This window comes from Botrytis porri (assembly GCF_014898465.1).
Source record: "Botrytis porri strain MUCL 3234 chromosome Unknown BPOR_021, whole genome shotgun sequence".
NCBI lineage: Eukaryota > Fungi > Ascomycota > Leotiomycetes > Helotiales > Sclerotiniaceae > Botrytis > Botrytis porri.
The window spans coordinates 11,395-72,342 of NW_024066095.1; the positions used below are offsets into that span (position 1 = coordinate 11,395).

The 60,948-nt window shown below is 41.7% G+C and overlaps 16 protein-coding genes across 16 annotated transcripts; 6 read left to right on the forward strand and 10 right to left on the reverse strand.

Annotated features, from left to right (window-relative positions):
• Positions 1-13,607: 13,607 nt before the first annotated feature.
• Positions 13,608-15,731, reverse strand: EAF01_011322 (uncharacterized protein; the record flags this gene model as incomplete). The annotated part of the gene is made up of 4 exons (XM_038919579.1): positions 13,608-13,734; positions 13,820-15,482; positions 15,549-15,600; positions 15,654-15,731. The coding sequence occupies 4 exons, from the start codon at positions 15,729-15,731 to the stop codon at positions 13,608-13,610; spliced, it is 1,920 nt and encodes a 639-aa protein (XP_038764789.1).
• Positions 15,732-17,114: 1,383 nt separating this feature from the next.
• Positions 17,115-18,544, reverse strand: EAF01_011323 (uncharacterized protein; the record flags this gene model as incomplete). The annotated part of the gene is made up of 3 exons (XM_038919580.1): positions 17,115-17,915; positions 17,972-18,409; positions 18,512-18,544. 3 exons carry the CDS (start codon positions 18,542-18,544, stop codon positions 17,115-17,117), a joined length of 1,272 nt encoding a protein of 423 aa, XP_038764790.1.
• Positions 18,545-19,144: 600 nt separating this feature from the next.
• On the forward strand, positions 19,145-20,611 carry EAF01_011324 (uncharacterized protein; the record flags this gene model as incomplete). Its single annotated transcript, XM_038919581.1, has 3 exons — positions 19,145-19,537; positions 19,591-20,402; positions 20,452-20,611. 3 exons carry the CDS (start codon positions 19,145-19,147, stop codon positions 20,609-20,611), a joined length of 1,365 nt encoding a protein of 454 aa, XP_038764791.1.
• Positions 20,612-22,595: 1,984 nt separating this feature from the next.
• On the reverse strand, positions 22,596-23,792 carry EAF01_011325 (uncharacterized protein; the record flags this gene model as incomplete). The annotated part of the gene is made up of 1 exon (XM_038919582.1): positions 22,596-23,792. One exon carries the CDS (start codon positions 23,790-23,792, stop codon positions 22,596-22,598), a length of 1,197 nt encoding a protein of 398 aa, XP_038764792.1.
• Positions 23,793-23,997: 205 nt separating this feature from the next.
• EAF01_011326 (uncharacterized protein) lies at positions 23,998-24,754 on the forward strand. The gene is made up of 4 exons (XM_038919583.1): positions 23,998-24,062; positions 24,127-24,146; positions 24,229-24,411; positions 24,538-24,754. Exons 1-4 carry the CDS (start codon positions 24,060-24,062, stop codon positions 24,620-24,622), a joined length of 291 nt encoding a protein of 96 aa, XP_038764793.1. The 5' UTR covers positions 23,998-24,059; the 3' UTR covers positions 24,623-24,754.
• A 3,168-nt stretch (positions 24,755-27,922) lies between these two features.
• On the reverse strand, positions 27,923-31,422 carry EAF01_011327 (uncharacterized protein). The gene is made up of 3 exons (XM_038919584.1): positions 31,314-31,422; positions 28,326-31,254; positions 27,923-28,131 (listed from the first exon to the last, which is right to left on the reverse strand). The coding sequence occupies exons 1-2, from the start codon at positions 31,384-31,386 to the stop codon at positions 28,634-28,636; spliced, it is 2,694 nt and encodes an 897-aa protein (XP_038764794.1). The 5' UTR covers positions 31,387-31,422; the 3' UTR covers positions 27,923-28,131; positions 28,326-28,633.
• Positions 31,423-31,780: 358 nt separating this feature from the next.
• On the reverse strand, positions 31,781-34,125 carry EAF01_011328 (uncharacterized protein). Its single transcript, XM_038919585.1, has 2 exons — positions 33,785-34,125; positions 31,781-33,236 (listed from the first exon to the last, which is right to left on the reverse strand). Exons 1-2 carry the CDS (start codon positions 33,852-33,854, stop codon positions 31,978-31,980), a joined length of 1,329 nt encoding a protein of 442 aa, XP_038764795.1. The 5' UTR covers positions 33,855-34,125; the 3' UTR covers positions 31,781-31,977.
• Positions 34,126-34,708: 583 nt separating this feature from the next.
• EAF01_011329 (uncharacterized protein) lies at positions 34,709-36,999 on the forward strand (the record flags this gene model as incomplete). Its single annotated transcript, XM_038919586.1, has 5 exons — positions 34,709-34,767; positions 34,966-35,236; positions 35,583-35,896; positions 35,948-36,494; positions 36,550-36,999. 5 exons carry the CDS (start codon positions 34,709-34,711, stop codon positions 36,997-36,999), a joined length of 1,641 nt encoding a protein of 546 aa, XP_038764796.1.
• Positions 37,000-39,087: 2,088 nt separating this feature from the next.
• On the reverse strand, positions 39,088-41,274 carry EAF01_011330 (uncharacterized protein; the record flags this gene model as incomplete). Its single annotated transcript, XM_038919587.1, has 2 exons — positions 39,088-40,663; positions 40,713-41,274. The coding sequence occupies 2 exons, from the start codon at positions 41,272-41,274 to the stop codon at positions 39,153-39,155; spliced, it is 2,073 nt and encodes a 690-aa protein (XP_038764797.1). The 3' UTR covers positions 39,088-39,152.
• A 579-nt stretch (positions 41,275-41,853) lies between these two features.
• EAF01_011331 (uncharacterized protein) lies at positions 41,854-44,077 on the reverse strand. Its single transcript, XM_038919588.1, has 6 exons — positions 43,492-44,077; positions 43,057-43,443; positions 42,815-43,006; positions 42,675-42,763; positions 42,318-42,604; positions 41,854-42,269 (listed from the first exon to the last, which is right to left on the reverse strand). The coding sequence occupies exons 1-6, from the start codon at positions 43,900-43,902 to the stop codon at positions 41,905-41,907; spliced, it is 1,731 nt and encodes a 576-aa protein (XP_038764798.1). The 5' UTR covers positions 43,903-44,077; the 3' UTR covers positions 41,854-41,904.
• A 564-nt stretch (positions 44,078-44,641) lies between these two features.
• EAF01_011332 (uncharacterized protein) lies at positions 44,642-47,285 on the reverse strand (the record flags this gene model as incomplete). The annotated part of the gene is made up of 5 exons (XM_038919589.1): positions 44,642-45,213; positions 45,268-45,296; positions 45,343-46,457; positions 46,526-46,669; positions 46,740-47,285. The coding sequence occupies 5 exons, from the start codon at positions 47,283-47,285 to the stop codon at positions 44,642-44,644; spliced, it is 2,406 nt and encodes an 801-aa protein (XP_038764799.1).
• Positions 47,286-47,974: 689 nt separating this feature from the next.
• EAF01_011333 (uncharacterized protein) lies at positions 47,975-50,419 on the forward strand (the record flags this gene model as incomplete). The annotated part of the gene is made up of 8 exons (XM_038919590.1): positions 47,975-48,853; positions 48,901-49,015; positions 49,064-49,325; positions 49,375-49,474; positions 49,536-49,666; positions 49,720-49,927; positions 49,984-50,134; positions 50,184-50,419. 8 exons carry the CDS (start codon positions 47,975-47,977, stop codon positions 50,417-50,419), a joined length of 2,082 nt encoding a protein of 693 aa, XP_038764800.1.
• A 2,766-nt stretch (positions 50,420-53,185) lies between these two features.
• Positions 53,186-53,875, forward strand: EAF01_011334 (uncharacterized protein; the record flags this gene model as incomplete). The annotated part of the gene is made up of 1 exon (XM_038919591.1): positions 53,186-53,875. The coding sequence occupies one exon, from the start codon at positions 53,186-53,188 to the stop codon at positions 53,873-53,875; it is 690 nt and encodes a 229-aa protein (XP_038764801.1).
• A 592-nt stretch (positions 53,876-54,467) lies between these two features.
• EAF01_011335 (uncharacterized protein) lies at positions 54,468-56,024 on the reverse strand (the record flags this gene model as incomplete). Its single annotated transcript, XM_038919592.1, has 1 exon — positions 54,468-56,024. One exon carries the CDS (start codon positions 56,022-56,024, stop codon positions 54,468-54,470), a length of 1,557 nt encoding a protein of 518 aa, XP_038764802.1.
• Positions 56,025-56,439: 415 nt separating this feature from the next.
• EAF01_011336 (uncharacterized protein) lies at positions 56,440-57,300 on the reverse strand (the record flags this gene model as incomplete). The annotated part of the gene is made up of 1 exon (XM_038919593.1): positions 56,440-57,300. The coding sequence occupies one exon, from the start codon at positions 57,298-57,300 to the stop codon at positions 56,440-56,442; it is 861 nt and encodes a 286-aa protein (XP_038764803.1).
• A 1,769-nt stretch (positions 57,301-59,069) lies between these two features.
• On the forward strand, positions 59,070-59,300 carry EAF01_011337 (uncharacterized protein; the record flags this gene model as incomplete). Its single annotated transcript, XM_038919594.1, has 1 exon — positions 59,070-59,300. One exon carries the CDS (start codon positions 59,070-59,072, stop codon positions 59,298-59,300), a length of 231 nt encoding a protein of 76 aa, XP_038764804.1.
• Between the last annotated feature and the right edge of the window lie 1,648 nt (positions 59,301-60,948).

Sequence of the window (60,948 nt, forward strand, 5' to 3'; positions counted from 1 at the left end):
AAAATCTTAAAAATCTGAAATTTTTAGAAGAAGTTTAAAATTATTTGAATTATATATATATAAATTTTTAATAAATTCTATTTATAATTGAAAAAGTTATTAATAAGCTAAAAAAGTATTTTTTGGTGTAAATGAGTGGTTTAAAAGAGGAGTGGTTAGAAAGTAGAATGTCTGATTTATAGTTATTATTATGTTTGATTTGATTTGGTTTGGTTTGGTTTGGTTTGATTGATTTGATTGAGAATGGGAATGAGAATAGGGATGGGATAAAGAGTGATAGTTGATGTTTGGATTTGGATTTGGATTTGGTGTTAGTTAGTTGATTAGTTGATTAACTGGCTGATTGATGAGTTTACCATTTGCCATTTGCAGTTTGGGGGGTGTAGATATCCAGAATAAGGATCTCGATGGGTGGGATCCAGAAGACGGAGTACGGATTTAGAATGAAAAGACCTGCAGTTACACTTAACTTACTAGGTACTGGTGTGTTTTTCTTGTTTGCGGATGGGGTAGACGGTCGAGGGTATGCAATGTGGATGGGAAGAGGGTGTGATGTTTGAAGGTGGGAATGGGGAGTGGATGGGGAGGAGGTGTTATTGCATATGCGATGGATGGGTGAATGGTTGGGAGGGAGGAGAATTGTATTGTATTGGTTGGGATTTGGTATGGATGGTGGTCTACTTGGTTTCAGCTCTTCGGTTGGTGGTTGAGGAGGGGAGAAGAAAGGAAGAAAGTTTGGATGGATGGATGGATGGATGGATTGGATTGGGTGGTATTGGGATCTTGGTATTGGGGGGGGGAGGGATTGGTGAATCAGAGATTGCTGTTGGTGGATCAGAGGTTGGTATTAGGTTATAGAGTGGTATTGAGATTCTTGGTATTGCAGGAGGAGGGAAAGACTATGTGGGGGGGGAAAGTAGTCTCAGAGGGGTTAGGGTTGGAGGGATGTAGGGGTAGGATTTTCGGTTAGGGGTGTACGAGAGGGATGGGAGGGGGGTTGGAAGGGGGGGTATTCGGTAGGGTTTTTCATGGGATGTTTCGTACGGTAGAGGAATATCATGATATAGGAGGGATATATCTCGCAGATGAGGATGAGAATGAGTATCCGTGATTGTGCGGGCGGGTGGAGAAAGGATGGGATGGTATATGTTCTGCAGTAATCGGCATGCAGTATGTGCTATATGATATATATAATGAAGGAGAGAATTGGATTGTAGTTTAGGCAGTGAGTAATGAATTGATATGGGATTGGAGAGCTAGAAAGGTTGTGGGTGTGGGACCTTGAGTATGTGTGTGTGGATATGCACATAAAGAGATGACTACAATTTCCTGGTTTGAGATTTGAGAACCCGGATCTCGGAGGTGGAAAATGGGAAGTGGAAACTGGAAGAGATAGAAAGAAGGGGGAGGAGCGGGGTTGAAATAGAAATAGAAATAAAATGAAGTAAAATAATCTTATTAATATTAAGAGAGAGTAAATAAATATATAAATAAATAAATAAGTAAATAGGTATTTTTTCAATAAGAATTTGGGATTGAAAAACTTTAGGATTGAAGGAGATATGAATGGGGTGGATTTGGTATAATATAATGATATATTATCAATAAGCAGGAAAAACGATTAGAGAAAAGAACAAAGATCAATTGTTTGAGACTATTTGGAGGCACATGGGTAGGAGGTATATTTAGATGGAGCTTTTTGTTTTGATTGGGGGTGGGATTGTGTCGTTTATTGTTGATCGTGATAGTATATTCACTCCTGTTATTATATCTATAGTGACGAGGCTCTCTTCGCTTGTTGATTAGGGGGTTTGTTGGGGAATTGGAAACTGAGGGGTGAGTGAGTATGGGCATGGGTATATAAATTCATCTTCTCAGCGAACTAATTATTTCTCATCAAATGAGATATAGACCAGTCCCATCTCTGCAACATAGAGTAGCGCATAAAGGGAAAGTTTATTCATGAGCGAGTGGGTCTAAGGTATCTGCGTAGGTAGTTGCGTTACTTGTATGAAGATTGAAGGGAATTTGAGAGTTATTCGATAGTGAGAAAGAAATTTTTGCTGTTGAAAACAGACCTTAACGAGAAGTAAGTGAGTGAACTGGAATAAGAAATATGGGATGTCGATGTTGAGTACATAGTCATATAATCTAGTTTGATTTGGAGTCACAATCCCTGAGTATTTTATTTTCCCGCTATGTATGTGTATATGGATATCTTACAATGCCTAGGTATGTGCTTTTGTAGATGAGTAGGTTTGCATACGGAGATGATGGAAGATGGGACTTGGAGAGTCAAAGAGGCGAGGAGCGGGGGAAGTGGGACAGTAGAATGTGAGGGGATGGTGAATCATGTGGAGTGAACTAGGTAATTGGGACTGTGATCGATGAAAGGAAAGGAAAAAAGTAATGTGTATAAAAGTCCCTCTTTGACCTCTTTACATCCTCCATAAGGATGTTTCTCAAACTGTCAGAATTTATTCACGATGGTGTCGTAAGGGCGCCTGGTAAGTCTAATTCGTGTATTTTTCTCACATACTGATCTCATATTGCAAACTTGTGCTGTGGGTACTCAACGAATGAGTATATAATAAACAGTGAAAATGTTTCTTTCCGCTACAGGGACAACAAATATATAAGGGTTTTCACCGAGGAATATGTATTGTAATCGTTATTATTGTTGTTAGTGTTTCCTCCAAGACTGTCGTGGATTTCACAAATGCGTTAAACGCAAAAGCTGAAGAAAAAAAAACACTTAAAACGGTTGTAAGTTTCAGCTCGGAGGTGTTGTTCTTCCGGCGCTATAGTTTGCGGATTCGAAATATTTCTCTATCTCAGCTGCACATACTATAAACTGCGATTTGGAGATTTCGGAGTGTGTGGGATTGTATAGAGTGGTGGGAAAGGGAGTGATGATGGGAGTGAATGAAGATTAGCGTGCCAATAGGAGGGAGAGTGGGGCGGGAAGACAATGAGTATATGGGAATGAGCATGTGATGTATACTAGTATTTGTACAAAAAGCCAATGATATTTCCAAATTTCTCTCGTACCAAAAACACATTAAGCAGAGAGAGACATACATCATAAGGACCATCCTATGGGAATTCGAAATTCGCAGCTTTGACTTGTGTCTAGACTTTATGGCTGATTCTAGGTCAAGTAATGAACTTCCAGAAGTTGGACAGTATAGCTTGGAAGCGAGGGACTGTAGATAATTAATAATTGTTGACAGATAAAGGTTGTAAGATGATGGTGAAAGAGTATTGTTATCCTTGAGAACTTTATACTGTCGTCTCAAGGGAGTTGTATTCATAAATCGTTGATCATCTGGATCAATTTTTGTGTCCATCTTGGATCTCTGATAAACTATGGATTAAAGTGAATGACGAAACTTGTAGATACCAATTGACGCAAAGGAGTTTCGAGAAGTCAAATATTGACATCACAATGTTAGTATTTGATGGTCGTTTTCGTCTTTCTTACGCATTCTATCAGTAACGAGAGAAAAGATGATACAGGTGTATTTCTCGAGTATGAAGCGAGACTGGATATCGTAGAATGAAAGCCAAGGAAGAGACTACTGCATGTATCTGAAGTTGCTCCCGAATGGCCAAACTTCCACAACAAAAGACCTTCCGGGGTTTCGCAGAGTTATATGTTTAAGTAGCTGAAAATCTAACGACGAAAAGGTGTGTCTAGCTTGGTATAGAATGAGAAGTCACTGTGCTGTTGCACTTAGATTGTAATTTATGGTGATTTCTTAGTCTCCCTTGATCAATTATTTGATCTCATAAGTATAAATACACATCTAGATTCTTTTCTGTGATTATACTGTATAACAATAAAGCCAGAGTTTCCTATAAACAGCCTCTAATCGGGAGAAGAAAAATAATTTGCTCGCTCAAATCCTTTCTCATCTTTAGGTTCAGAAAGCTCGAGATTATACATCAGTTAGTCTGGACTCAAAGGATAGTTGATAATGACAATAAACATCGAAGTTCGACAATATTAATAACCAGTGATGAGAAGGCTCTTTAACAGTGTATGTATCGTATAAGAGGGTATTTGGTGCAAACAACACACATACCTAGGTAATCATATTGAGCTAACATTACATTCCGAAAGATAATCAACATCAAGATTTGAGTCCGAATTGATCACTCTCCTATGTTTCGAAGTTATCAATGAGCCTGTATCGTTGACTAGAAAGCTCTCATAGGAATGTATGTGTCTTTGTACTCACTGAGATGGATCTCGCTTGAGAGATTGAAAGGATGTTTCGGATAACTTGGGCGAGTGTGGCTAATTCTTGTCTCAACATCGGGGTATGATGTTTGATTGGGGCCTCGATTATTTATAAGGTATATAAAAGAATCATCCTCGAGATAGTTACTTTCTCTTCACGGAAGTTATCACTAAACATCGTGGCTTGCTTCATGGTCTTGACTAATCTCACAGCATTCGATCCTCATAATGTGGCGAGTTCAAGTTTTTTTTTCAGCAGACTATATTCAGATACTTTTCGAGACATTTTCCGGTGTGCAATGTTGTCTTTAGTACTTTTCGCATTTCAAGAAAGTGGTAGTAGAGGAATTGATAACGTCAAGGATATGGCAATCAACATCGTCATTGGGTTTTCATTGATAGACCCCAACCCTAATATATCATCGTAATGTGATATGTGCATGGATCACAACAGAAAGCTGGTACAAGGAGACCTACTGCATCCAATCATTCTCCGAAAATTCTCGCAATATCGGTTTAGCCTGCAAAGCAAAGTCAACCGCCCTCCGAGGTGAGGATCTGTACGCAAGCGTTGGGTAGAAGGGTCATTTCAGTGATCCGATCGGACTTTTATATAGTTCATGATGCTCAAGTAAATCTCTAAACAAAACTGAATGGAGAATTTGCTTGGCAGCATTGGGAATAGTAAAGTCCCATGTTCTTGCTGTCTCTTCCTCCGCAATTTTGTTTTCTTGTGTAATGGCTGGATAATCTAAGGTTTCTCAAACTTTTCAGTATGCAAGCATGATAATTCCTTTCCGAAATCTCAGTCCATAGCAATTAGCATCTTTCACAGCCTTAGTAACTGTCTGTAGATATTCAAATCACTTATTTCAATGCTTGTGGACTATGTGACAAAGACGATTCTTGACGAGCGGCTCATATCATAGTATTGCTGTCAGTTGACAATGATCATTAGACAATAGTTGACGATAATCATATCGATTATAAATACCTATCCATTGATAATTAGACTGCGCACAAATTATCTGTACCCATGGATTATCTGCGGATAATCTGTTCTGTGGGTTATCCATTAAAGGTTCTACTCATTCTATGGATTATCTGTCGAGGCTTTAAAATTACTTGTTTTGTATGGGTAATCTACGGATTATTTGCAAATAATCTGTAAGTATATAGATAGATGGATTATTTGCGGATTATTTGCAGATATATGGGTAATTTGTAGATTATTTGTAAATAATCTGTGGATATATAGATTCTCCGAAAAAAGCGGAGATTCGCTTAAAATATGAAGCTATTCCCAGATTATTTTCCAGCCCAAAAGTGATCCAAGCTTAGATTTATACTAATTTTTATACTAATCATAAAATTATACTAATATTATAAAAGATTAACGTGATTTATCAGTGTGCGGGTCATATCAGTGTGCGGGTCATATCAGTGTGCGGGTCATTTTCACCTCAATTCACTCTATTCTCTTTCAATACGCGTTTTTATCAACAATCCACAATGGATTCGAATAATCAAGAAGCCCGTATACTCCTCGCTATCGAAGCTATTCAAAAAGACAAAAAAACAAGTATTCGAAAGGTTGCAAAGATATATAATATCTCGAATACAATACTACAGCGTAGAATTAATGGTATTACTTCCTGTTCCGAATATCGACCTAAATCTTATAATCTTTCAGAACTAGAAGAGAATATCATTTCTGAATATATAATTGATATGGATTTGAGAGGATTTCCACCTAAATTAAGAAATGTAGAAGATATGGCGAATCATATTCTTGAATCGAGGGGTGCAAAGCGTGTTGGGAAGCTCTGGGCGCATCGATTCGTAAAGCGTCGAATCGAATTAAAGACGCGTTTTAGTCGTGTTTATGACTTTCAAAGAGCTCTCTGCGAAGATCCTAAGCTTATTGAAGAGTGGTTTCGATTGGTTGCGAATATGCGAGCGAAATACAGCATTTTGGATGGCGATTTCTACAATTTCGATGAGACGGGCTTTATGATGGGTATAATATGCCTCGGAATGGTAGTAACTAGTGCTGAACGGAATGGCAGAAGCAAGGCAATACAACCAGGCAATAGAGAATGGGCTACAGCAATCATATGTGGCAATGGGGAGGGTGAAACTATACCCCCATTTCTAGTGGTTCAAGGACAGGTTCATCTTTCCAATTGGTATACCGAAACCGATTTTCCTGCGGATTGGGCTATTAAACCTACATCTAATAGATGGACAAACAATGAGACAGGTTTAGAATGGTTGAAACACTTCGACAAGCACACTAAGAATCGAAGAAAGGGCAGGTATCGAATGTTGGTACTAGACAGGCATGAAAGCTGTGAATCAAGAGCTTTTCAAGCATATTGCAAAGAGAACAATATTATATGCTTAAGTCTACCATTGCATTCAAGTTATTTAACTCAACCACTTGATGTGGACTGTTTTAGCAATCTGAAACGTTTATATGGTGGTCAAATTGATGGATTTATCAAGGCATATATCAATCATATTTCGAAGGTTGAATTCTTTATAGCTTTTAAAGCTGCATATAAAGAATCAATCATCTCTCAGAATATGAAATCAGGGTTTCGAGGAACAGGTTTAATACCATTTAACCCTGAAGCCGTACTTTCGAAGTTAGATATTCGAATTCGTACACCTATCCCTCCCTCTTTCGATCTAGATCAATGGATCTCTCAAACCCCTCACAACCCAACTGAAGCTCTTTCTCAATCAATTTTAGTGAAATCTCGAATAACCCGACATCAATCAAGCTCCCCTACACCTATATTTGAGACTGTACTAGCTCTAGCTAAAGGTACAGAGAGATTAGCTCATGAGAATACACTTTTGAATGCAGAGATTCGTACACTTCGAAAGGCAAATGAGGCATTAAGCAAGCGTCGACGCGCGAAAAAACCCCAATTACGTCAAGGAGGAGTACTTACTGGGCAAGAAGCTCTTGATATATTATCTCAACAAGAGGTTGATATTCAGATTCAACGCGACGAGCGTCAAAAAGGGAGGAATTCTAATGAAGAAGCATCTTCTAGTCGATGCTGTAGTAAATGCGGAAAGACCGGACATAATGCAAGAACTTGTCAAGATAATATAATAGATCCTAGATTATTATAATTTTCATAGTTTTAATCAATTGATTCAATGGTTGTTGAATAATATGAGTTTGAAAGAGTGAATTGAGGTGAAAATGACCCGCACACTGATATGACCCGCACACTGATAAATCACGTTATAAATAATTATACAATATATAAATAGGTGAATATCCATAGGTAATTTGTACTCGCCCTGCAGATTACCCATTCAGATTTTTGAATTATCCGCTCCGCAGACGGATTATCCGCGGATTATCTGTCGAGGCCATTATCCGTCTCGCGGGTACCCGTTGCGCAGCCTATTGATAATCGCACAAGTAAACCTTTGTCTGAATATTCGCTTGTGTCCCATATCCTATTGTGTGACAAGATTCTACTTCCCAAGAAGCTGAGCTGCACCCGTCGGTCCTATGCTCTTGCATCGTGAGTTCTTCAAGTTTCCGCCAAGAAGCTTTCCAGGGGACGACTTGTCAATTTATACCCGCAGACCGCTTGAGATATTTTTTCTTGACACTAGCTTTTGGTTGAGGGGCTGAACTTGCACTCTAATTTGAGGACTCAATTCACCAATATGATTCGATGAAAGTGAGTAGTGAGGTATAAATATTATCTGTCATGAGAATTTGACTGATGCACACTACCTGCATCAAGTACATCCCTTACAGGTTCATGGGAACAGAGCTTCTAACCAACTCAAGAGGCAGAATGAGTGTGCAACGAGATGCTTCAAAGACAAGACTTGATCCTGATGCTATGCCGCTATTGTTCTTAGATTATATTCGAGAAAAATTTGTACGACAACGAATATGCGATTAAACAGTGAAATGCAGGATAAATTGACAGTAATCACCTAGAAAATTGATAATGCTCTACTGGTTTCAAAAGAGCCAAGAGGAATATTGGATTTTGCTGCGCGCTTGGGATGATATCTATACGACCTGTGGCTCCAGTGATTTTACTAGTGATTCATGTTTCGACTCTCTTTGGTTGCTTCCAAATGTTTTAAGGGTGATTATTAACTTTCTCAGCATCATTTTATGTCGGAAATTTCGAGTATCGAAGATGTGATCAGACGAGACATAAGATGCGGCCTCAAGTGTAGCTTTCGTATTCCAAATCTTCTAAATTCTATTGCTGAGATAGATTTCACATATTGCACCAAAGCACTATATGAATCTAACGATATAGGGGATTTCTGAGCTAATGCGAGTAATTTTCCACAATCGAAGCCGATCATGTAACGACTCGTTTTAGAATACTGGATTTGTGTGCGAATAGTACTTAGGAACTTGTCTATTTAAATATTGATGTTTACAAATGAGCATGATAACTCTGCCGCAACAATGAAATGACGAGAGTACTCCGCGACAGCAAACCATGTCCCATAGCAACCGGAATAGTGTAGTTTCCATTCCAATTCAGCATCAGATATTCTTCTGAGAAAGCTTTACAGTCGGACTGTCATTATTTCATTAGCTTAATCTTCTCTGCTGCTGGGCATCAGAAACTTATTGTAATTTATCCTTGATCCATTTAAAAACCCCAAAACTTTATCCTCCTCGATGGAACAAGCGAACCCATCTAGAAACCAGACGAGGTAACGACTTGCTACTATGCTTCTCCTCCATACTGATAAACTTTCCAAAGATCTCTATATAAACTTGAAGTTTATCATCAGGTATTGGACTATAGGAACCACGTTGGAAGCGGGTGATTGGCAAGGACTACACAATGATTATTATTTCTTCAAGACACGGTGCTCCAGAAAAGTTGAAGGAGTACAGCATGCCGAGTTGAGAGAACAAAATCTTCTAACCAGGGAGCACCTTTATCACCAAAAGCTGAAGTAAAATTGATTGAAGTGGTTGAGAATGACAGCAACAATAACTCACCCGGAGTGAAATATATGGGAATTTAGGCCTGAAAGACTACAAAGTGCATATGTTACAACGCGACACAAGGAACAACAATAATGACTCTTTAATATTACTACCCAGGACTAATTATCGAAATTGACAATATCTAGACTGCACACAAATTATCTGTACTTGTGGATTATCTGCGGATAATCCGTTTCGCAGATTATTCGTTAGAGATTCTATTTGCTCTATAGATTATCTATTAAGGCTTTAAAATTATTTGTTTTATATAAATAATTTATAGATATATAGATTCTCCACTTTTTTTTACTCAAAATATAAAGTTATTCCCAGATTATTTTCTAGCCCAAAAGTAATTTAAGTTTAGATTTATATTAAATTTTTTATTAATTATAAAATTATATTAATATTATAAAAGATTATAAATAGTTATATAATATATAAGTAAATAAATATTCACAGATAATTTGTACTTGTTTTACAAATTATCTATTTAGATTCTGAACTATTTGCTTTACAAACGGATTATCCACGGATTATCTGTCGAGGTTATTATTCGCCCTGCGGGTACCCGTTGCGCAGCCTAACAATATCTAGGAATGGCGAAACTAATTGTTTGATATTAGCGCCAAGCCGCTTATAATAGTCGCCGTTTTGAGTTTTAAGCTAGCCCAGAAGTTTGTGTGGTGAATGTGATAGAAAGATCCACGCAGCTCCTCATCCCTAGAAATCTCTATCAGCTATAGTATACATCATGTCTGTACTGACTCCAAGAAGAATGAATAGAGACTTTAATACTCCAAATGTCTGAACTGAGGCGTCTCGAGGACTAGACGCGAGATATGTCACGTTTTACAAGATCGTCGAGATATCACGTATTACTCTAGAGCTATAAAGCCAGAGAGGCCTTAGCATTCAAAGGGTCAGGTAATGAAATCGCGCCCACAGAAGTCTACTACGTACCTGAGACAAGTTAGTGGCTTGCCTGAATCCATGTTAATGTACCATTTTGAAATATCATACAGATAATAGGATTCTTAGACATTGAATCAAATATCCAAGCAAAATAGTAAAGAGTGTGAGGTATTGACAACACGACGATATACGGAAACATAAGTTTGATGGATTACAATAAGAATGAATTGCGACAATACAACTATAGCGGCAACGATAGTTAAAGACAACGAGAAGATGAATTTTCAACCCAACCTGATAAGTTACTGATCGTGATTCTTAGTCAAAGAAATATGTACTGAAATATAAAACCAAACGCTATTACATCTCAATCAGCAACGAGTGCGAAGCATGGCACAACGACGAATGGTTACTCTTTCTATCCTGTAAAAAGCATACATTTCTACATTTTCCCTCTTGACACCCCTAATTTCGCTTCGTGGAAAGAGACTAGCAGCTGAGGATAGCGGGGTAAATACTTACAAATAAGCGAGCGACATTTTACTTTGTATCTCCAGCCCTAAGACATCTCAGTTCATTGGGGGCTCCTAATTCAGACAATTGCGTCTACATGCAGAATTTGAAAGTAACGTCTATATATCTCGCTGAACTTCTTTGGCACAATAAAATCAGATTATATTGATACCAAACCCTTACAACAATGAGCGGAAACTGTATAGGTAAATGAACAGCGGAATAACATTTCATTCTGCGATAACAAAATAGCGAATTGCAATTCCGTAGATGATAAGCTAGATCCTCGTAATAATAACCACACAATGAATTCTTCAACTTTAAAATTCATGACACGGCATCCCCTCTCGTCTCAGCTCCTGGATTCATACCGATCCCAATTCTAGGTTTTCTCAATCTAGCTAAGCCAATCTATCTACTCAATTTATACCTTGCTCCTTTTCTTTTTGCAATATCCGCCCAGATAGAATGACAAATTCACCACAAGTTACATAGCGCAATGTTGTCTATCTAGCAGATCGGGTAGTGATTCTCAGAGAGATCCAAGACCCTCGGTCAGCACTGAGCAAATCAGAGTGAGTGCTCTAGTTCTTGATTTGATGCATAATATTTTCGGATCGATATTTGCATTGGTATACGGATTTGAAATGATCAAGAAGTGACGCCAAGTCCATTTCTATTCAAGATAAAAATCGACAATCATTTTTGGAAGTCCATTGACGATGTTAAGTAACCGGTTTGATAATAACAACAATGACGGAATATACATGAGAACTGCAGATCTCAACAAATCCAACCCGCAGAAACCACATCAACCTATAGGATAGAAAACATTCTAAATACATATCAGAACTATCACCACATTCTGGAAACTTCTGGGTCTAGAACGTCATGATTTAAGTTACAGAGAGTCAGAAAGACAGAGTCTTTATATCCTCTTACTGCTTAAAAAAGTGAAAGCGAGATATAATATACAACAGGGGTATAAGCATATATGTACCTGCAAGTCTTTCAGGATATTCTAGTACTTATCATATAAAAGCCGTCATGCATACACTCTCTGGCAATTCCCAATGATCCTCCTGCTACTTCCAAAACAATCAAATATTCCCATTTCAAACTCCCGTGATACACACTAGACTAACACCAGACACCCCAGAGAAATTCCATCCTACCTACCTTCAGTATTTCCCACTGATCGAAAAACTCGATATTTTATAAATGACAGCGAAACCCCTCTGTCAAGTGAGACTTATAAACAGCGACAGTAGCAGATACCACCATCATCGATGAACCCCCTCATTCCCACCACCACCACAAAACTCCCCACGACAAAAAAGCTCTCCTCACGTCACCAGCAAAACTCATACCAGCCATCCCAAGCATGGACCCGCGAACATCAATCCGATGTACGTATGAATCTTGATCCCAACCTCAAACTGCAAACCACAAACTACGAATCGCCGCTCACGAATCCGTGTATCTTCTGACATAGTATGGTTTCCTCGCGAACTCAGAGAAAGAAAATTGATAAAGGATGAAACTTGTATCCTCATGGACTTTATATCCTCCCCATATCCCGTTCTACAATACCTATCCGCCTTTTCTCCCTTCCCACAATACCCATCCGCCTTCTCTCCCTTCCAATTTTCAGAATTAGATTACAATAATGCTAGAATATTTCAGGTACAACGGTTTTGAATACTTACACCTATAAATCTTCTCCCATGCTCTGATAAAGAGAAAATAGCTAACATGTAAGTATATTTCGAGAGAGGTATGGATCCAATAACTGAAGATCTTCAAAACTCTCATTATTCAAACGAAATCATCATACAACACATAAAGCATAACCATACTACTTAAATACTTACATAGACACACACACACAAAGCAAAATCACTTCAAGTACACTACTTAAGTCCTCGAATGAATGAGGCTCTGTTTCCAGCCACTACCAACATACCCATCTACACCCACAATGATGACTACATCCACATCTCCCCTCCTCCCAATCTGCCATCCTTTCTCTCCTAAAAAGAGAATCCTTAACATCGAAATAGCAACACACGCACACGCACATCTCCCCTCTCCTTTCCTCTCTCAATCCCCGATTCCTTCCATCCCGACCCCTACCATCAAAATAGCAACACAATACAACCACAAACCCACCTATACCCAAACCCTAAACCTCCTCCCTCCCCACACACCCGATGTACTTCTACAGACTACAATCCAAATCCGAATCCGAATCTAACCCCAAGTCTAACCCCAAGTCTAATCCCAAATCTAATCCCAAATCTAATCCCTAACCCCATCCCTGACCAACAAATCAATCATTATTGAGCAACCCCTCATCACCTCTTCACCTGATCACCTCTTCACCGATCCAAACTTCCAAAGACAGTATGTAAATAAGTAAATAAGTAAGATAATAGATTATCCCAGGAGATAATAGATAGCCATTACTAAATAGTACAGTAGTAAAATAAACCCTACCCATACATATAACAAACACAATGCACATGTACACGAATCCGCGCAGCAAATCGGAGTCCAACACTAAAAAACACGAATAGGAAAAAAAGGCAAGAAAGAACACAATTGAAACAAGACAAAAAAGGATGAAATGAACCTACTCCCATTACAATTCTTCTCCTTCTACCACTCCATTCCCTTCCGCAAACCAAACACTTGATGCACAAATACGAGTAACGATCTATCTCTCAATAGCTTGAATCACCCCTTCTATTGATCAACTCAAATCATCTCTCTCACGTCTATCTAACCAGCTAATCAGCTATCCGGAAATCTATTCTGTAACTATAATCCATCTTCCTATCAAACACACACATGAATATCATTCATACCCTTTTCTAATCGACTTTTCTCATCCCTATCCATATCATATCAAGCCAGACTCTACAACTTCGCCTTAGCCGGTTCCAGCGTAGGCATCAAGAGATCTCTAATATCTCCCGCCGCCTCATTAAGATAAAAGCTCATTCGTTCCGAACCTAGTCCCTTAGATACGACGTTGAATTGGATACTGATTCATCACGTTAGCTAACTTTCCTCTCTTATAGAAACCCTCCCACAGAAAAAAAGAAAAAGAAACTCAGGGAAAACCATACCTATTCTCATTAATCATGTAAGCAATACCCCAACCATCATCCACCACCTGACTCCATCCATATCCATTAAAGTATTCCGAACTCAATTGAGAACTCGAGATGAACCATTTACTACTATATCCATAAGTAGGATCTTGGTAGATAGCTGGAAGTTCCTCTCCTGGCTCCAACAATTTCTTTAATCCAAATAAGTGACGATCAACACCCTTTCCATCACTAGCAGCTGTGATATATTCCACATGCGAATTGATAGCAGCGCGGAAAGCGGCAACGGCTTTAGAAGGCTCGACAGTGTGATCAGAGATAGCTTTACAGAAAGCAACAGAGTCATCAGAGACAGAACGACATGTTTCAGTGCGACCTTGTTGGAAACGACGAGTTGCTGCACTTTCGTATGTAGGTCTGTTTTTACCGTACATCTTGAAATAAGCGAGTTGGATAATCATTTGGACGTAGGCGTCAGGTGAACATTTGAATTTCTTGATGAGACCTTTGCCATAACCTTGGTAGGCTTGTACGCGGAGTTCGTGTGCGGCAATGACTTCATTGAAATCTTTGGTCGCACACTCGATTTCTGATTGAACTTCCTTTGTGATGTGGAATTTGAGAGGTGTAGGATCGGGGAGGTTAGAACGAATGGAGGGATTGGAGAAATCGAGTTTGTTATTGAAGATGACTTCATTTACGTAGTCATTCAAACGATGGGTAGGTGTTCCGTCCATCATGGAATGCTCGCCCATGAAGCCGGATGTACCGTTATCGTTGATGATGAATTGGAGAGGTTTATCAAACCAACGGTTTGCGCCATCACCGTGCCAGTATTGATGGGCTCTTTCTTCGAGGGTAACCGGAGAAGCATCATCTAAGCAAACAACGAATGAAGCAGATTCAATGTCTTTGAGAATCTTAGCATTTGATGGGTTTGCCTTGAGAAGAACTTCACGAGCATCAGTCCAGATATCGCGGTTCTCAGATGTAAGAATTCCGACTGCTGGTGTCTTCTCGGCTTTCTCATAGATACGCTTGAATTGTTGTTCCAACTCAGAAGTATTTAATTGATTTCCATCAACTTCGTGCATAACCTTGAAGAATTGATTCTTTCGTATGACCAAAATATGTTTATTTTCCTCCGCAGCATATTTGACTGGGTGATCTGCTGGCTTCGAGGGAACTCTGCTGGCGTTGAACATCCATTGATAACTTTCCATAGAAATTGGGAGTTTCTTCATGTACTCTGGTTCCAAAGTTCCGCTGTCCACTTGTTTCTTGAATTCCAAAACTGCAGTACTAATTGCGGCAGCTCTCTTGGATGGATCGCGCCGCCTTCTATCATCTCGGTGAGAATAAAAGTAGCTGACATATGGAACAACTGGATCTCTGTAGCTCAAATATGCTGCATCGTTCCACCACTCATATATCCAATTCTTGTGTTTAGGATCTTCTCGACGAGCAATTAACTTCTCTTGAAGTTTACTACCAATTCCACCTGGCTTTATGAATTCTTGAACAGCTTTTGTGGTGTTTTGCAATTCGGAGGAGGTAAGCAAAGGGTGAACTGATTTGAGGTATCGAACAGCCGTTTCTTCCAAGGTAGGAACTGGAAGCTTTGGGAGTGACTCCTCGAATCGCAGCATAGGACCTTTAGTGGAGTCCTCCTTATAACCTATCATCCAATATCATCAGCCATCAAGTCCTTGGTAGCGGGGCGCGACGGGGAATGTATTCATACCTGCTGGAAGAGAGCTATTGCTCCGCGAATTTGCTGGTGCCATACCTAGAGTCTGCAAAATCTCATTAGCATTCGAACCCCTCACAAAAGGCCATGTAAACTTACTCTTGAAACTCTTGCAGACGTAAAACTATTTCTGAGCACCGGAGACTGTGTACGACCTTTTGCCAACAACTTCAACATACCAACGACGTTTCTTTGAAACGGGGGAAGAGCAGAGAGATTTATTGTAGATGGAAATTAAGAGAGATTCTGCTTGGGAAAAGTAGCAGGGAACTGGTAGATTATGGCTTCTTTTAGATAAAGTTATGGTTAGTTGCTACTGGTAATTACATACATAAACATGTACATTTGGCCTTGGGGCTCGGGATCAATGAAACATGAAGCGAGTACCGAGGCAAAAAAAGAAATGAAGCTAGAACCCCCACAATGTTACCACTTCACGCTGTTCCTACATCCAAGAATGCCGCAAACACCCCACAGTATATTGGGAAATGCCCTCGGTCGCATTGAATTTCGATCAATTTCTCAGCCAAAGTGATGAGTCCTTTGTCGGAGTGAATTATGAAAGATGTGCATACCTAGGCAATTATCCATCTTCCACAATCCGGCTATAGATTCTCTGAAAAGGGGGCAATGTAGGTTACTGTTCGTATGGATATACGAGTACATCCTCGGTCGCCCGGAAAGGAACGTTTGAAGATATCAGAAATATCATTTGACCCCCTTCAAAGAAAACAGACGTTTTTTGTTCATTAATCCTGCGCCTATCATCGGATATATCATTATCAGAAACTTGGTTTGACATGTGATCTGTCTCAAATCCATCTTGTCAGCTCCGTCGTTGCTCGTCTATTAAATCTCTTTATGTGAAGGGAGATGTTCGTACTGACCGTGTCAATTGTGTGAATGGGGGCAAGCCCCCAAACCCCTTTAGCTCGCTGCGCCCGGAATTTTCCCTGTTACGATGATCTGATCTGGGTGTGTGATATTAAGAATCATAGGAAAATTGACACAAATGTTTTCTACCTTCCTCCGCTCATTCAGCAATTTCTACATTCTCAAACCTCACGATCCGTTGCACACTAAGCTTTGAGGTTATATGTATATTCATTCACAAGAATGCCCCTCCCAAATAATAGTCTGCCTCCACGGCAGTGGCCCTCGGAGAGCCAGCGGAGCGTTATTCTAACATTTTTTGTAAAAAGATCAATGCCACCTGCAGTTTCCATATCGATATAATAAAGTATAGTGATCAAAAGATCTGCTTCGGCCTCCGCTTCCCCTATGCAGCACCCTTGATTCCCCGGAGACTTAGAGGAGCCTCATTTGAACAGTTATAATATGAATTTGTATAAGTCTGAAGTATCAGTGACCACCTGTGAGTATGATTTGAGATTTTGTTTTCATTTAGTAACCCATTTTCATGCGTGAACCGATCTCATCCCCTCTACGCTTTCGGGTGTATAATACAGAATCCTCATACATGTCACATCATTCGTTGACTACTAGGTATTTCCAGCCCTCCCTGACCACCTCCATCTACTTTTACTATTCGTTTTCCCACTATCTCCTCCTCAGATACCAATTATGTGCCAACTGCAACAATTCCATAGAAAATGGACTGGGCACTTCACTCAACCCTGGTCTCGCTACTGGATGTCTGAGATAAACCGCACTACAAATCTTCTGATTGACCTCCAGATACCTAGGAATAAATGCAAAAGCACTCATGTAAGGTCTTGGTTGCCAAGGAGTCATATATGGTTTCGATTCATCAATTGGGTTTTCCCTCGCACGTTGAATCGCCAATTTTAATTTTTCTTGGTAATCAGGTGCGTCTTCTGCGTTGATGACTGCGGGGGCTTCCGAAGCGATTGTTTCCAAATCTTCGGATTTGGCTAGTTTAGTGGTGTAGGAGTTGAGCATGGAGGTTAAGTCTGCAACGGATTTGCGTTTTAGTTGGGAGAGGGTGGCTCGAATCTCGCGCTTGAGTTTGCGGAGGGCGGTCTTGCGTTTGCCGGATGGGGCATTCTTGCTATCGGTTAAAAGAACATCGGCGTGTTCTTGAAGGGTACGGAATTCCATGCGAAGGTTTTCCTTTTGCTCTTTTTCTTTGGATTCAGGAGTTTCTGTAGGAGTTACGGCTTCACCACCTTCGGTCTCGGCTTGTGCAGCTGCATCTTTTTCTCTTTTGGCGGCAGCGTTTTTTGCTTTTTGATCATTCATTGCGCGAAGAGATCTTCTGAGTCCTCGACCACTTTTGATTTGGTCTGCGGTTTTTGGAGCGCCGGTTGCGAAGAGAACTCTCTCAACATCTACTTGAAACATGTCTCCTGGATTTAAAAGATATCCTGGGTATGGCATCTAATATTGTGTGAGTAAACGGTAGACTCCAGCCCCAGACATCATCGATTCCATACCTTCTTTCCATTGACCTTAACCTTTCCGTGAACGACGAATTGCCTGGCTTGTCTCGTACTACTTGCGAATAGCGCTCTGAATATAGCTGTATCTAATCGTCTTTCGATAGGTGCGTAAACCATGGACATATAAGGTATTTGATTCTTGTTGAACTGTGGACGAGAAGAACTGTTTAACTGTTCCACCCCGGATCCTCGTCCAGCGGCCAACTCTGAACCATCGTGCTCAGCCAAATATCTATGATCCATAGGGATAACAGCTTTTGCTCTCGGCCTGAACATTCTCGACCATTGCCCCTCTCGAATTTGTTCTCCATGGTATGCTCGACTTATCGACTTTGCTTTCCATTTCTGTTGAAAGAATGTAACACCTTCCGGCCTTGGCTTATATCTTGAGAGATTGTATAAATTGATCTTATTCCATGTTTGGCGGATTTTCTGAGGGGAAAATATAATAATTAGCCCATTGTGTCCCTTGATCGTATAGAGTGCATTGTAGGGCGGGGAATGACAATTTCAGGAAGCAGAATTCTCACATACCACTTTCTTCAACTGATGAAATCTTGACCTCATGATTAATTGTATATGAGGTGGTCGTCGCTCAATATAATAAGCTTGAATGAAGGGTCAATTCGACGACGATGATGTTGAAATTCATTAATCCTCGAAATAAAAAAGTACGCTAATGACACTAGCGTGGAACCTTTTTAGTTTTCCACCTGCAAAAAAAATTGACCATACAAATTAATTTTCTATCACTTGTAGCTTCTTCCAAAACCTTTTAAGCTCTTGAACCAAAAACCAATCTAAATCTTTCGCATGGGAAATTTTGAAATTTTACAACAATTACCATACATCTACATTTCAAAGGCTTTTACTTAACATTTATATTTTCTATCGATCTTACAGTGAGCTTTATCAATTTACTTGATAGCATCTCTTAAAAGATTGCCAGCCTCTTCAAGGGTCGCGCATCACTTTTTTATCTGACTCTTCACCCCGCCTTGCTCGCCTTATCGAGTCACTAAAGACGGATTTTATCTATCTAGAGAATAAAATTTGAATCTACCGTATGTTTCAATTGATAAATCATTGTCGCAATTACTCATCCGATTTTTTCAGCTAAATTCATATACTAAACTACATCAGTTGCACGACTTTTCGCAAACGATCATGTCAGATATCAACATGGAAGGCCAAGAGCCAGTCGCAGCAGCTCCAGCTACTACCAACGAGCAAGTAAAGATCGAAACAGAAACTGCTGCTGCTGCACCAATTGAGCCAGAAACCACATCAGCTACCGAGCCAGAAATCAAGGACGAGAAGATGGGAGATGCTGAAGGTACAACTGAAACCAAGGAAGAGAAAGTAGAGGCTGCCAATGGCGATGTCAAGAAGGAGGAGGAAGATGAGAAGAAGGACAAGAAGTTCAACTATGACGAGCCAAGATTTTACGAAAATGGAGTTTTGAAGACAAATGCCAATGAGGTGCATGGTCAGAACAACAGCAAATATGATGCTTCAGTTCTCCCTGCATCTAATGATGAGGGATTAATTCGCCGACAAGTAAGAGAATCGCTTTGATGTCGGGGGATCTCTACTAATTCTTTTGTGTGAAGGTTGAATTCTACTTCGGTGATTCCAATTTACCGACCGATCAATTCTTGATGAAGACCACTGGAGGTGCAGAGAATAAGCCAGTCTCAATCGCAACTATCCACTCGTTCAAGCGCATGCAGCGATTTCAACCATACTCCTTGGTCGTCGAGGCACTCAAGAAAAGCAAACTCCTTGTAGTTGAAGGAGAGGAAGGAAAGGAGACTGTCAAGCGCGCAAAGGCCTTCGATCCATCTGCAAAGTCTCCAAAACGTGAGGCACGATCAGTTTACATCAAGGGCTTCGGCGATGAGGAACCCAGTTCTCAATTCGACATCGAAGCTTTCGTTGCTCCATACGGTGAGGTCAACTCTGTTCGTCTTCGTCGTACCGAAGAAAAGCTTTTCAAGGGATCTGTCTTTGTTGAATTTGCCGATGAAGAAACTGCTCAAAAATTCATCGCTCTTGACCCAAAGCCACAATGGAAGGGAAAGCATGTTTTGGAAATCAAGTCCAAAACTCAATATATGGAAGAGAAGAATGAAGAAATCCGAAATGGTACGTTAGTTCCAGGTCAACACAGAGGACGTGGAGGACGCGGAAACTTCAGAGGCCGTGGTCGCGGTGGAAACTTCGTCAAGAAAGAGCGCAATGGGGAAGGCGATGGAGACCGTGATCCAAATGACTGGAAGAAGAGACGTGAAAGTGACAGAGAGAACGGATTCCGAGGTGGTCGTGGAGGTGGCCGTGGTGGAAGAGGGAATGGTAATGACAGAAAGGGTGGTCGCAATGATCGTGGACCACGAAACAATGATCGCAATAAGGAGAAGAACGGGTATGTTTTGCATCTCTCTATTTCATATTATATACTAACGAACAAATAGTGACGACAAGGAAGTCAAGACCGAAGTTTCTGCTACAGAAACTGCTGCCGCACCTCCAACAAACGACAAAAAGAGAACCAGAGAAGATGATGGAGGAGCCGATGAACATCAAAACAAGAAAGAGAAGACGACTGCAGCCGAGGTTCCAGCCCAAGCGTAAATGATATCCGGTCCAGACTTGCATTGATCTCTGCGTTTCCCGTTTCAAAACGACACGGTTATTCAAGGGCGTTTATGAGTTTATCCTTTTTATTTTATTTCGGTGGGAGGGGCATCTATGCAACAGTGCCTTTGTACAATGGATTTCACGGCATGGTCATTGCATATTGGTACATGAGTGGTGATTTTTTTGAGCCCTGATTTACATAATGGGTATTTCATTTACTTCATTTTGAAGAATGACATGTGTATGGATGGAATAGTGCGCAAACAATGAGGGAAGAAACCCAAAATTGATAGGTAAAGGGGTTTAGCGATTGCAGCTGAGAGTTTGTAAACCTTTTAATTTCGCTAAAGGCAAATGACAAAAGGAGAACAAAACTTACATTATAAAAAATACATTCAAAAGACCAATCAAGCTTTCATAGTTGAGTGGACTTCATGATGGCTTCCCGCTTTGTAAACTCTAGAATTGCATCTGCTGTAGTTCAAAGTCACGCATCCCTTTCCACGCCATCCAATAGCACCTGTGAACCTCGTTCCTTGATCCAAATCCACATACTCCCCCAGACCATCCTTCATAAGATGTTCAGAGATGCCTCATCTCTACCACCTCCCCCCTCCCTTCCCATTCAACCACTACACTATACAAACAAATCTATCTTTCCATAAGCTCTCCTCATTGCTCTCCTTCTTGCCTCCCACCTTGCCCAAGAAGCAAAATGTCCACCGTAGCAAGGTTTCTTCTTTCTTGTTTTTGGTAACTATATACCGGAGGAAATTTCGTTATAGGGTATGTTACCTTGATTTCTGCGGCTATTTTTGAGTTTTGATTTTTAAGGCTGACTCGAGAGTTGTGGATCTGGATGTAAAAGTGATGGGGGATGTGAGTATGGATATGGGTGTACTGGATGTGGTGAGATTGGATCTGGATCTGGATCTAGTTGTAGATGTAGATGTAGATGTGGTAATTTCCACTCGAGATCCGAGAGCTGAATTGGATAATCACTTATTCAGTCTCTGGATGATGTTAATTTTAGAATCCATTTATCTGTCCCGGAAGGTAGTGAGAGGGATAAATAGGATCGGAGGGTAGGTGTGGCTTTGTTTTGGTTTGGTTTGTTTTGTTTTATGGTGGGTAGGAGAGGAGAGGGTAGCATAGCGGGGTGGGTAGTGGGTAGCTAGGTGACTGGGTAAGTAGATTATGGTGATGGGATGGGATGGGCAGATGATGGGTAACTGGGTAGCTGATGGCGTTGAAGTCTGGAGAAGGGAAGGTGAAGCGAAAATTAAAGGAAGAAGAGGAAAGTAGAAGGGAAAATGATGAGCAAGTAGGGGGTAGGTAAGTCTAATTGAATTAGATTGGATAATTTATACATGTGACTAATATGTAACTCGATTGGTCGAGTGTCAATGAATTCACGGTATAGGATTTAAAAATCATTTTCGAGCGGACGGAATGCTTGTGATTGAGGAGCTTGCAGAAACGGAGCTTGATGTGAATTGAAAGAGGAAATTATATGAGGCTGTTGAAAGTCTGAAGGATCATTACTTCCTTTATTTTGTCTGTATACTTGAAGGGAATAACTAATATATTGCGTGGAGACATTGTTTATTCACATATCACATAGACATTGATCAAGTGAGCTAGACTTGATTTTTGATCTGTTTTTCTTTCTTTTGCTGCTGATTTACTCTAAAGGTATCAACACGTCCACTCAGTTCCTTCTCAGATCTTTTGGCTTTTATTTCGTAGTCCCACCATCCAAATGCAATTGTAAGCCATCGCCTGCACCTCTTCCCCCATCCAGTATGCAACTGCATAGTAATATACAATAGACCATGTCATTGATCATATCCCCTCATTTATATCAATATGAAGATGAGAAATGTAAGAATTTCCTCTCTGCTTTCTTCCGTTCCATGCATGTGCTCATTTCATCGACACATGTCGTATACACATCCACGTCATACAATCGAAGCTCTTAAGCAACAATCTCTCCAATATCCACATGCACTGGTTCCCAACTCTTCACTCCCTCTTTGCCTCCACTTCCAATTTCCATTTCACTCGGCAATGACCTACGTCCTGGGCTATACAGATACCACGACTTTAATCCCGCAACACTAGCTCTAATTCTGGCCTCATTCAAACTTGCACCTGGTGCCTCACCCAACTTTTCTCTTCCGCTATAAATTCCTACTACGAAGACGGGACTTCGAGAGTGTCGACCTGTTTCACTCAAAATTCTAGCAACTGGTGCTTCGAAATCTTCGCGTGCGCATAGACGGGCGAGATCGCGGACTGGTTGGGAAAACTGAAATAACTTATCGAGATCTAGGTGACGGGATAAGATATGTTGTTCGATAAATGTTTTTGCTGCTGCGCGACCTGCATGGAGATAGACTGCACCAATGAGTGCTTTAACAAAAGAGGCGTAGGCATTATTCATTGGTTGAGGATCAGTGACTTGATTCGATTTCCTGACTGTGTCTCCAAATTCATCATCATAGACAACTCTAGATGCCATTCCTCTTCTAAAATAGGGCGCCTCTTTTCTGGTAGTCTTTCCTGTAGGACTGGCCTCTCCATTAGGTGACAAATGCTTGTATTGAAGTAATCCTACATCGACTTCTTGCCCAGGAGCAAAAGCAGGTTGAACACCCCAATCTCTTCCAACCAAATGTAAAGTATCAGGACCGCTATATGCCAAAACACTTGCGTAGAAAACGGCCAATGGTAAACGTGGGTATGTACAAATAAGATATTCGGATACATGGTAATTTAGGAGATCGCCTCCAATACGAGAGAGTCCTGCATTATTGAAAGCTGGGTTGTTGTTTGCGGAGGGGGTAATGAGGGTTCGAGCGACTGTTTGGAGGGGTAATTTGGAGGGGAGAGAAAGACGGGCGTGGAGAGCCGCTACTTTCGCGGAGGGTTTTTTGGGGGAGGGTCGCTGGATCGGTGGTTCGAGGGATTTTTCGTCATCTTCAGAAACGATCTCTTCTGATTTGGGAGCAAGTGTAGATGTTGAATTCATACGGACATATGCAGGTATCGAAGTCGTCCTTGGGAGAAGATTTTGTGCTAGAGCATGCCGCCTCGGACAAGTAGAAACCGATCTAGTATTTTGAGAAAGCAATTGGTTGCTCCATCTTTCTAAATGTAACCTCTTCATCATTTCTCCTATATTCCCCTTTCCAACACGACCAGTTCGAGTGTAGGAATTATGATCGAGTAATTGTGGCGGTTAGAAATTGAACCGGCGATTTCGATAACAAATTCCAAAATTTCTCGCCCAAGCTCGTGTGTGATGCTATAATAATTACACTAGTACTGTTACGGTTAGTGGGGACTGGATATCTGAGGAATGAGGAACGACGTCGTCAAAATGGACCAGAATCAAACACCTTAAGAAATTCCTCGCACATTTCGCAATTGATTAAAAATGGTGTGTTTCTTCTTCTCCTCCTCAAACTGCAATGACTGCCAGGAATAACTAACAAATATCCCAGGGCGGCGGCGGCAAAATTCCGTGAGTTCTTTAGTTCCACCAAACCTACCTTTATCCAACCAGCAAGTCCGCCCAAGCACATTATCTAACAACATGATGTTAGATATCCCAAACACGTCTGGTCTCCAGCCGGAGGATGGTATTCACAACCGGGTAACTGGAAAGCGAACACCGCGATCATGGCGACGGTCATTGTTGGGATTACTGCTGGAATGTGGAAATTGAGTGCGGAGAGAGAATTCAGGACGAAGTTTCCGGAAGAGGGAAGGTTTTTCCCAAGTCGATAGTGAGTTTGGTTTATATTTTGCGAATGGGGGTCTAAAGAAAGCTGGGGAACCGCTGAAGGAATGAAGGATAGAGCGCGGAGGGCTGCAAGATATTGGAAGCCGGGCAGTGACTGACAAGATTATAGCTGGAGTAAACAAATCAAGGAGCACGAGGCACAGAAGAATAAGAGCATTACCGATCGTGTGGTAGAGAAGGTCACTGGAAACTAAGCTCGAGAATGAGGAAAGAATTGTACATATTTGGATCGTCATACAATGAATAGGCAACTTCGAGAACAATGATTGCACTCCTTATCATAGTGGAGTTTGATGCATTTTGTGGCACGACATTCTGGGCAAAGTGAGAAATGAGAGAGACAAAATTACGTTATCAGATAGAACGGCGACTATTCTATGTTACGAATATATTGTCCATGATTGTACGACGGCTTCTTTGTTGAAGAATTGTTGCTGCGGTTAGTACTCAAGGTAGTATATACTCGAGAATGTCACCTTTTGCACCGAAATATTCTCTGCAATCGTGCCGCACAGCTCATTGATAGAATATGTCAATCAGTTCACGGCGCCCTGTTACAATTCACACAATGGTTCACTCCTCATTTTTAGAGCGTGTTCATTGTGTTTCCACTTCCTGGGTCGAGATTATCTAGTAATTTGTTAAGTGTCGATTTTTCACCTGAGCCTCTCTTTTATGGAAATGTGTGGTGTTCAGTCTAGTCATAATTTAGGCTGTATATCCGGTATATCGAGTTGATTATCTGGAAGTGAGTTGTGCAGTGAGTGTTTATTGTATCAACACAATACATACAATAGAATTTCAATATTTGAAGATAGGTTACACAAGAAGAGTTACAATCGAATTGTCTATATACTCCTCAGTATAACATGTATTAAAGTGTTCTTCAGTGATGCCTACTATCTGACTTCTTAGCTCGAGGTATTCATCACTAATCCCGGGGATCTCTCATGTTATCGAGTGATTGAATTCGTGATCCAGAGTTACATCGTGATGGTTGGTTAATTGGGATGTTCTATTGGTGAAGTCGCAGCTGAATAAACAGAAGCCGAGTCCTTCTACTCTATACCTCGCTTCTTCGAGACCTCATGGATTGAACATCAATTCCGGTATCATGATCTGGTATCGTTTCTGCTCAAGCGGTGGTAGTTAACAACGGTAGTAATAACATGATCTCAACGAAATCCGCAGCAAAGTGAAGCCGGCATCTTAGTCCTTACAAGGAGAATTTCGCCTGTCATTTGTAAGTAGACGCTCTGATACTGTGATTCATCGCAGAAAGATGGTTGATCCAACTTGCTTGTGGGACCGAATTTTCACTGTTCTACCCTAAGGTTAAGTGTGCGTAAGTTTGGGGAATCCGGCGCTTCCGAGACGGTACAACGCTAACAGAAAATTGAGTTCTATAAATGCTCAAGAGCCTCTCATAAGACAAGCGACGCCGCTTCGGGAGTTCACGGTTTTGTCACATATGTATGAGCGTCGTGTGCAAATCAGAGTCTAGATTTTGGGTATCATATCGCCAGAACTTCGACAGCATGTATTCGATATTGCCACGCAATAAGTTTAATTGTCAATGTTTCTGGACGACTGTCTACCAATGTACCGAAACCTTGCAGTGTTTATCTTACTACTCTATAATTCATAGCTTCTTCCGAGATGATACTACCACGACATGTCCATTCCTTATGAGTGGCATTGATCTTTCACTTTTCGGTCCATGCCTTTCCACAAAGTTTACATCTCTCTTTTGTAGACTGTGGAAGCATTAATTCGCATCTCCATTCTCTATCGGTGCAGTTTGAAGATCACTAATTGCACAAGTGGCTTGTGGTGAATTAAGATCATATTCATTGGACCTTGCCCCTCGGCATTAGTGTGAACCGAATTCACTTCCAATTTCCAGTGGTATATATGGTTGTCTGGGACACCGGGAGGGGGGGTAGGTTATATCTTTTTCCTATCTACTTCATTCAATTAGACACAGATACAGGCGCATCGCATGGTCTTAGCATAGCTATATAGATCGAATCGATTATGAATTTACTACTACTACTACTATATGGTTGTCATGGCCACACCTCATGAACTATAAAGACGAGCTCTCTTGGCAATGATTCGCCTGTAGGACTACGGGACTTTTAATCCAAAGCATGAAGTGGCCGGAAAACGTGTTTATCTGTCAAAGATATCTCTTAAAAGTTGACATGTGTGTAGGTAGCAAGCTGAAGATGAATCACAAATTCGGTGACAATTACCCAGTGCATTTCTTTCTCGCAATACAGAAAATGATCCAATTTTTGCTGTCAACCATCCACAAGATATCTCCGATTCTACAAAGTGGTCCATCAAGTGAGTTTATGTCCTCTGATTGCGACGGGCAAGCAAAAGATAACTGACGACGTTCCCTCCAATACGCAGCACCCTTTGAGGAATACTAGAACTTTCTTCTATTGATCGTTTGATGTAGTCATGAGGAACTAAATCTTTATACTGGATGCATCTCACAAACGATATTAGTTTCCCATCGCAGCTCTACATAAGTTTTAGTCTAGGAGAAGTGAATATTCCGCCCTGACTGCACAGCTCTCAGACTGCGGAATTCGGGACCAGAGATATATAAAAGGCCCTAGAGCCTTTAGTTCTCATCATCAGAATGTAAAAGTTGATTGGAATACCACCCGAGAAATAGGACCTGTGTTTCCATACCCACCATCGTCGATTCCCCCACAACATAAAACGTAAGTGTAATAGAAAGGTAGGATTAAGATATTTCTCAATGGTGCTCTTTGACTGCTCACTGTCAATGAATGAACATAATTGTTCGAGTGTTCTTGTTGTCATTTCCCCCTTCTACTCATATATAATATCGTATAGCAACGAAAGTTATTATCATAACACAGTATCACAATATGATAGAGTTCTCAATCCTTGGCTACTAGTTGGAGCCAAGGTTTTTAACATGCCGTGATCTTATGGATTCTTATCCACTGGATGGCACCAATGCCTTTGATATTCTCTATCCTTATGAATTGAACCTTGATAGAAAATAGTATATCGCGCTCTTATACCCTCGGATGGAAAATTCCCTTCCTGACTTCTAAGTGTGATCGAAGCCTATTCACCAGCCTATAGATATGTCGATTAGTACATTCACCACTTTAGATCTACGGACCTCGCAAAATGCTGATTCTATATCTCTGCCCCGAAGCACAAGCCAATCATTCTCTGTGACTAACTCTATTATCTCCATATCTATCACTCACTCCTATCCTTATGTACACAGTCATAAATATTAGACTTTTAGCACTCACAAATACGACAGTCACACATACACATAAATATCAAATCCAGCAATCTACAATCAGATAAACCACAGAATATTTCCATTTATCAGCTGATGAAAATCTATTTACCGTAGTTAGGAATGTCTCTAAACTTTCATAGATGACGAGGAGACTTGGGGTGAACTCGGGTCTACATAGGCCACTATTGCGAAAGGGCTCGATGGCGGAGGCTGCTTTCGAGACTTCTAATTCGAATTTGCTCATCTTATCATCGACCTCTTCGGAGAAAGTTTTGGGGGTGGGCTCGTTGATTGCTATGAGACATGTTCTTTGGAAGTGCAAGCGTCGATGTAGTAGTATGTTGAGTATGGATACGTTGAGTATTGATGCGTTGAAATGTAATACCTTAGCTATTGCTATGCTGGTGTATCAGTGTATACATCAAAAAGAAAAGACCTCGAGAAATGAGCGAATCCAAAAGACCAAGTAAACCCAATTCGCCTGGCAAAATAAAACCATTCATCGAGGAAATATCGATCCAGAATCACATCTCCAAATGAATCTTGACGATATCACGAGTCATTCCATTCGCTGGACGAATTTTACCAACCTTCCTGTGGTGATATTTGTTATTGTTGTTTCGATATACATGGTGATTTTAGTTTCGGTTGTTCGTTCGGATTTGATCTAGATAGATAATAAAGTGTTATTGTCCCATCCATCCGAGACACTCACTCATGTATCTATCTAGCAATATCCCACTCAGGTTGAACTTGAATATCATCTACGTATAATCAATCACTCAGATCAAGACAAAGATCAGATCAATTACTCAACTCCTCATTATCTCATTTCCATGTATTCCCTACATTCATCCATTCCATCCACATCCCTTTTTCATATCCTTATTCCCAAACTCTAGATTTTATAAACCAAATCTCCCTCCGTATACATGATATCATTCCGCTCGTCCATTGCCCTCAACGCTGCTACCGCTTCCTCCCTCTCAAAACTACCTCCTGCACCACCTCCAATCCGTCTATTGACCGCCTCGATAATAGCATTGACCTCCGCACTATCATCCTCAAACAGAGAGGTATTCATCATTTGACCCATCGTTGTACGGAAGACTTGTAGACGATTAGGTGTAATACCCGTCGAGACATTGAGAGCTGCAGTTCCAGCTGCAAGTTCTTCTTCTTCATCGCCCTCCTCTACATTCTGTGATTGAGACTGTGATTGACTCGACGTACCTCTCAATGCCTGAGAAGCAGGTAAGGAGGAAGCGAAAGACGTTTGGGATTGTGTTGGTACGCGACTTGAGGATGCTCTTCCTGGACGACGTGCTGGGCTGGCTGAATAAAGATCATCTTCCTCCTCATCATTTGGCGCCCCGCTTGGAGTCGCACCATTTCTTCTAGAAGAAGAAGTACCTGAAGCTCTTGTTCTTGCAGTACCTGGTGTACGAGTTGCCCTCGTTGATGGTGCGTGAGAAGTAGGAGCTGGTGAATCATCATCATCTGAGGATGAACTCTCGTTTCCTGAAGATTCGTCTTCAAGAGGTCTAGTCTTTCTCCTCTTTGATTTCTTTTCATCCTCAAGCACTTCCTTGAACAGTGCAAACCTCAAAATACTCTCAGCAGCCAATGCATCTACTTCCTCAACTCTATTACTTAATCTGGACTTTGCATGCGCAGTACTCAAACGAATAATGGTTTCTAACGTTCTAACTGTCATGGCGTTTGTCTTTCGTTGATTGCCTTGCATGTCGTCATTTCTTAGCGCTACGTATATCTCGCTAATTCTATCACTAGCTTCTTGAGTCAAGACTGGCTTTACTCGAGTTTTGGCGTATTGAATATATTTCTTCATGAAAGGGATACTGAGAACTTCAACCCTGCGATGTGATCCTCGGCCAGTAGTAACAGTTACACCGGCGTGTAACATCTCGTTATATTTTTCGTAGACAGATGTTACTTGGTTGGCATCTGCTTCTTGCTCAACACCTACACCGAGTGTTTGATGTGCTTGTTCACGGACGGGAGCTCCCTCTTCAGTTTGTGGATCTCTATATCGGTGCATTCTTAAAACGTGCTCAGATATTTGTCGATCCCTGAAATCATCAATATCATCTGTCACTACGAACAATAAATCAAAACGAGAAAGGAGAGAATCTGGAAGGGCGATATTCTTGTGAGGGTCTTTGTGAGTATCGTATTGACCGAAGATAGGATTTGCGGCCGCGATGACGGAACAGCGAGCGTTGAGAGAGGTATGAATACCAGCTTTGGCAATAGTGACTGTTTGTTGTTCCATAACTTCGTGAATGGCAACTCTGTCTATGTCGGACATTTTATCGAATTCATCAATACATACCACACCGCGATCAGCTAGAACCATAGCACCAGCTTCGAGACGACGTTCACCGGTTTCTTTATCGGATGTAACGGCGGCTGTGAGACCAACACCGGAAGAACCTCGACCTGTTGTTGCAATTGCGAGGGGGGCGGTATTGAGCACGAAACGAAGAACTTGAGATTTGGCTGTGGATGGATCACCAACCATAAGGATATTAATATCTCCTCTCAAATGTGTTCCGTTCTCGAGATTTTTTTCGAGGCCACCTAGCAACATAAGAAGGATTGCTTTTTTGATATGTTCGTGCCCATAAATACTTGGAGCTAAGGATTGAGAAAGAAGATTGAAAAGATTCTTCTTCTTTGCAATCTTGTTGATGTTTCGAATGTCGGTATCGGTAATGGTATGTGTCGCAATGCCTCCTCCTGATTTTGAAGATAAAAGTACCACATTATTAGCTAACACCACTGTCTTGAAAAGTGCACTGCTATGTCCTGCATTTCTATTTCCCAAACTCCTGTAAATTCCAACAAGCTGTACTCGATCACCAGGTTTAACTTTATCAACCAAATCATCATCTAAAATGACATCCACACCTCTTGGAAGTTGTCCTGCCGGTGCTCGTTCCGGCATTTCTTGAATAGATATCGTTTGATGATCTCTGTATGTGCTGTATCCATATTCTGTAACCAACGGGTTTCCCTGTTCATCTTCCTGCGGATAAACACTCGAAGTACTGGCTCCACTAGCAGTCATTGTTTGATCCTTGTATTCGCGGAAGTGAAATATCTTCTTCTTCTCGTTATAATGCACACTTTTGACCACCTTTGGTCTCACTAATGAACATCTTGTGACAATTCCCTCCAAACTAACCATCCTGTTCAAGTGCGTACTCGATAACGTCCTAGGATTGCATGCAAATTGACCAAAACTTCCAGAAAATGCACAATAGTACATAGTATCTTCAGATGATTGCTTAGCATTGGTATTTGGAAGTGTTTGTACGATTTGAAATAGTGCGCGATCGAAGGCTTGAGCAAAATCAAATGGTTGCTCCAGAAGGCCATTTGCCAATTCAGGGTTGTGCGCACGAACTTCATCGATACTGACGATTAAACGTCGTTGATGCTTTCGAAGCATATCAGTAATTTCGGATCGATAACTTCTTGCGGCGCCATCAGCTGTGATTATTTATATTAGTGCTTGTAGGTAAATAAAGGGGATTGACAGGAAAAAATACTTGGATCAAGAAATTCCTGTGCAGACCGCACACGATCGGCGACAGCCTCATCTCTTAATTGTGCGCCGTCCATTATAGAAAGTATATCAAGTTATGAACAGGCGTGGTGCTAAGGTTTTAATCTGAAAGTATGTATGGTGGTTTGTATTTGAAGGTAAAGAGGGGCGATATGGGGTTGCTGTGGTGTTGACAATCGCGAAATTTCAATTCAAAAGGAGATATCGCGTAGAAACGCGGTTTGTGCGCGTAAAGTGTTTTTGTTTATCACGTGGTATCCTTCTCTTGCTTCCTCGGCTGCTCAACTATCCATCTTGTACCCACAGATTAATGAGACGTACTACACGATCAACTCCCTAATCTTCTGATTTCAAATGTCACATTTAAACCTCATCATTCAGGGACTTACACAAAAGTTATTGCGCACAACAAAAAGACCCCTCCCTGAAAACCAGATCTAGGTGGGTAGGTAGTAAGGATATGAATTATGTATTGATAAGATTATATATAAGCGAAGTAAAATATTATCTTGATTAAGGTCCTTTTCGATTTCTGCCTTTTTCTGTAGCTTTCCCCCATTGAGAAAATTACCCCCTTTTCTTCTAGTCCTTTTGTCCCCATCGCCAATTTCCCTGCATTTGCTTTCCGAAAACCGGCGCTAGCTCATCTACCTAGATGGACATTCACTAGGTGCAATGTCTACTCTCGCCATGAACTCCCTCAGTCTCTCCTGAACCACTACTCCATTCCACGTTTCCATTTCCCTTGTGTCATCTTCCTCTTCTTCTCCCTCACCCTCCTCCACCCAGTCATCTTCCTCCCCTTCTGTCCCCTCAAGCTCTTCCAAAACACCGAGTTTCGGTACTCCCACTTGTTCAATGGCAAAACTAGCTGCTACACTACCCCAACAACTAGCTTCTATGATTCCTTTTCCCCTTGCCAACCCAACTGCCAAACCACCTAAGAATGCATTTCCGCCTCCTGTCGGATCTACCACTTTATGCTCCTCCTCCCCCTCTCCAGCTTGATGATAAGCCGGAATCCATTTCTCAATCCCCGGGTCGACAGGAACATAGTCATTTCTTTCAAAACTTATTTCTCCAGAATCACTAAGTAATCCTGCGAACAAATCTTCCATATTCATATCTAGTGTCAACCCGCCTCTAGATCTATTTGCCGGGCGTTTTCTTCTATTTTTCTCCGCACGCCTATTTCTTCCTCCGTTCTTCGCAACATAACACCCTAATGCTCCACATCTGACAACAATTGCGTAAGATTGCAATGGCATTGAAGATAGGAGTTGTTCACAAGAACGTTCTACTGCTTCCGTTGATATTTCTCCTTCAGGAGTCATACCGGAATCAGGATCACCCATGAAACCTGCAAGCTCCGAGTGATTTGGTGAGAGAACGTCGATATATGGAAGGACATTTGTACAATTTAAAAGTTCATCTGGTGTACAAAGATCTGGGACTGGTTCCCATATGAAAAGTGGTTTGGGATGATTGGGGGAATGTGATTTTCGAAGTGAGAGAATGCGTGTTACAAGATCTATACAGCGATTTGGGGAACATATGAGGTGGAAAGATTTTGCGAATAAAAGAGGAGGATGAGAAGCAATAGATGTTTCATCCAGTCGGAGTTTGGGGGTTGTGTACTTGAATGAGCGGGTTTCGTTGCTGTCGTAGCCGTTCCAGCCGCGAGTAGTTAGACGGGTAGGATCGGTACGGATTAGACAAGAAGTTTGCCAGGTGGATATTTGAGATGAGATGGAGGGGGGGAAGTCGGAGCCTTTATCCACTATCCAGGAGATTGTTTTGGAGAGCGGTGGAGGAGAGAAGAGGCGAGCTCCTAAGGCGGAATAGGAACCGGCACCACCCAGGACATCATATACTGAGGGGGTTGGTGGGAGGTAGTGTATCTCATCTACATTGGAATGTTAATGATTATGTCGAAACAGAACGTGACGATGAGTTTGTACATAAGAAAACAAAGTATGATTACGGCCATCTTCTTAGATATATCATCCCTGAACATGAAGGTAAAATCCCGGGTTATACCGGATAAGAAATCGTAACGCCCATTTTTGTAAACAATGAGCTTGAAAATTTTGTTATCTCTCTTTACCACAAGATAATTTGCGAGTTCATGATAACTTCAAAAGGTATATGTTGTGGTTGAAGAGTTAGATGTGGTCTCACCAAATCTGAAGTATGCACCTCATGCATGAACAACGTAAACATCCCAACTGTTTCACGAATCTTGCCAACAGTTACTACTTGAAAATAGTAAACAGTTCTATATAGAATTCAAACATCACTAGATGTAAGATAGAGACCAAAATCAAGTATCAAATTCATGGAAAATTCGGTCGACTTTGACATAATCTTCCAAGTTGTTCTGATATCTATAAACCCCTCCTTTCTAAAGAAACAATATAAAAGATACATGAGTAAACACCACTTTATACATACCAATTATGAACATTCCCAGAGTACAAAAATCGATTTCTTGATTGTTAGATATTTGATCATCTTGGTCCATGTTTCGAATGAGTGTATAATGTATGGAAAAGAAAGACGTGAGGTGTGAATTGTATACCTCGATGTTGGTAGCTTTATACTCTCAAGGGAATGAATGAGGTTAACAAGAAATGAAATGAGAGGAGAGTACGAGCAGAACCAGGTAGGTACGAGATAAACACATAAGGCTGAATACAAATGAAGTGACAGCAGCCCATCAGCCCACCAGGTACTCCGTAGCCCACCAAATGTTAGCCAGGTGTCACACCATACCAAACGGGTTAGTGGCAGCCTTGTCTCGTTGTATATATCATAATTCTCTTAATATAACTAACCTATAACTTATATAAGTTAACGTTAATAAGTTATACAGAGTAGATTATATTTGGATCATGTTGGGATTATGTAATTAGGCCAAGTTACCGAAGGAGGAAGGAGGAAGGAGAAAAAATGGGTCAGGGTAAGGCATCCAAATGAAGGAGGGAGTGAAGCTTGAACTGTGAGTGGGTGTAAAGTGCTTGCGTGGATTTATTAGGTAGGTAGATGAATTAAATGAAGAACATCATCGCCTCACCTCGACACTTATTCTCTCGTACCCTTACACACACTCTCTCGACTTGCTTGCTTCATTGTATAAGAGCTCTTTCTCGTCGCTCCATACCGATCTGGTGAATTGATCGATAGCTTCTTTTGTCTACCTGCTAACATTCTATATTACATTATTTATATGCGTAATTAGCAACCTTTTACCTCCTTCCCCTTGCATTAGCACAACGAAACATCCAAAATCAGACAGCTCCATACTCTCAAACAACCTCCTATTCGATCGATCATTCCTTCTTCAACAAGAACTGGGATCAATTCCTGCACTTCAACATGTCTCAACGACCTGAAGCTGTAAATAATATGCATAATTTGACGACGCTCATAAAACGGTAATTGTGCTTCATATTTCTGTCCTTTCAATATCACAACTCAATACTACAACACAACTCCACTTCCATCTACCTCCAGAATCTCCATTGCATACATTGATTTACATACACATCCCATTTCTTTTCTGGAAATTAAATCAACATGTCATCAATCGATCCTCGCATAACCAGCACCGAGCTAACCTTCATAATCTCCAGACTCGAAGCCGCAACCTCTCGTCTTGAAGATATAGCTTCCTCTACAATTCCGCCTCCTCCTTCATCATCCATCCCTCTAATCTCTCCTCCGGTCGAAGCTGCGAAAGCAAATGGTACAGCTCCGCCACCAACAATCCAAACACCAGATATCAAAAAGATCATCGAGGATCCAATCCCAGGAGTAGTCTCAGAATTCGATAATTTTATTCAGGGGGCGGTTAAGAAATATGTCAACTTAAGTGATGAAATTGGAGGGGTCGTTGCGCAGCAGGTAGGTTCAAGGGTCTCATTGATTTCATCGTGGCATGGTGGGGGTGGATAGATGCATGCATGGCACAAGATGGAGTGGATGAGGGGCATCTCATGTTCGAATATTCTATCCTCACGGCAAAGGTAGGGGTGGGCAGGAAAATATGAGGGAAGCTCTATATCAATTGGTTAAGCGGTTGATTGATGGAAGGTGTCATGATGGGGGCAAGCCCCCAAACCCCCATATCTCACTGCGCTCGAAGTAGCTCTATGCGAATAGCCTGCCTCCGCGGCAGCGGCCCTCGGAGAGCCAGCGGAGCGTCATTTAACCGAGTGATAGGAAATCGAAGCTAACTTATTCATCGAAGGCATCTAGTGTATTGAAGGCATATGTCGGACAACGAAGATATATTTTGATTACTACAAAGTCAAAGAAACCTGGCATGCAGGATGAACCATTCCAAAAGCTCATCAAACCTCTCCAGGATTCATTTACTGCTGTTGATGATATCCGAAAGTCCAATCGTGCATCACCGTTTTTCAATCATCTCAGTGCAGTTTCTGAAAGTATTGGTGTACTTGCTTGGGTTACAATGGATAACAAGCCATATAAACATGTCGATGAATCATTGGGATCTGCTCAATACTACGGAAACAGAGTATTGAAGGAATTCAAGGAGAAGTAGGTTTTATAATATAATTATCGTAGATGGTCATTAATTTTTGTTTACAGGGACCCAAAACAAGTCGAATGGATTCAAGCATTCTATCAAATCTTTAAAGATCTCAGCGAATATGCTAAGGATAACTTCCCAAATGGTATTCCATGGAATCCAAAGGGTGAAGATTTGGAAGTTGCGATCAATAATGTTGATCAAAAGGCTCCAGCCCCTCAAGCTCCTCATCCAAAGGCTGCAACTGCCGGAGGAGCCGCACCACCACCACCTCCTCCACCTCCACCACCACCAGTCTTCGATGACATCCCATCAAAGCCAGCACCAAAACAAGCAGATGCAGGTGCTGGATTAGGAGCCGTTTTCTCCGAATTGAATAAGGGAGCAGATGTTACAAAAGGATTGCGCAAAGTGAATGCTGATCAAATGACACATAAAAATCCTTCTTTGAGAGCTGGTGCTACAGTTCCTACTAGAAGTGATAGTCAATCCAGTATTAGTTCGAACCGAGGGAAGAGTCCTGCTCCTGGTAAAAAACCTAAGCCAGAGAGTATGAGAACTAAGAAGCCTCCTGTTAAAAAATTGGAGGGTAACAAGTGGTTTATTGTGAGTTACCCTTTCGTTTGAGTGGGAGTAGTTAGGTACTAATATTTCGGAAAAGGAAAACTACGAAAATGAATCCGAGCCAATCACAATTGAAGCATCCATTTCACATTCAATTCTCATTTCCCGCTGCTCAAAAACTACCATTATCATTAAAGGAAAAGCAAACGCAATTTCTATTGATAACTCCCCTCGTCTTGCCTTGGTAATTGATAGTCTCGTCTCATCGATTGATGTTATCAAAGCACCAAACTTCGCACTTCAAGTATTAGGCACATTGCCAACTATTATGATGGATCAAGTTGATGGTGCTCAAATTTACTTAGGGAAGGAGAGTCTGAACACGGAAGTCTTCACGAGTAAATGTAGTAGTGTAAATGTACTACTTCCAGATTTGGAAAGTGCCGATGGTGAAGGAGATTATAAGGAGGTACCTCTGCCTGAACAGTTGAGGACTTGGGTGGAGAACGGAAAGGTCAAGAGTGAGATTGTTGAACATGCTGGATAGATTAGTTTAGATGGACTATGGGTTTTGGTGAAAGCTTTTTGGGATGAGGGGGTAATGAGATGTGATGGAGAATTTCAGTGGATTTGAAATGATAGATATGGTGAAGTGAAGTCTTATATCATCGTATATTAGTTGGAGTCTCCAGGCCGGTCAGAGGTCAAGTTTGAACTGTATATATATATATATATATATGTATGTATGTACGCTCGAGACTTTTTCTGTCTGGCTGTCTGGTAGATTTAAAACGGAGATTTTCTACTCATCATATCGTGCCGTGTGTTTCATGGGGTGGTATGTCACTCTTCTCTATTTCTTTATTTTTCCCCGTCTTTCCTTTCAGGGCTGTAAATCAAGACTGAGTTCGCCTGAAAAGGGGTGGGGTGAAAATGGCCCATATCCTCCTACGGACTTTACGAAGAGTTACTCGTATTTGAATCAGAGTCAGAATCATATGACTAGACTTGACTTGACTGATGCAAAGGAGGGGCAACAGTTTAGATATATATAGCGTATACAATATACATAGGGTCTGAAAGTCGGAGGGGCCAGCTCGGGAGCAATAAGAGCGTGCTCTGCTATGTACTCCCTCTTTTTATTCTTTCTCTTTGGTAGTATTATCTTCACTTTCGATTTATATAACTTATGTTTTGATTAACAGTAAGTTATATGATGTATAACTGCGTGATTGGATAATTAGATTTCTAGTTAATTAATCGAAATAACTAGGTATCCTGGATAGTTAAGTTGGTAGCTTTTATTTGGGTTTGGGGTTTCCTTCTCATATGAATTTGCGATTTCAACTCGGTTGATTGGTGAAGAGAGATAATTAGATAATTGTGAGATGGTTGTGCGTGGATTATACGCTGGATTCTTTTCACTGTGGATTATATTATGTTGTTTTGTACTAATCTACTCGTAGTTGTTTCAGGAGCGTTGGGATCGGGGAAAACAATCTATCTGTGTGATTATTGGATTAGCATTTGGTACTTGTTTTTTCGATGTAGTCTTGATTCTTTGGGGGTGGGAGAGAGGGGATAAAGAGAATTGTAAGAGTTTGAGTAAGGTTAATCCCGAGGATTTGATTGTGAGATCTTGCGAGTCAGTTTGTGGTGGGAGATCATTTTTTGGGGGAGGGTTGGGTGTTGGAGTTGGAGTTGATGGGGATGGGAATGGAATAGAATATCTTGTCAAGAATGGTGGGATGGTAAAAGGGTGTTAGAGCCGAGTAGTGAGAAGAAAGCAGATTGTAATCTTATTACTATTCTTGTCAGATCATCTATCACCTGATGTATCTTGGGAATGATATGGCATCTAGAATAGCTATTTGAGAGAGTGATCACTAATAGGATGATTGTGTTGTTGGTCAAGATGTTATTATCTATACATAACTATATATATATATATATATCTGTTGCTCCGCTGCTCCGCTGCTTCTTCATGGGAATAATCTAATTCGGGAGATTAGGGATTTGATATATATGAATCTGTATGAATCTGGATTCGGGAGTCTGGAGAGACTTTTCAGAAGATTAAAAAGGAGGTCTTGGATTATCTTATTTCTTTGAGGAGGGATGTTACTCGGTGGGAGCTTCATGACTACCTCTCTGGAGTGATGGACTTCTTGCAAGCTTGGGTTAGGTTCGGAGTTGTATTGTTCCTGTTTCTTCTAATTACTGGTGGAGAAAACTACGTTGAGGAGCTTTTTCGGGAGTTTTTGGTATAATGAGTATTTCGAGGGGAGTATTACGATTTTGAGTTCTTTGACTTCTGTTCTGGTGTGATGAGAGTGCATTCAAAGTTTTTGGGGGGTTTGACCTCTTGGCTTCGTGGTCTCCGTTTTGTGTATAAATTGAAGCCATAAACGAATTCACGTAGCTAAAGGAAAATGTATTTATTGTAAGAATGTCCTGCTGCTATAGTAACGTAGGTAGTAGGACACTCAGATAATTAGACTTCACTTGTGGTTATGAGACTGTTAGAACAAATATTCAGTTCTGTGACTTAATCAAAGAGACATTATTAGTCTAGCAATAATACCGCTATAAACTCCTACCTCAAATCGATGAAGATGTATATCATCATTCGGTCTCAATGATCAGCTCCTAGAACTCTAAACCTCACAATACTTTCGAATCCTGCGATATCCATAGTAGCTAAATGATAGTAATTCGAGACATCTCAATAGATTTGAACAATCGTCTGAGAGTACTAGGTCGCATCCAATCCTCCAAAGGGTAGGCCCTTAAATACAATTCACATTTAAATAGACCAACACGCTGATAATAACCATTGCTCAATCTTTTTAAAATCAAAAAGGACTGGTCACATTTACCATCTTTATAAGAAGTACGCTCTCTCAGTAGCATGAGTGTACACGCTTCGGCCTTGAGATTCTCACGGAAATCGTAAAAGTCTTGGAAGTGTTCTTCTTGCTCACTGTTCATCGGATGAGCTTCTAGGGAGAGAACTTTGGCTCGGAGAACGATTTTCCCGCACGTTGGCGTGTTGTCAATCTCAAGACATGTGACATGAATTTCCGCATCCATGTCTGTAAAGTTGATCGGAAAATCAACTGAGACCCAGGACCAGGAAGGAACACGTCGATTTCTCACATTGCTAAGATTCTTACCATCAATGCACCAAAATCTTTGTGCCTCCCAAGACAAATGGTGTTCGATTGTGTTTCTCATGAAACCAAAAACATGCTCGTCATTCCACACCAAAGCGAGTTCTTTTGCAATAGCAGAAATGGCAGGCAAGCGATCTTCAGGGTTCGTAAGATCACGCCTGGCGAAGTTTTCAACAATCCAGTTCCAAGTTTTGGCGCGATGAAAAGAGTCGGTTATTTCTACCGCCACGTCCCGTCGAAAGACATTTGCAGGTGCTTGAAGAACTTCCCACGCGTATACATGGTTACTTCTTACAACGGGCTCAAATTTTAAGGTCTGGCATTGCCATATTAGTTCCGTAGATCGAAAAGAAAGCAATCTGGGTGATAGTATTGATTCCTGGAAACACCAGGCTCTTCTATTCAGAGGATCTTCTGATTCAAAATGGTACACGTCGCTTGAAATATATACCTTCGAGAGAGATTTGTCGGGCAAGCAGAATGGAATCTCCAATAACTCGGGAGTGGGTTCATGATTGAATAACCCCCCGTCTATTGAAGTTGAGCCAGCCGCAGATATCGTTATTGTGGCATTCTTGTAAATGTCTCCCATTTTCTCAATCTCTCTGGCTTTATCAACCTCGTTATCTTGAATAATACACAGTGCGTCAATCCAAATATATCGTATGCCAATACTTCTAGCGATGAAAATTGTATCCTTGAGAGTTAAGGGTAGATCATTGCTGTCAAAGCCACGCATGCAATGTTCTAAGGTAGAAGCAGTAGTTTTAAAGCTCTGAGGTCCACCCCAACAGTAGCTCAAAGCAATATAGTCGTCTTCTTGATCGGGTCTACTCACATGTAAGCGAACTAGACTAGTGGTTTCAGATTCTATTTGAAGCACTCTCGTGGGTAATTTTGGTGTAGAGTATCGACAAAATGTTGAGTGATGATGGTGGCAGTCATTTAGCCACTTCTTAATTTGGGGGATGATTCTTTCAAAATTGTCCTTGGCCACAAGAGGTTGCCGCTCAATATACAGACCCGCCCAACTCCCTAGAAGACACGAATTAGTAAAAAACGGTTACACGAAGAATACGCTCACCTTCATCAGCCAAAAGACAAATCTGGTTGAATGGAGATTCGGGAGAGTTCACAGTAAGTCTATCAATTTTGTATCCATCAAACGGATATTCAGCTAATATAGTAGATCCTCTGAGTCTCGGGAGTAAGTGTTTTTCAACAAACGTCGAGTTCCTCGTGGAAATGGGCAGTCTGTTTTCGATTCTATTCTCAACGAGACGAGCGTGCACCCTCATGTGCGAATTCCCAGTTTTGAATCTAGGATAGCATTTTCTTATGACTTTGCATAAACCGCATCCACGACCCCCTGCTTCTTCGAGTCCTCTTAGATTCTTATGCTCATAGCCTTCTTCGGAGGCTAGGAGTTGCAGGTTCTCAATTGTAGAAAACATTTGCTCGCAATAATGGCATAATTTCTGAGTCTTAGCCGTCTCAGGCAACGGGGTAGAGACTTCCACCGAATCGAGTTTCGTCGAATCGTCGACCTCAGCACGTTCTAAAGCATCCATATGATGTTGATCTTCTTCCGGTAGTGCAGAATAACCATCGACCGAAGATTTCGCTTGGAGCTGTGATGTACTCATTCTGATTTTGCTTGATTTTGCCGTTGAAAGCTGCTAGGTCGTGGTTAAGGAACACAAGAACACTTGACACGATGCCAATATTGTTGATGAATTCTCAGAGTCTAAAACAACATTAGAATTGCCGATTCAAGGGTTGAGAAGGATATAAAGTCTCCAGACTCTACACTGTGAATAATGATTTGAGAAGAAGGATTGGTTTGTAAAGCTGTAATAACCATGAGGATGCGGGGATCAATTGCTGACCGGCTATCGCACAATCGCCCCCAATGAAACCTCGTCAGCCTCATTATGCAGAATCTCTTCGGAGGTAGTATACTCAGTGATTCCTTGAGGTCGAATTTGTAAGTATCAAGACTTGCCAAGTGGTGGAAAAATAAAGCAGAATAACAAGATGATGGTTATGATCATGATTAAAACACGTACTAACACATGATCAATATCACATGGTAGCCACACTTGGTGCGAAGCCTTCATTTATTTTGCATTTTGTGCGGGTGTCTTAATCACGTCTATTATTCTCTCCTTCTCTTCTCTCCATCTCGTTTTAGAGTGTCTAGCCCAGATCTCGCTATTTTTATTGCCCAGCGAAACACTATCTAGCCATCATCCCCTTCACCCCGACTTCTTTTCTTAGCCATTCAACTCTTTCCCCTCCATAATTTCATTTGATCCATCCTCACCCACTATCTGCCCGTCTTTTTCCACAACTGCTTTCTCCATATCCCCAGTTGTAGAGCCATTCCCAGAACCATCTCTATGAATCATGTGCTCCACATTGATCTTTGGCCCCTTGAACCATTTCCGAGCACTGATCGCATACCAGCACATAGCCAAAGTCATCGTACCCCCATATATTAAACATGTATAATTCATATTCAAATCATTTAGATCCGCGCCTGTAACGGAAGGGAAGCAGAGAATTGGAATTATAAGAGATACCCATCCGACGGCGACGACACCAATGGGTGTTGAGAAACGGCCTAGATTCCAGGGACCTGTTGCTAATCAGTAAACAGCTCCAAGTTGACAAACAGGAGAATGACGAGGGAGGTTTAAAGAATACGGAGAACAATACCAGGGCGAAACTTTCAATGCAATAGGGAATACAAAAGCAATGTATTGCGCAATAGCACCCATGCTAAAAACAGCACCAATAGCCACCGGGCTAGCAAACATAAGGAGACCAAGGAGTGCACCTAGATTGAGGACAAACCAGACGGCATAGACGGGTGTTTTGGTGTGAGAGTTTACTTGTTTGAGCCAGTGAGAACCGGGGAGAGCACCGTCGCGGGAATAGGCGTAGACAACGCGGGATGAGACGACTGTAACACTGGAGATGAGAGTTAGGTAATATTTTTCGACAAAATAAGACAAGGGATATGGGAAAGTTGGTGGTTTACCCTTGCCCAACGAAAAATTGAGCGATCATGTTAAGTGAAAACATAGCCAGTCCAGCTTTTGGGCCAAGGACCTGGAGACACAAGCTTCCCTATTACAGAGCCAGTCAGAAACTCAAAGCTCAACGAAGAGTGATATTTACCATAGGTTGACTATACTGTCCAGAAACTACATCTTGGATATCATTCACAGTATACGCAATAACCAAGATGATCGCCCAACCAAGCCATAATCCCAACTGAGCTGTCATGACAATAGCCCTCGGACCAGCAATATTTGCATTTGAGCACTCCTCGCTCAAATGAAAAGGTGCATCATAACCAGCCAATGTCCACTATTATATGTTAGTCTGATCGATCTACACCAAGAATTGGACTTACTTACAATAACAGACAGAAATCCCATCAAAAAAGAAAATCCAGTAGGCCACTCCGTCCCGTTAACAAGACCCTCAGAAGCCCACACCATACTATTTGGATTTGTCTTCGGCTCATTGATCGAACCCGCTGGAAACCAAATGACGAATATCAAAAGTACAATCACATTCGTGATAGTCCCAACCGTATTCAAGACTCCAATAAACTTAGTAGAATTCATCGCCAGAAGCCCCTGTAAGACTAGCAAAGCCAAAAGCAAAAGATATACATGCCATGTCTGAACAACATAATCCGGATGAACAATTTGAGCCGCTGTCAATATCATAGCTGCAAGTGCATAATTAACCGCACACGGTGCTGTTACTTCACCAGCAAAATTTGACCATCCGGTTATCTCTCAAGACGTTAATCTAGATTCACATTTCGGAAAATGAAAACATACCCAAGAACACAAAGGCCCATAACCCTCCGGTGCCAAAACCACCGAAGCATAGTACAGACCCCCCGCCGTCGGCATACTCGAACACAATTCCGCCATCGCAAATGCTACAAATTGTATCAAGATTCCCGCAACAAGCCATCCCCATACCGAGCCCGCCGGTCCACTATGCCCAAGATTATACCCCAGAGTCGATGCGATCGATGGTAACAAGCCTAGACAGGAAAATGAAACTCCAAAAGATGACCATATTGATAATTCTCTTTTGAATTCTTGTTTGTAACCTAGGGAGACGAGAATCTCTTCATCAGTGGTGACTTCATGGTCGATGACTGCGTGATCTCCTGTGTTCTCAAAGATGGATGTGACATGAAGGATATTCTCATCGATTGTATGTTTACTTTTTAACTCCATGTTGAAAATCGATAGAAACTGGGAATTTTCCGACGACGATTGAGAACCTTACTTGAGGCTTACAGGAACAAAACGCTCAGTCCCAACTCTGTGGAATGTAGCACATAGTAAACGCAACGTGTACAAACATCGTTGATCTTCAACCGTTTATCTAATTATGGTACTAGACTATGATAAGCAGATGCTGGTAACATGGTATGTTGTGTGAATATATATTTAGGAAGATAGTAGTGAGATACGCCGAGATCATCCAGACCAACTAATTGGTTGAAACCCGATGAGACGGTGAGGAACGGCCGAGATGGCTCAATGCTGATGTTTTCGTGGGGTAAAATCGCCTACGACTGGTCACCCTTCTCGGCATACATATTGATGACCGGATCAGCACCACTCCGAAAAAATGAGAAATATTTCCTATGGTCGATTCGAGTCCTGCAGACAATAACCCCTCGTTAGTCCAAATCATAAGTGTTCTCGCAGTTTGAAAGCTTGAGAGTGTGTTAGAGAAAGATTTGGGGTAGCAACCGCACAAGATCACGAACGATAAACATGTGAGCTTTGCTACATTCTCTTTGTATTAATATCTATTCTCGGAAGCTGAGAAGCCCAACGACACAAATTTTCTAATCTCTATACAAGCTACTATACATTAGTCGTACACATTCCATCCTTGTGGAATGGTAAGTCCTTGCGAGCCGCTCATTCAATCCACCTACTTTGCAGCTAATATCATATCAAATCAAATCTGAGAGCCACCATTCTTTGGTCTTAGAAGCACCTCAGCTTTAACTGATGGTGTCATACCGATTCCGCTTCGTACAGTTTTGCGCATGAAGCTTTGGGAGCTAATGAAATCATCTGTTCTCTCCTTTTCGTGCACATAAATTGCCGGCTGAATGCAAAATTCGACAACCCAATCGCTATTTTTTCCGCTAGGTTTTCTATACAGAGCGTCTTCGTTGAACATAGATTTAGGGTCATATGGAGTACCTGGTACAAATTTAACCAACTCATAATCCCTGAAATTCAATGTGGAATCTGCTTTGCTTTTCAAGGCCACCCGAAACATTTCAATGAGTCGAGATTGACGATCTTGCCATGTCTCCTTATCATCATTCCAAGTTGAGAATCCATTCCAATTCTTGAAAATCTCGCTACCAGGATTCTTGGCAAATAGTGGTTCCATAATTTCGGAGTATTTTATAGCTAAACGCTCGGCCTCGGGGTAGATGTATTGGTGTTTGAACTTTTCACTCGAGATGACATCATAGCGAGCAGCCAAATCAAGATTTCTCATTGCTTTAGCTCCGTCTGATAGTCAATTAGCAAATGTTTTTAGATTCAACGTGGAGATGTTAAACTCACCTGCAGCAGTCATTTTTTTTTCTGATGCTCTTTACATAGTCTGAGGATGAGCCCTCAAGTTGCGGAAAATCGGACTCGAATACCCAAAGTTTCAGAAAGCTTGCTGTTAAAGCTCTGAAGACCACGTGTGTCTTCATGGATGAAAGGCTGGCTCCAAGGTCTTCAGCGGTTTGTCGGAGTGTTTCGTCTTGGCCGAAAGTATCAAGAACGATCTTTTCGAGCTCCTGATCCAACCCGGGAGGGATAGTTACTGGAATTTCATCGAATGGTAGTTGATCAATTGTACTAAAAACATCAACCAAATTTTGAACACTCTCATATTTGAAGGTCTCGTCGGATGTGTCACCGAGCTGTGTAAACCTTGATAAGAACCTACGAGTCTCCAGCTCCTTCCTCAAGGCTTTAATCTCTTGATCTTTTTTATCAAGGACATACTCCGGAGAATTCTTTCCCAATTGCGCCAGGTTTGACCTTAGACGCCGTGCATCCATTGATGCGACCTGTAGACTCTCTTTTAATTCGACCACTTCCAAATTGCTTTCTTCGACAATCTCTCGCAGACGTGAGACATCCTCTTTCGCCAAAGCAAGCAATACACTGTCAGTTTGTGATCCATATCCTGGCTTATCGCAAACCTCGCTGCTTTTCGACAATGGCTCCTCCTCAATGTGCTTCTCACGCGGGGCTTCGGTGCTGCATTCTCCGCACGAAAATTCTATATTCTTTGCTTCTGTGATTTCCACTCCAACGCAAACGAAATGCTGCCATACACTGCAGTTTTTGCATTGAACCCAGTCGGTATAGGTCTGAGTATTCTTGCAGATGCATCGTGTTACTTCGTCTGTCGTGTCATCTTCAACATGATGAGCCGGTTCACTGAAGCTCAAACGTTTTTCACGAGATTCTGAAACTGCTGATGCATCTTTATATGAACAACTGCCTTGCAAGCCCTTCTTCGTACAAGTAGAGCAAGCAGGACGGGCGCCATTACATGCCACCTTTCTTCGTCGACAATAATCACATCTTTGTGATAATCTTCCTCTGCGAACAGATGTTGCCGACTGAACACGAGGAGTAGTTTGACCATTCTCGCTGGCCGTTTGCGTGTTTTTATCCTGGCTATCTTCAATCGTGTGAGAAGATTGATAGTGAGTGCGCGAGAGGGGATCGGGTGAAGGAGTCGAATCAGGCTATTTTTTTTCGTACATCAGTATATATACAAACAACTAGTATCTAGTAACATTGAGGATTTACTAACATTAACCTTTCTTTTCTTGGTGGCAGATTTAGATACCACTGTGTCGAAATCGAGGTCTCCAATCTTACGCTTGGTATGTGCTTTAGGAAGAATTGGATTGTGAGTTTCCTTGCCTTGGGGTTCTGGTGAAAGGGTCGAATCGCGCTATTTCGTTTAACGGTCAGTTTTTGTTCAAATAAAAAGCAGAGACCATGAGAATGGGGTTTAAACGAACAGTGAGCTTTCTTCTTTTTGCGGTGTTTTGAGATTCCTCTGGAATCGAACTAGCATCTCTTTTCCTAAGCTTAATAGGGGTCCTGGGAAGAGTTGAGCCGGAAGTCTTTTCACCCTGTACTTCAGGTGCTGGCTTTTGAGTATTAGCCTGAGCATTCTTACGCCCATGTTTTTTCGACTTTGAGCCATTATCTGTAGATCTTGAAGGTTGCTTGCTGGCGCGAAGCTCGACTTCAAAGTCTTCACAAGCAGCCGTGATTTGGCCCCTCAAAGCATCTGGAAGATTAACCAGGCAGATGCAACCTTTATTTATGATGGTTCTGGATCGAGTACTATCTTTGTCGCGAGTGCCCCATTTATCCAGTAAGCCTTGCAGCTTTCGAGAGACTTGTTTGATGGTATAATCCACCCCACATTTTTGCTTGAGGTGAGAAACTACAGTCTTGTCAAAGTCGATATTGTCATGTTTGAATGCAATTTCAGCCCAAGAGAGCAATTGGACAACATGACTTTCTAGCCATTTTGCGATGATGTGTTTTTGGGCCATTTTTCATTCAAGATCCTGAGAGATGTTGATGGTGGTTTGAAGTTGATGGTGGTTTGAAGTTGATGGTGGTTTGGAGTTGATGGTGGTTGAAGTTGATTGTAGTTGAAGTTGATGGTGGTTTGAAGTTGATTGTAGTTGAAGTTGAAGTTGATTGTGGTTGGAATTGATTGATCGAGAATTCTTTACTTTTCTAAAATCTTTGTGGGATACGAGTATCGGATACCTAGTACATAATGAGAAGCGGGACGGCTTTATCAAATTTCCAATCAAAAAAATATTGTCGCAAGATGAGTGAATGTGGACACGTGATAACGCGCTAGCGGTTCGTGTAGGAATTACCTAGTATATACACTTCTCTGCGTACCTAGTACACTTTTGATTCATTCCTGATTGATAATCTTTTTTAAATTTTATATGAAAAGGCCGACATCGCGATCGAGGCTATACTGAAATACAAAACATACTTCGTCTCCAATAGCTTGTCAGCTTTGATTGTCCCTCTTCACTACAGTGTAAGAAAGTTGGCACTCGTCAAATCATTCAACCCCATACGGAAACCCATCTTCCAGGTTAGTTAGATAGTCATGAACTCCTCTTCTGACTCCCTCTCATTGTCCCATATGTTCAAAATTAATCGAACATACCAAAATATTCTAGCTAACTCAAAAGTGAACTCACCAAAATCAGAAATGTTCTTACCACGTGCGCCGAAGGCTCCCAATCGCCCTAAACAAGAGCCCCGTGAATCAAAATTCTTTGAAACAGAAGACAACATGACTGCCATCAACGGCGGCTCGCCAATGGAGATCGACAGTCGAAACGAGAATGAAGTTGACCGTCTGATCATTTCAACTGATTTCGGAACGACATTTAGTTGTGTTGCTTTTGCCAGCAGCAAAGATGAAATCGGAATCGTGAGAGGATATGCCACTGATCCAATGTCAATCCAAAAGAAGCCTCGATTTGACGTGCCGACTGAGAGTTGGTATCCGACCAAAGCCAAGCTGGAGGAACTGGCGATAGAGAACAATGCAGACAACGATGAGCCGATGCTGAAATTTGATGACGATGATGATTCAGATGACGATGGGTTCAATGATGCTGGTTCAACGCCAAAGATTATGTACTGGGGTTACGAGGTACAAGGCAAACTAAGCGAGCCTGATTTGGATAAGAAACAATACACTTGTGTCATGAGGTCGAAACTGTTGTTGGACACCAGCTATGAGACTGAGAAGATCCGCGAGGAACTGAAACCAGTCTTGAAGAGTCTCAAAGCTAGAAAGTACATCAAAGCAAACGAGGACGTCATTGTCCAATACCTCGAACAGCTCTTTTTACATGCGAAGAAATACCTGCACGAAAACCGGAGACTCAAAGATACGACAATTGTAGAGCATGTGTTATGCGTGCCTGTCATCTGGTCGCCCAGTGCATGCAGGAAAATGCAAAGCGCTATGGAAGTCGCCATTCAGCGATCGGACCTTGGTAGCATTAACAACCTTTTTCTTGTGTCGGAACCTGAAGCGGCGGCAGCTTACGTGCTTGAATACAGCAACAGCATTTCTGTGAGTGAAAATTCTCTATTGAAGCTTCGTCAACTGACTGTGTAAAGCCAGAAGAAACATTCATACTTTTAGACGCCGGTGGAGGAACAGTTGATGCTACTACATACACTGTTAGTGGTTCGGAGCCTCTTAGATTGAAAAGAGAAGAGGTAGCTGCGAAAGGTAAGATGGTATATTTTTCCATCCAGTTCATCTACTGATCGTGCAAAGGCGGACTTTACGGCTCCAGCTACTTGAACGAAGCATTTAAAGAATACCTGTTTGGTCGTCTGGAGAGTGAAAAGTCCGACATAGAGATCAATGGGAGAACTATTCAAGGAATTGTCGACCAGCAAACAGTAAACTTCGAAAATTCATTGAAAAGAATCATGGATGTGACAAATCAGAATATGGCACCGATTTTTCTTCGTATCGACGGCCTTCGCGAGAATCCAGAAAAGGGCTTTTCAGCAAATCGCATTAAAATCAAGAGGTAGATGAATCTCTGCCCTTTTACTGGTCGTGCAACTAACACTATTTAGAAACGATTTCTGGAGAATATTTGAGAGATGTCTCCGAGGCAATATGGATTTAATGCTCGATCAGATCAAGCTGTCGAGAGAGGCTGGACTCATTATAAAGGTAATGATAGAGAAAACTCCCAGCGCGTCGAAAAGAGCTAACTCGTGCTGGCACAATCTAGAAAGTGATATTGATTGGAGGATTTTCGAACAATCCATCTCTCAGAAAGACATTGGAGAGACGACTAAGAAAACTCGAAAGAGACACGGGTGTTTCCATCGAACTGGAAACCGTAAATGATCCAGAATACCTGTAAGACCCCACCCCGTTTCAAATGTTTGACTGAGTTGATAAATTCGTGACAGAGAAACAGCGATGGCCAGCGGCGGAATCTTGCGGGCGCTTGATAAGGAAAAAGATGAGCTAGAGAGAATGAGCTTATGCAGCTACGGATTTTTCTTACAGGAAGAACACGATCCGATAGGTATCCCGGCACATAAAAATGTTAAGCCAATAAACGATTCAAGTGACGGTGTACCATATTTGGAGGTGATGGATTGGGTAGTGAAGAAGGTGAGTTGAAATTTTTCTCGACACTCGCCCGCTATATAGTACTGACTATAAACTAGGGAGAAATCATCCCGGCCGCCAAAGAATATCGTATGGACGTACATTTCATCTTTCCCGCAGCACGAAAGACCTTTATCTATGAACAAGAGTTATATGTCTCGGACACTAGTACTGAGCAACATTACAAATTCTCACACCCTAAAAATAGAGGTATGTAGTTTCACAATTCAAAGCGTTTGGCTTGTCTAACGGTGTAAAGGAGCTCAAATAGTTGGAACCATTCATTCGGACTTCAGCGAATTAATCAGATCTGGAGGTATCCAGGAGACAATAGAGCAAGACGGTCCAAAAGTATTGAGGTATTATAGAGTTGATTTCGAGCTTGTTATGAAAGTAAAGGGCCGAAATTTGGAGATAGAAGGTTGCATTGGAGGAGAATCATTTGGTGGTAAGGAAATCAGTATTGCAGCAGCCTTCGTCCCTGGTACAAAGTAGCCTTGGGTAGATTTGGTAAGGATGGATGATAGAATGTTCATAAGTTCTCATTTCCCTGCTGAGCTCACTGGCGACGTTGGTATTTGAAAGAGCTATCTTATGGTGCGATCATAAGTACACGTTTCGAAGGGACAAGTTCTAGGCGGCACGAGTTTATCCCCTTATTCTGGAAGCCGTCTTCGTGACGATTTGGGTTGATGCTTTTTTACTTCCCAAGCTAGGTATCGCTTTAGTTAATGGAGCGAATATCAATGAGCATAGTTTTCTCTTTCATAGGAGCCCTCTTCGATGCACTTTGATTTGCATGATTTTCAATCCTGCCGAGTACAATACACGGCATTCCCAGCCGCGTGGGTATTCAAATTGAGAGTCCGAAAGATAATCAATCAGCCAAAAACAACAATTTAGGAAGAGTGTCTAGAGCAGACCTAGAATGCGTGGTGGTGAGAGATACGAAGTACGTTGGAAAAGAAGTGTGGACAGACGGAAGCAACAAAATCATCACATCATGACTAAGCAAAAATACTTGGCAAGACCTGGTCAATCCCTAGTCATCAATTAACCACATCCTCTTCATCAACGTCTCTTTTCCCTCTCAGACTTTATCTTGCTCTCCGCTCTTCTGATAGAATTCTCAAGTTTTCGACGATGTTTTTGTGTCCTTCTTGTCAAGCACACGTGGTCGTTCTGGAGCACGTGACTTGGCGTCTCCTTATTTACCCATTTCTTAAGTTCATCAAGTACCCCCGTGCTATCAGTCTGAGCTCCCAGCAGCCGCTCTTGGTTCTTTCTTCTCCGCACCTACTAATTTCTTATAAAACAAACCCTCCGTCTTCAACTCTCCCGTTTGAGACTACACATCATACTCCGGTATTCTTCCACACTAGTTCCCCAATTAGTCTGCGTCCAATAACATCTTCACCCCATTATGAAAATAAAATTAACTAACCTCTTTGTAACTTACCCCATTCTTCTATAAATGCCATCCGCTGAACTTCCTACATCTGTGTCAAGCACCTATTGGCGTCTCAACGGAACCAAACAGAGTGGAACCAAGAAAATCTATAACAGTGAAAACATACCAATAACCAAGCACCCATCTCCCCCGCAATTTTCTCTGTTGTCCTCTCGATAACTCGATAGACAGGTGGCGGGTCTCCCAACTCACTCAGCGAGAAACCGGGTTAACACTGTTCGTGTTCAATACCAAGTCAAGTTGTGTAATCCTAATCGGTCTGTCAAAACGCAGTGGCAAGGTTATCGTTTTGGTGTAATTCGGTTCTACTTTGGGTTCAGGTCGTACGATTATTAACATGAAAACTTACCACACAGAACAGTATTCGGTAACGCCGATGTCCGCAAAAATCCGAACACGGAGATACGATATCCAGTTCTTGGGGAGATCTAACATTGGAAAAGTTTCCAGAGTTTCCAGAGTTTCCATGCAGCGTATAATATGAACTACAACTGTTAGAAGGGTCTGATGTTGATATAATCTAAAGCAAGACATAGCAACATGATACGTAGTTACATGGCGTAGCACATCTAAATAAATCTTCGTATCCGCGGCTCTCGCGATACTCCAACCATTCTGCGCGCATTTTGTATGCCGGTAACAGCGATGCATGAAAGCCGGGCCGCCACACACGTGCCGCACTTGAACATTAGCTTTGAAAATGGAAGCTATTTACGTGAAAATCTTGTGAGCAAACTTAGCATCGGTGGTACCAATGGCCTCATCAAGCTCTTTTGATAGCTCGTGTTATAGTGAGATGATACTATTCCTGGCGCTATACTGTCAATTTTTCACATTGAGATATACGAAAGATTTCAGGCATGCACTACACCCATACGAAAAGCATCGTCATCGCCGAAGAAGATGGAGGAGAAATGTTGGCTCTCTGACATGGATCAAATCCAACCGTATCTGCCGACTTATAATGTACAACATACGTCGGGATATAAACACTTGCAAATGTTCATCCAATCCTTTCCCCTCATTCAAATATAGAAAAGATCCGTATCCGTGCCCCTGGTGATGATCGCATCTAGGAACAGAGACATAAAAAGTTTCTCAATAGGGCACAGTATCTGCGGTCGTGGCTGAGAATGGCTGCGGATTCTCCGATGAAGGGGTGTTATTGGATCAAAAAAGTCTAAGCGAGCTTGGCATAACATCATTCTCCCGATCTTCCAATTATTTTCCCTTTGCACTTTTTCCATCTTTTCCGAATGGGTGTGGTTGGGTTCACAGCCTTTTCAGGGTTCTCTTTCGTACCTGAAGACTAATGTATTCAGTATTTTAAACTTACGCCTGTGATGATTCTGAGTGGATGATGATGGTGATCGTCGAGAACTAGGAAAGAACACTGGGGCGATGACCAGCCACCAACACGATTAATGGTAGTACCATTACTATTTACCCGCCATTTCCAAGATATTGACCATATGATGTACAAAGATCATTGTGGGGTGATTGGGAATGCGATATAATATAAAAGTCTCCAGGAAGCTCTCCATTTAAGTTATCATACAAGCCACTTCATTTTATCATTCACCATCAAAGCAAAGCCTTTTACAAAGTAACTTATCTTTTATCATCAAGGCAGTGTTCACATCAAAGCCTCCTCAGAAGAAGTAACTAGAATTAGCTATACCATAAACTTTAGCTACATAAGTTTCACACATATCCTTCATACTTTACCAAACCACAAACTACATACCACATACACACAAACACACAAACACAAACACATACACATCAAAATGTTATTCTCAACCACCAATATCTTGAGCACCCTTGCTCTCCTCACCTCCGTCACCGCCGCTCCCACCAAAAGACAAACCTACTCCACCCCACCCAAGTCCACATCTACCCATTTCACACTGGTGGCCAACGTGACCTCTGGCGATCTCGCCATCAACCACTTCGTTCTCGAATCCTATCACACCGGCGCCGGCACCGCATATGCAGTACTAGCCGAAAACACCACCGAAGCCACTCCCCGCATCTTTTACATCAACGGCACCGCCACCGACGTCCGCTTCGGCAATTCCTCCACCATAACCGATTCCGGCAGCGGCTCCGACTCTTTCCCCGAATCCCTCACCATCACACCTTCCGATCCCGCACCTTCTTCTTCCGGTCGCTCAACGGTAGAAATTAATGCCGGTGCTGGCCAACCCTACGTAGGACTTACTACATCTCCGTTCCAAACGACTCAACTTCATGGATACCAAGGAGAAACTTTCTACGCTTGTAACACTACCCTTCAATATGGTTCTGCCATCCAACTCTTCTACCGAGGATATAGCCAGGAGACCCCAGCCGGATGTTCAGATGTTGCATTATTGCCTCAATGCAGCGAGGGTAGTGGAGCGGAAGATGCTTCCGCCGCAACAGTCAGCTGTTACGATGATGTAGCTACGATTGACTGGAGCATCTACAGCGCATGAGAAGCGACCTAGTTTTTATCACGAGAGAAGATGCGAAACTTATGATTTATGAGCGGCATGCATGGCAATGCATTTAATAGGCGTTTTGGAAAAGGTTATAGGGTTTATGAGACCATACCATTATCGGGTACAATCGATGAATTAGACAGATTACTTAATGGAGAAAAGAATTAATGAACAATGTTAAGAAAATTTACAATTGTACTTGCCTTTCTATCTCAGTGCTTGGTTCAGTGATTTTCATATCGATTTGGGAAATGATATAGCAATCCATAAATGTCCATGTAAATCGATTACGGTCTCATGAGGACCTAGTAGAACTTCATAACCTTATGGAAGACTAGTAAGGTGAATCAATGTAAGACTTACACCGACGAAAGAAACCTCGCGATAAGTCGGTGAGAAAGTAATTGATCAATATGAAGAAAGATTTCCATAAATCAAAATAATCACGAGACCCTAGCAAAAAAATAAATACAGATAAAAGGGGTATCTATCCTATAACTCCACCTATTCCATCCCATGACTCCTTGATATTTGGCACTCCAATCCCAGATGAAATATCTACCTCTAATGACCATACCATCCCCGATCATTCATCCCCTTCATAACCCTCTAGGGTCATATCCAAATCCATCCCTTCATCCCCGTCATCCCACTCGACCCCAATCTTTCCAAACAAGCCTCTGGCCCTCCTCCTCTCATCCTCTCTCTTCTCCATTCCCCTTCGAACCTCTGCTTCTCTTTGTCGTCCCAAAAACCTTCTATCAGCCTCCATTGCTCCACCCCTCATTTTCCCAAACCATTCCTCATCACCTTCCCATTTCTCTGGTACACATAGATTTCCAACATATAACGCTACCATTCCTCTCAGACGAAGTAGGACTTCAGAATCAGAGTATGGAGGCGTGGTCATTAATTCATCCATTCGTTGAGCTACCATTTCCGTAGCTACTAGAGCTGCGCGTCGAACTTCATCTCTTTCTTCCCAGCGTTTTTCTTTCCGTCGTTTATGGAGACGGTCTTGGCGACGTTGATGAGCTAGGAATGCTTTATCCTCGAGATCCCCTGCTTCATCATTATCGTCCATATCTTCTTCGTCGCTGATTTCACTATCGCTTATATCCCCATCTTCGTCCTTCTCTGCTTGCTTGGCAATCTTTCGTAAACCATCTTTATGTTCAAATTGTATTCCATAGATTTCACACCCAAGCATCGCAGGCCAGAAATCTAGCGCAGTGACTGAGCCGTGGAATTGTCGTTTGTAAGGATATTGAAGAATGAGACGTTCGTAATAATCTTTCACTTTGAGAAGTCCTTCAGCTGTACCATATCTCTTTTCTTCACCTCCCTTGTCTTCCCCTTTTCCATCTTCCTCTCCTTCTTTTTGTTCCCCATCATTATTGTTCCCATCATCACCACTCCCTTCTCCCGTATCCTCTTCCCACCATTCCTTTCTCTGTTTATTCGTCACACCTCTCATCAGTAACTCGGCTCCAATCCCCCAAAACCCCGTCTTCCTGATTTCAATCCCCTTGCCCGTAATCTGCATCCGTAAAAGTAAACTCCAAGCCCGTCCCGCCCTCTCCATATCCCCCTCTTCCAAATTCCTCATCATAATCGCAACCAATACACTTAAATGTTGAAGCTTCAAATTCGACCTCCCAGTTTTCTTTTCTTCCTTACTACGTCTTTCCCTCTCCCTTCGACTTTTAGCAGATTCTTCTTCGGAATCTTCGTCTTCATCGTCTCGAGGCTTGACAGCAGATTCGCAATCATCGGAAAATCCAGAATATCTAGTAGGTATTCCTCTATGCGGCCAATTCTTAACTCCAATTTTCGAAGGTAATTCTTTATCGAGTCCCAAGCCAGCTAATCGATATTGCATCACCTCTGCGGGCGTTAAACTCAATGGATTCGTATTTTCTGCAGAAGGGTATGACGGTCCTCCAACATCTCTTTCCTTTCCTTTTCCTGAATTGGTATTTGTGTTCGCAATATACTCATTATTGTACCAGCCATCTTGATCGCTATCGCTATCGCGTCGTTTTCGTTTTTGGGATCGTAAAGAGAGAGGTGCGAAGTGGACTTGAGGAGTGGTGGCAGATGTTTGAGTTGTATCAAATATGGGAAGTGTGAAGAGTGGCATGTTATATATGGTATATGAGAAAGGAAATAGTGAGTTCCTAGATGAATTATTTCTAGATGAGGGAATGGTTTGATATAGAAAAAGTTAATGAGGCTATGATTCAGCCTTGGTGTGAAAAGGTAACCTTGGTTAGGTATCTAGGTAGGTACGGTACCTATGGACTGGGCACCACCTGGGCAGGTTGATTCATGTGTGGCTGCTGTGGCTGCTGCTGTGGCTTTGCGAGAGGTGCGAAACAGTGTTCTGTGAACTTCTTTCTTTGCTTGAAGATTTTCACCATACATTGCAATTATCATTCAATAATCCAATACAAGATTCCATTCCGAATTAAAATACCGAGCCGGACATTTGAATTCTATATCCAATCATCCTTCCATAGTCAGGTATCAAGATATACGATACAAATGAAAACACCTCATATTTTAAATCCTTCCTCTCCACGAAACCCCTCGACAAGAATCCTCCATGTCCTTTGCATAAATTCAAGCAATAAAGTCATTAAATCGTCACACATTGATCGGTATGGCCAGTAGTGAACTGGCTCCTGTAACAAAACGACCCTCATATCCACCCGCTTCCAATACTCAGAGTTTCTTCCTCTGGCACGATCGAAAAGCTTTGTGTGTTTTGTGTATATGTCTCTCAAATCTCCATTGCGCTGTATCTTCCACACGGGGCAATTCTTTTCTCTGGATATTGTGGCAGCTACATGGTCAAAGAAAGCAGAGTTCAGCTCTATGAAGTCAGACTCAACACGAGTATGATATCCTAAAAGGTCCCGAATAAAACCCTTTCCCTCGATTTTAATTGTGAGTACTTCAAGGTCTGGGCATGCAGCTTCTATGCATTCGATTGCGTTCATTTCATCGTGATGCTTCAGGTTGTCATGATAATTTTCGCTATCATAGAAATAATCGCTATCCAGCGACAGATGCTTGACTGGAGTAAGTCCCCATAGTTCATGTGCCCAAGTGTCTTTCGACTTTAACAATATGTATCTATGTGCGATATCTTTGTCCGGGTTGAAAGGTAGAAGATTGAGTGCGGTGATGTTTTCAGGGTCTTGTGCTGTCCTCCCATCACTCATTGGTTGGAATACAAAAGTAAAATGTTCTTGTACAACTTCATGAGATTCTCTGCAAGCCAATTGAAGAGAATTCTTAGAATTAGAAACTTCAAGTAATGGTAACCTTAGAAGGTGGCATTTTCCATTTTCCCAACCGCCTTCAAAGACATGGCGACCTTCAGATTCCAGAAGGGCAGCCTTCCATATCATTCGACGAAGTTCAAGCGGCAGACTTGTGAACTTGGGAAATTTGTTGTTCGGATCCTGTGGTGACCTTGATTGAGTTATTTGCTGGTCCAGAGGGATTGTATTTGGGGAAAGAGGCCGATTTTTCGAAGAGATTGATCGCGTGTGGACCGGGTGAAAGCGTCAATTGATCTTTTCTCCTTTGTCTTTGGGCTTTCAGCAATGTTCTCTAAGACCTTGGTTTCCTACGGTCTGATGATACACGCTGGAAGATAAGGTTGGGTAATACTTCCTCATTGAATTTCTGTTCTCTGTCTCTTGTGCAAGTGTCATGTCGGGACTCGAATAGCAACCTAGGAAGAATTTTCTTACTTTTGAAAGCGTGTTTGGTGCGGTGATCAATATTCTTCATCGCGATTCGGGCACTCTCCTCCATATGCTCCACTTCGTTTATTTTTCTCTCATTTGCTATCAATCTTTTGTGCTGCTCCATCATCTTCTCGGACAGAGCACACATCTCCTTAGGTTGAGCATCACGCGAGTGTCACTGAGGTCTCAAGATGGATTTCCTTTCTACTAGTAACTGTATAATAGAGCAATTCCATCATTTCTATGAGTAATTCTCCTTTCCCGCTCACAAGATAGCTTAACCTGTATGGTTTTTACCCAGTCTTGAGTACGAGTTGGTTGCTATATCTTTAGCGTGGACTGTAGTGACCATTTGTTAGCGAGGATTAGAATTGGCACATACTTGTGCAAAGAGAGTCCTTTGGGCATGTCTTACTAGTTTGAAAAAACTTTCTATGACTCTTGTTCGTAGCCTTCTTCACGTCATTCATTATATTTTTAAAAGTTTGGGCCTCCTTGGTCCATGTCAAAAAGTCGTTTTCGCGTGGTGTCTCCATGATATTTTGTCACTCATTTCTATTATACCATGTAACAAGAGCAAATGTCTTTCTGTTGTGGTACTGAGCTATGTATTGTAGAAATGACAGATTTTATAAATGCAGCATAAACTCAATTTGGCACTAGAAAATACTAGAGGACTAGTCTGGCTTTACGTGATGTTACCTTAACCACTAGCCATACTAATACTTCCTTATATTCAAGTATCAGCACATTATCACAACCCCGTGTTATTTGATTACCTATGTCAACGGAGATTTTTCATCTCGTAGGGAAAATTCCGCGAACTTCAACGGGTAAGTATGGGATTCACAGCAGCTTCTTAGCATTTGAATTGCCATTACGCAGGTGAGAGATCGCGGTTCTTGTAGATTTGACGGTGTATCATAAATCATGACGCGTGCTTGCGGCGAGGTATGTTCAGTATGCCACAATAGTATGGCAATGATCTCTTGTTGTAGAATAATGTATATCTACCAGACTCTAAGCCTATAATCTCTTCGTCACTTTTCATCCCAACGTCCTCGGGAGCGACATATCCGACACTATCGAATCTTGCGGTTCGTCTATCACGAAATTCAAAGTCGGAGCGAGAGCCACTGGAGCAGGTTTTTACAACGGGAAATGAAACATGGGGCTTGGTAATCATGTACTATCGTGGGAGAAATCGCAACGTCAAATTTTTCGGATCGTATGAGCTTTGAGGATACTAGTACTTTCTCCATGGCTATGGTTACGGTTGCTGTGGGGGTCTATTGCTACTAGACTTGCTGATAATGCTTGGAAAAAGGGAGAAATGAAATGGAAGAATGTTGGTTTGGGAGGCGCGTCGTCTGTAGGGACTGCACCTACACCTTGGTAATCTTGCGTGATAGAAAATCTTCGCCATGGCTGGTGAGAAACATCACGAGTACCTTGTATCGATTGGTGCAACTGCTGCTTCCGATTATAGGGACCCGGAAGTTGTGAGAAATGTTATAGAGGAAGTGAACACTTTGGATATGGGTCTCGAAATTGGATTTCACGCCACCACGGAGAATGTCACTTCTCAACTCTCGGCTGACATTTTATCGGCTATGGGGAATCGTCAAGGCAAACTTGTCTTGACTCTTCCTTGACCAGAAGAATATCCAAGACTTGAAGATGTGAAAGTTTTCAAGACGTTGGCTGCTCGTCTTGGTACTGATACTCCAGATGTGGGTGCATGGTTTCCAATGAACTCTTAAAAGATGCTTTGGAGAAGAAGTATATAGCTACCGCTCCGCCGGTAGAGATTGCAGAAAGAGGTATTGCAAGTGCGCAAAGCGTTTTGATATGTTGACAGAGGATGTCAGTGGAAAGAAGCTTGTTGTGAAAGTTGGGTATCCTTAGAGTGGATTTTTCGGTTGGGAGACGAGGAGTGAGAGAATTTCTCGGGTATGGCAGGGATTCTTGATGCCGTCCCCGAATTCCGCAATAGCTAGAATTCAACCGTTATGCCTGGTATGTTGCATCAGTATTCATGCGGTTTTGGTACCCTTTAGATTTCTTTTTCTGCCTATGTTTCATGTTTTTCATTTGCGTCGGCGAAACATTCTGCCACGCATCATTATATATCAACTTATTCGTGATCTCTTTCACGATCCCACCTTTCCCCGTGCCCCATTGATCATCAACCTCTTAAAGCAATGACCAACAAACACCCCTCACCGAGTTGTACAAAGAGCGGTGTACCCACTGATTTACCTCTTACTACCCCACTTCATCATTAGCGGCATCTACTTACAGCTGCCAGCCGTGCCAGCAAATAGTAGAAACAATCTTTGCCTTCTAGGGCCATACACCTTCTTTACTTTAAAGTATTGGGAAGAAATTGCGGAAGATGATTGGTTCATTTGTTCAAAGTAAATAGAAGTGAACAATGTCCAGATATGCAACAGAAATCTCCAGGAATCGTGGAAATTATAGTAAGGGGTTGGAGTTTCGCAATCAACACTGATTGGTGGAGAGGATGAAAGTAAATAATCTCTAGATGTGCAACATAAGAGACGAGAGATATGGTAGGTGCATGCGAGATTCCCGGCGCGGGAATCGACCCGCCATTATGGTGCGCACGATCTGAACCCCTGATCTACTCAGGGATGTAATCTTCCTTGTTATATAGTTCCACTTGGGATGTTTCAAATTTCGAAGTCAGATTTCTGTTGCGCGTGGAGAAAAAAGTAAGTCTTGTATTCTATCACTTCTGGTCGGTGTCTGTTGAAGGGTTCACATACTCGGTCATTTGATCCATATTTGGGGGTGCTTCTTCTATACTCTTTCTTCTGAGCTTAGATGAACTGGATGATGGAGGGCTCTGCATCATGTGAATGCAATGTGTAGTAATGATCTCGAGATTGGATTGATCGTCTATAGTAGCTAGTCCCTAATCGAATACCGATGACAAATTCTGTCTATGTGAACGTCGTCATTGCCAATCCTGATAGTCGATGTTTGTCCTGATTCTAGACACTTGGTCTTTGATATTGGTGTGTGGTAGAGTTATGATTTGCGGGATTTGTACGGTGGGAAAAGTAAGTAGACAATTTTTATATCGCGAAGGATATCAGATATAGAACCCAAATTGGTTAAGTATGAAGATTTCAGAAGAGGCTTGAATTTGGGCTTCTCGAGCTGATATGCAGACGGCTCATCTGTGGGATTGGCATAGCTACATACCTGTTGAAGGGTATAATTTCTTTGGTTTTTTTATGGGCCGAAATATTAAAGTTGTGTACACTCAGCTTC

Bases quoted from the DNA above. Each gene is read 5' to 3' on its own strand.
- EAF01_011331 (XM_038919588.1), bottom strand. From the start codon at position 43,902: ATGGAGTTAAAAAGTAAACATACAATCGATGAGAATATCCTTCATGTC. The intron at 42,764-42,814 runs GTAAATATCACT...GCTCTGTAATAG, and splicing joins GACAGTATAGTCAACCTATG to GGAAGCTTGTGTCTCCAGGT. The intron at 42,270-42,317 runs GTCATTCTCCTG...GATTAGCAACAG, and splicing joins GTATTCTTTAAACCTCCCTC to GTCCCTGGAATCTAGGCCGT.
- EAF01_011328 (XM_038919585.1), bottom strand. From the start codon at position 33,854: ATGGACCAAGATGATCAAATATCTAACAATCAAGAAATCGATTTTTGT. The intron at 33,237-33,784 runs GTATGTATAAAG...ATTCCAATGTAG, and splicing joins TCTGGGAATGTTCATAATTG to ATGAGATACACTACCTCCCA.
- EAF01_011326 (XM_038919583.1), top strand. The intron at 24,147-24,228 runs GTGAGTTCTTTA...ACATGATGTTAG, and splicing joins GGCGGCGGCGGCAAAATTCC to ATATCCCAAACACGTCTGGT. The intron at 24,412-24,537 runs GTGAGTTTGGTT...ACAAGATTATAG, and splicing joins AGGTTTTTCCCAAGTCGATA to CTGGAGTAAACAAATCAAGG.
- EAF01_011327 (XM_038919584.1), bottom strand. From the start codon at position 31,386: ATGGACGGCGCACAATTAAGAGATGAGGCTGTCGCCGATCGTGTGCGG. The intron at 31,255-31,313 runs GTATTTTTTCCT...AAATAATCACAG, and splicing joins ACAGGAATTTCTTGATCCAA to CTGATGGCGCCGCAAGAAGT.